Source organism: Caretta caretta, chromosome 3 (assembly GCF_965140235.1).
Source record: "Caretta caretta isolate rCarCar2 chromosome 3, rCarCar1.hap1, whole genome shotgun sequence".
In the NCBI taxonomy this organism is placed as follows: domain Eukaryota; kingdom Metazoa; phylum Chordata; order Testudines; family Cheloniidae; genus Caretta; species Caretta caretta.
The window spans coordinates 89,613,967-89,686,055 of NC_134208.1; the positions used below are offsets into that span (position 1 = coordinate 89,613,967).

The 72,089-nt window shown below is 41.2% G+C and overlaps 1 long non-coding RNA gene across 1 annotated transcript; it reads left to right on the forward strand.

Annotated features, from left to right (window-relative positions):
* The first annotated feature begins 17,032 nt into the window (after positions 1-17,032).
* On the forward strand, positions 17,033-48,349 carry LOC142071415 (uncharacterized). Its single transcript, XR_012667448.1, has 3 exons — positions 17,033-17,153; positions 24,866-25,043; positions 48,145-48,349. It is a non-coding gene; the product is annotated as an uncharacterized LOC142071415 (long non-coding RNA).
* Positions 48,350-72,089: the final 23,740 nt, after the last annotated feature.

Sequence of the window (72,089 nt, forward strand, 5' to 3'; positions counted from 1 at the left end):
CAAACCACTGAGCTATCCCTCTCCCCAGGTCAGTGCTTTAACATTTCATTTAGTGTCATAGGATAAACTGTTAAGGTTAAGGTTTTCATGAGTTGCAGGAGACAGTAGAGTATTTTATTATTTGTACATGTGTGATATATAATCCTTTCCTGTAGTTATCATCTTTTCATTCACAGGCAAGCCCTGCCCCTGACTTCTTCAACAATGCTTTCTCAGAATGATGGGCTTGCTTGAAACTCAGTTATTGTGAGCTGGTGAGGGTGTGGCACTTTTGGTCTCCATATTGACCAACCTCCATTGACCAGAATGCAAGTCCAAAAGGATTCATAGTGCCCCCAGTAATGGTAAATACCCAAAAGGGGTATGATTAATTTGGGGCAAAAGGGTGGCTTTTTTCACTGGGTGATGCCCTGGAGCTGTGGATACAAGGATGTAATAGTTGTTCCTCCTGTGTGCAAGGCCCACACTTCCTAGAAACATTCTGCCTCCCTGTGTACACAGGAATAATTCCTCTGGCCGCAGCAGCTGTTGCCATGTTACTTTACACCCCACCCGCTGATGCTACATTGGCTGCTAAAGCCACAGCTTAGCCTTTAGAGTACTGCTTGTCTTCCCACCTGATCAGATACCTACCATATTTCCAAAATCCTTAACTATGGAAACATGCAGGAGTCACCCACTAGCTCATTTCAGCTATGAGGCTGCTTAGGCAAGCCATAGACCTACCTGCCATTTCAGAGGAATGTACATACAGTATTATAAATAATTTCCCTTCCCTGGGCAAATGACAAAATTGCTGAGATCTAGAAACTTCAATTCATTTAAAATAACGAAGCAAATCACTGGAATGTCCCATGGTGCCTGACACAAACAGAGGAAGTCAAAGCAGAGTATCAGTCAACAGGCTGGCAGAACTGCTTATGAGTAACTAATTATTTAAAGCAATAACAATATATGTGTATTTTTTAAATGAGGGTCCATTTTCTGTTTCCACTGAAATGAGCTTGAAAACCAGCTCCCATGAAAATGCTTTTGTATACCAGGGAGCTGCTCACAAATTCAAAAACATTGGCAACCTCTCCACTGTAGATATTTACCTAACCAGTCCCTTGGGAAAACGATAAACTGTAAACTGGCAGGGATGGATTAATCAAATTAATACATTTGTAGAATAGCACAAATGGTGCAATTTTGTGAGCTTGCTTGGGCAATATTTAACTCATGGATAATTGTCTCTCCAACACTGAATTGGGGCCTGATGCTATAAGGAAACAGTATCAGACTCATTATTGGGTGAGATCAACTAGGGAAGGTTCATCAGCTTATCTGCCTCCAACTTCCCGCTCTCTTGGCTCTTAACCTCCCCTAAAACTGTTCCCACTAGTGGAAGGAAGGGAGGTTATGAAACTACTCAGTAGCTTCATCCATGGAGTGAGGAGAAAGAAGTCACTTAGATGCACCATCCATAGTGAAAGAGGGAATTAACTTTTGGGGCAGGGACCATCATTTTGTTCTGTTTGTACAGCACCTAGCACAATAGGATCCTGGTCCAGGACTGGAACTCCTAGATGCTGTGTTAATTCTACTACTAATAATAATCAATAATAACTTCCCTTCACCCTCTATATGTAATTCCCCTTCTCTCTGGACTAAAAGAGATAAAGAGATGAACACATAATCTTGGTCAACCTACCACCTGAAGGGGATGAGTAGTGAAAATGTTCATCTGATCAGTTCTGTCCTGACTTCTTATTATTGCAAAGAGGGAGCCTCGCCCCGCCCCCACAGAACAGTCCTAGACAGTTGCCCTTCTCTACAGGACTTCTCCCCAAGAAAGACTTCAACCCCACCATGCCTTCCCATAGAACCTGTTCCCTTCGACAGTCTGGTAACAGGAACAGTCTCCTGAGGGACAGTGATTTTGTGACCTTCTACCCTTTCAAAGCCTTCTCAGACAGTTCATTAGTCTGCCTAATATTCAAAACCCCCATCCATCTCTCCTATGGTGCCTTATCATTTTATTCCTCTTCGTGTTTTTCTGTTTTTGGAATATATTCACTTGTGCTTGTATTGTTCCTGATATCAGCAACACATTGGAAGCAGCTACTGCACTAAGATACTGCTGCAACCTGATCCTTTTCCTGTTATATAAAGGTCAAGAACAGACTTATTCTGTTTCTCTTGCTGACTTCTGGCTAATTACAATTCTTTACAATATTGATTCCTTGATGGGATTCCAATTACATCCCTTTAGTCTGTTACATAACTGATTTGGATTGCAGCGCATCCAACTCCACAAGTACCTCCTAGGCTTATTGTAGGCAGTGGGGTTTCATGTATGTAACTGAGGGCAGAATTTGGCCCTCTTCCTTTTATAACACCTGTGGATTCCTCTACAAATGAATGCAGAACTATCCTTTTAAGTCACTTCATCTCTCCTTTATCCTGCTGGAGTGGTACAGAGGGGAATGAATCTTGGCTAAGGATCTGGCCTTATCGGCTTTTAGAGTAATTTTGATAAGACTTTATTAGTTCCATCCTATTTAATCTTTCCACAAATATAGATATAAACAAATTCAACACAGGATAGGCCTCTTTTTTTGTGAGGCCTGCTGACTCCTCTGCTGTGCAGAAGATTAAGGACAGACAATATATCAAGTGTTAAATTTCTAGGCAGAAGGCACTACCTGAGCAAAGATCATCCTGCAATATCTCATTCCTAGAACACTAGCCGTGATTGAGAGATGAGAGAGAGAGAGAGAGAGAGAGAGACAGAGATTTCTGCAATATGGTTTGCTGAGTCAAGAGAGGATCTGTAATGTAGGGAAAGGAAGCAGAGAAGTGGCAGAACAAATCAAGGGCTAGAGTAAATGAAGTAGTACTCCATCCTCAGAGTCCAAGTTTGTTGTCATTCCATGTACAGAAATCAATGGGAAAGCCACTTACATAGTTTCTACAGACTTAGAGCCTTACATTTAATACACAGTACTAACTGCCTAAAAACATGGACTTCCATTCTAGTGTCTGAGTGAAAAGGGATGTTAAGATGTCTCAGAGAAAAAACAGATGCCTAGCTATTATCAAAAATAGTTCATTTAAAAGAGGATCTATCTAGCTATCATGCTAAGTGGTAAAACCCTCTCATGGAAGATACAGTCCAGAAATAAACCCCGTTAATGTAGCATGCTTTCTTTTTAAACCTCAGTACCCTTCTCCATATCTATGTTGTTCATCTGCACTTGAGTTCAGACACAGGCATGGAAATTTGAGAATGCAAGTGGTGCAGAGAGTTGGCTGGTGGTCCCTTATCATCTGAAAAGTGCGACTAAACCTTCTGTAACAAATAGTTATTTAATCAAGTGAACTCCTTTCATATGGGAAAATCCTTATAATTGTAAATCTTAATCCTAAAATAGGGTGGTAGGAAAGGACTGTCCCACAGAAAATTTTAAATATGGCTTTGAATAAATAATAGATTCAAACAGCTAAATCTAGAGTTTCCTACTGGCCTGGTAAAGGGAGCAGTCAATATCATGAATATTATAATAGAGCTGTATTTTTGAAGCTATGGACTTTTTCTTCAGTTTTTTTCTTCAAGAATTTTGCAGCTAGTAACAATAATAAACATATTTTAATTTTAATGTTGAAAGAAGACTTGTGCATAAAGAAAAATGGGGCATGTTCTCAGTTGCACTGAAGTAGCACTGGGCACAGCTAGAAGCAAACAGACGGACATAAAGGGGGAACCTTTTGCCATCAGCACCCCACTATTCTGGGATCAGTTCTACATTGGTCCGGTTCCAGCCTCTGGGCTAGCTAAGCTGTTCTGGCTGCCAACCCAGGGCCCATTCCAGCAGCTGAGGATTGCCAGGGAATAGGCACACCTCAGCAACACTGTTTTCCTGAGGAGGGCTCCCAACAAGCTCTTTATCACTGAAGGATTCCTATATGAAATCCTAGATTAGGCAAATCTGCTAGCTTTAGAGAAGTTGTGTCTTGGAACACTGACTGAAAGCTGCTGTAATAGACCCATGAATTAGGCCCAATATACACTACATCAGAGGTGGGCAAACATCTGGCCTGCGGGACCGTCCTGCCCAGATCCTGAGCTCCTGGCCTGGGAGGCTAGCCCCCGGCCCCTCCCCCACAGTCCCTCCTCCCCCGCAGTTATGCTGCCACGTGGGCAGCAGGGCTGCAAGCTCCTGCCATTCTGAGTGGCATGGTAAGTGGGCGGCGGCGGTGCACATGCACGGCGGTGGGGGTGTTGGGTACGGGGTTCCGGGGAGCAGTCAGGGGACAGGAAGCAGAGGAGGTGGGATCCTGCGGGGGGGCGGTTTGGGGCAGGGGGTCTCAGGGGGTAAGGGGACAAGGAGCAGGAGAGGTTGGATGGGTCGGGGGTTCTGAGGGGGACAGTCAGGGGGCGGGAAGTGGGAGGGGTGAATAGGGGGCAGGGGCCAGGCTGTTTGGGGAGGCACAGCCTTCCCTACCTGGCCCTCTATACAATTTTGCACCCTGATGTGGCCCTCGGGCCAAAAAGTTTGCCCACCCCTGCACTACGTTATTATTATTTTTAATGAACACTTAAAAGTCTGCCAGGTACCATATAGACATACTGAAAAGACACAGTCCCTGCCTTGAATATCTTATAATCTAAAAGAAACATGACAAAATAAAATCACTGGGGCTAGGGGCATGACTAGGAGCATGGATACCGCAACAAGATGACGCAATTATGCAGCAAAAGCACACGCACCGCATGTTTATTTTTAAAAAATAACTATATATACATTAAAGAAAGATATCTGTTTGACTCACTTCTTGTGGTAAATCACCTTACTACAGATCTGAAATAGGAAACACACTGCCAAGAAATATTAGGCTCTAAACATTTAAATGCACTAGTTTTTCAGGCTCTGAACTCCTCAGTTCCAGCTTAATGATGAATCTATGGCCCATTTATTATGGTGGGCCCATTGCCAGAGACCGCTCCCACTCTGAAGTATGTATTCTGCCCACAGTGTGAACTTAGGGTTCTTTGAACCAAGTTGCCAGTTCTGTCAAACACCACTGGGCATGTCCACATTGCATGCTTTTTTTGGCAGCATGTAGCATACATACTCTTGTAGAACAAGTATAAATAGCAGTGTAGCTGGTGAGGCATGGCTTTAGATGTGTAGAGTACATGAAGGGTTTGGGTATGTACCCAAGTATATACCCCTTACATGGCTCTCTACTCACCCAAACTATCCCTCCCTCTTGACACTGCTATTTTTAGCCATGCAGTTTCCTGCTGCCTTCCTTTGCTGGAGTTTTTCCCCATCTCAGGAAAAGACTCCAGCGGGGGGAAGGCTCTTGCAACTCCCTGCTGCTGGATCTCTTCCCCACCTCAGAGAAAGACTCCAGTAGTCGGGAAAGGCTCTCGCAGCATTTTCCAGACTGCCTTCCCCGCCAGAACTTTTCCTCATTGCAGTGAAAGGCTCCAGCAGTCGGGAATTGCTCAAGCCTTTCCTTGCTGCCTCGCCTCTTCCAGAGCCTTTCACTGACACATGTAGCTGCAATCACAATTTGGTGTGTACATAATCTGCTTTTCACTTCAGTGTATAACTATGCATACCCCACACTGCCAGCAATGGAATGCAGTGTAGACATAGCCCAACTGGGACTCCAGCAAGTCGCTTTCACACTGGGGCCAAGTTCAGAAGCTAAATCTTGAATTCATCATTGAAAGAGGAGAGTTGTCATTGTGCTTGGGAAAGGGGATCATTCATTAGGAGGGAAGGTATTGTTGTAAATAAAAGAAGATACTATAATATTTTTCTGGTCTAGTTTCTTATCCCCCTGAATCCTTGATATTAGAGTTTCAAAAACTGGTTGTTATAGGAGAGTTCTTAGATAAACTGATACAGTTCTATGGAAAGGTTGGGAGCCATTGCTCTGCATCCAGGAAAAAAAGCAAGAAAATCTACTTTACTGCACTCTCTTGTATATACAGTCATCACCACCTGCACTCCTTGTAGCTGTAAAGGGACCTGACTACAGTGGAAATATAATGGTATTACTGCACAGGGTAGGACGCAAGATTCTGTGAACAACGGAGCTGCTCTACACATGGGATCCCGGTGTGACATTCCCCTCTGGTTTTATCTGGACCAGTGATCTGCTAGGCCTCTCCAATCCTTGACTCTGGGAGCCAGCCTTACCTTGCTCTGCTTTGAGAACCCCCACTCCTGGGCTGTTCACACCCAGCCTCTGGCATGTAAGCTGCTCCCAGCTACTTGCAAGCAAATGACACTAGCCAATATCTCCGGTCCCAGACACAACCCTAGGAACCTCCAACTTGCAGTGTCCAGTTATGCCCACTATAATAACCATGCTCAGTGCATCATGAGCCTTCCGAAGACCCCCCAATGCCCCCCCCCCCGAGGTACAGCGGTACATGCTGGTATCTCTGCATAACCAGCAGCAGATCAGTAGCTATGAACATTACCTATAGATGGCTCTCTTCGCTTCCAGCTTTAAACTGTTGTGTAGTGCTGCTGTGTCAATAGCTGCTTGTTCTTTCTGACTCAGAGGTGTCTGCATTCTGGTGATGGAAGAAGAGGATTCTCTATATGCAACTTTTAAAGCTGATAAACCATTTAGGGCCTACATATATGTAAGGTATTATTAGTATCATCCTAGAACATCTCATCATTTCTCTCACTGCACAGCACTGTTCCTTATCTCATTTGGACTCTGTGAAGAATGTTCCATAAGTCCATAATCCACATGGGGGTATGGTCAGAGATGGGTTAGGAAAGTGGTGGATAGATAGGGGAGTGGGCATAGTGCCAGGGGAACATGCATCATCACTCTGTCCCCATGGAGAATTCCTGAAAAACAATACAGCTGAAGGGTGCATTATTTTTTCTCTTAACCACACACCCTGCACATCTCAGGTGGCCAAGGAGAATCCTTAGAAGCATGATTTGAAGACATCCATATTGCCAAGACTGAGAAGGAAGATCAGCTGAAGAAACATAAGGCCTCCATGTGCATAGGAATCCACCAGGATGAGGGGGGTGGTTCTTCTGAGCTATTCCAAAAGGGGCAACACCTTTTCCCCCACCCAAAAAAATGAAATGTTAGGAGAGGAACTCCATGAGAGGGTCCTCATGGAGTTTTTTCCATGGAAGCGCATGATCCAGGCCAATATTTGTACATGTACATAAGCATATAAAACAGAGTTTTTGATTCCATGGTATTTAAAAATAAATTGGGAAGAAAAAAAATCTAGATTAATACTTTGTTCGGTACTAAAGATAGTTCTTTTCTAATGTGCACAGTTCAGATTTAGATCTGGATCCTAGCTAACTGATGTGTTCAAATCTGGGAGTTTGTTTCAGCTTAGTCTAGGTATAGGAGCTAGCTACAAAGTCTGGGTATAAATCTCAAGTCCTCCAAATTGTGGTTGGTTTTGCTATAAGCATTTGGTATAAACTCCTACATTAAATGCAATAACTATTAAAGCTGACTGCTCTTCGGTACATTTTGACTACTTTTTCCCCTGGTGTTTCACTTACAAAATTAATTCTTCTGAGGAGTTATAGGTATGACAGATTCCTGATGCTTCCGTGTTCACGCCTTTATTAATTTAGCTATCACGTCAGCTCCAATTGGCTCAACTCCATCACAATCATAAATCTTGCATGGGGCAAACCCCGTGGGACTTTTTAAATTACATCTTTGCATCACACCACATATTCTTACATTTGCACACAACTGTTGTTTTTCAGGTTTTAAAAAAAACAACTAATTCCCAGGTTCAGATTGTTTGTCAGGAGTTTAATTTTTGCTGCTCTGTTTTTCTTTAAAATAACAATCTTCATTTCCCCATCCTTCCCGGATGCTTCTATTAATATTATATGACACACTGCAATAGAAATATGTCACTTCTGAATCTTTAGTTAGTTCTATTTCTCCATTTATCATATTTCAATGTTGACTTTGTAAGCACTTTAAAAAATATCTGACTTAGCCAGCATCTTTCTTCATGCCCTCTTTTTTTTTTTTTTTTTTGTGAATTGCAATATTTGCTCCGTCTCCAGAGTCATAGGTGCTGCCACCAGGGACTACAGAAATGCTACTAACCAAGATGCTGCATTGCTTGCACTGTAGGTCCAGCTCAGTTGTCAAGCTTACTTCAAGCCAGCTGTGTTATTAATTCAACAAGTTTAAAAATATGAAATGTGCAATATACTGTCCTGGTGACTGCTTGCCTCACCAATTAGTTACAACTGCATTAAGATAGTAAAGTATGAAAAATGCCTTGAGCTTTGGGGACACTGTTACAAAGATTACATAAAGAACGGGGAGTACTTGTGGCACCTTAGAGACTAACAAATTTATTTGAGCATAAGCTTTCGTGGGCTAAAGCCCACTTCATCAGATGCATACAGTGGAAAATACAGTAGGAAGATATATATATATATATCTGTATATACAGAACATGACAAAATGGGGGTTGCCATACCAACTCTTAAGGAGACCAATCTACTAAGGTGGGCTATTATCAGCAGAAGAAAAAAAACTTGTGTAGTGATAATCAGGATGGCCCATTTCAAACAGTTGACAAGAAGGTGTGAGTAACAGTAGGGGGAAAATTAGCATGGGGAAATAGTTTTTAGTTAATGTCACGACTCATCCACTCCCAGTCTTTATTCAAGCCGAATTTAATGGTGTCCAGCTTGCAGATTAATTCCAGTTCTGCTGTTTCTGGTTGCAGTCTGTTTTTGAAGTTTTTTGTTGAATAATTGTGACTTGTAGGTCTGTAATTGAGTGTCCAGGGAGGTTGAAGTGTTCTCCGACTGGTTTTTGAATGTTATAATTCTTGAGGTCTGATTTGTATCCATTTATTCTTTTGCATAGAGACTGTTCAATTTGGCCAATGTACATGGCAGAGGAGTATTACATAGTTACATAGATTACATAGTTACTATGGCAGTGGTTCTCAAACTTTTGTACTAGTGACCCCTTTCACATAGCAAGCATCTGTGAGCGACCCCCTCTTATAAATTAAAAACACTTTTTAACATATTTAACACCATTACAAATGCTGGAGACAAAGCGGGGCTTGGGGTGGAGGCTGACAGCTCGTGACCCCCCACGTAATAACCTTGTGATCCCTTGTGAGGGATCCTGACCCCCAGTTTGAGAACCCCTGTACTATGGCATCCTGGAACCATAAAGCTTGTCACTTTTCACAGGATATTTGTGATTTCCACCTGCATCATTAATAATCATAATAAAGCTCTACAACTGCCATCAAATCCACAAGACTAAGAGGTTGTATCTCTTGTCAGTGTCTCATTTTTCTTCCTGTTTACACATTTCTAGGCAGTCACTTTAGTGATTATGCTTTAAACAGTCTTCTAAACTCTCATCAGGATGTTTGATGGCTGTATATCAACAGCACGCACACAACCCCCTGTCTCTCCCCCCTTCCCCCCCCCCCGCCTAAATGTCTTGGTGCTACCTTACTAACTCACAAGAACTTAAGGTCAAAGCTTGTTTGTTTTGTTTTGTTTTCATCTTAAAGACTGTTTGGTGATACATAGCAGCATTCTTACGATTTCCTGTGTTAAGGTAGAATTGTCTGAATGAACTACATTTCCTTCATTTTGTCTTTAAAAGGATGATCCCAATTTCTGATTAGGTGAAAATCACTGGGGACAATTGAATTCCATTTCCATGGGGAGAGAAACATATTGGGCAGTGCTTTTTTGATATTATGAGGCTTCAATTGAACAAATATTATATATTGAAAATCATGTGGGTAGGTTTCCTTGTAATGGATTAGTTAGATTTATAAATCAGTAGTTTTTAGAGTCTGAAATACATAATCAGTTGTACATTTGTCACAGGGACAATGCATTGTTTGTGCCTGGGTGTGTGAGTGAAAGATTAGGCAGACTGTAGATGAGTGGCCATCTTACAATGCTGGGAATAGCCTTGCACGCAGTTCCACGCCTCAGTTTCCATTCTTGAATTCCCAAATAAACTCCTCACAGGTTTATTTCGAGCCCTCCTTAAGTTTTGATTTATTAAATTAAACTTAAAAACTAAACTCTAAAGTCTTCCATCCAGTCTTCAGCTGGGTACAGCCCAAACTACCCATGTCCAGTTAGAGTCCATCCTGCCTTAATAGGATACTCCCAGCCCTTCCTAGCTGGAGCAGTTTCCTTGGTCTCAAGATCTTCCCTACAGGGACCTCTCTCATCCTCTACAGTCTCAATACAGTCTACTTGGCTTCCCCTTTACTGCAGCCACCTTCTGCTCTTTATAGGAAATTGCCTGCTTCATCTAACCTGGGGCTCATCCTGTAATCAGGGTTGGCGTGGTCCCTGGCTCTCCAGCCCAAGGGCAAGTCACCCTGTGACACAGAGGAATGTGTGAATAAGATGCCAAACAAACTATGAAGGGGATCTCCTAGGTTACAGAGAGGAGTTGTAATGTCATATGAGACCAGTATTTAACAACCAGAGCATGGAAGGAAAACCATGTAAGGGAAGGGGAACAAGCAATGTACAGGTTGCATCTATAAGGGATAGATTATGTCTTTAGGCACAACCATGAGCAAGGAGGGCAGGGGGTGCTCAAGCTGGAGCACTGTGACTCTGAAATGCAAGTTACAATGCCTCCCCTGCTTCCTCTTGGCTCCAAGGGGGTACTAGTTTGCTGCTGGCCTGTACCAGCAGTCGTTTACTACTCACCTCCAGCTCAGCTTCTCTGGACATCAAAGTGGTAAGTGTGGAGGAGTTAAGGTTTCATCCATTTTCTGTCCTCCTGTTCCACTCACTCTCCATTCACCTGCTTTGGGTGGCGGGAGGAGTAAAGGGGTGAACAGCCTCACTTTCTGTTCGGGTAGAGCTGATTGAGACCTTTTCAGATAAATGTGTGGTGGTTGGATTTGTTTGTTTTGGTTGGTTGGCTGGATTTTTTTTTTGTTTGTTTGTTTCTTTTTTTCTTTTGTTTTGTGTCAAAATATGCTGGTTTATCTCAGCCAAAATCTTTTGCAGTGATGTATTGATTCTAATGAAGTTTTCAGGCGGGAGGTTTCTGAGGTCCAGCATGAACTCTCCAGTCATTCCTGGAGAGAGAGTCAGTCCAGAATGGAAAACCTGACCTTTTCAATCCAAAACCAGATGTTTCTGTGCTATTCCGTTGCATGAAAACATTCAGAAGGTTTTGAACTGGTTCTAGTCTGGAATGAACAAGGTTTTGAAACCTTGAACATTGTGGTGAAATGGAATTCACGTTTTCAATCCAGCTCTATTCCTTGGGCCTGGACTGGAGGTCATGTAGCCAATGTAGGGGCATGAGAGGGATTGTTACTTTCTTACCCACACAAGGGAGAAGAGGGAGTATGTAGTCTGAGTCAGAATCTAGCTCCCAATAATCTGAAAATGTTGACAGCATTACTCTAATCTTAATGACAGCACATTGCTCTGATTTTGTAATGAAACATTTCTAATTTACTCCCTGTTAAAATAAGACTTTGGGATTCAGTATAATCCTGGCAATATATTTTAGTAAATGGAATCCTGGAAAATGCAATGTACCTCATGGCCATAATAAATCAATAGACACTGTTTCAGTCTACTGGGCCTATAATCCATGAACTAAATATTTTTGAAATACCATAATCTTGGAAGAGTTGGATGTTAAAAGCATCAAGGAAGCTATTACAATCTAGTTTGCAAAAGACATCACTCAGATTCATCAAATTCAGGAAAATTCTATGCTAATGTGTGAATTATACTTTAACTGGCATGATATTCTAATTAGCTGCATGCTAGCTTAACTTGTAAAGGAGTGTTAAAGGAGTCTATAGCCATATAGGAGTGATGGAGGATGGCTGTGTGCTCTGCATTTCAAATATTTTAGCCCACGAAATGGAGCATGCTGTTAAGGATGGATGTTGAGCATGAACTATGATTTGATTTGATTTTGTTGTTTTAATTTAGTCCATTATTTTTACCTTTATCTTTAAAAAAATTAAATCACTTTAAAGCTTGGGTTTGGATCATCTTAACATACATCTGTTTTATCAATAAGGAAACACATTTATAAATGCCACTACAGATTTAAAATTCCTACAATACATATAATAACTAATTTCCAAATCATGCTTAGTACAAAAATCCTTACATTACACTCACAATGCCAAAGGCTGATTTCTGAAACAGGGCTTTAAAAGACTGCAATTATAATCAGGTTTATAAATTATGTTCTCACTTAATTACAAATGCTGATTATGTTTTTGTATGCTAGGCTCACTCCTAATATTAAGATTTAATAAGGGGATCCATAAAAGCTATCCAGTTTACATGACCTTTATATGAGTCTGGGTCTGATATCAATATTCAATACAACTATACATACAAAATGATGGGGTCTAAATTAGATGTTACCGCTCAAGAAAGCGATCATGGAGTCATCATGGAGAGTTCCCTGAAAACATCTGCTCAATGTGCAGTGGCAGTCAAACAAACTCACAGAATGTTAAGAACCATCAGGAAAGGGCTAGATATTCAAACAGAAAATAACATAATGCCACTATATAAATCCATGGTACACCCAGAGCTTGAATACTGCATTCGGTTCTGGTTGCCCTGGCTCAAAAAAGATATATTAGAATTGCAAAAACTCCAGAGAAGGCAACATAAGTGATTAGGGGTATGGAACAGCTTCCATATGAGGATAGATTTAAAAGACTGAGGCTGTCAGCTGAGAAAGACACTATTAAAGGGGATATGAAAGAGAGCTATACAATCATGAATGGTACAGAAAAAGTGAACAGGGAAGTGTCATTTGCCCATTCACATAACACAAGGTCAGGGTCACCCAGTGAAATTAATAGGCACAAAAGGAACAAAACACACAATCAGCCTGTGGAACTCATTACCATGGGGTCTTGTGAAGACCAAAAATATAACTGGGTTCAAAACAGAATTAGCTAAATTCATGGACGATAGGACCTTCAGTAGCTATTACCACAGATGATCAGGGATGCAACCCCATGCTCTGGATGTCCTTAAACCTCCAACTGCCAAAATCTGGGCCTGGATGACAGGGGATGGATCACTGAAACTTGCCCTGTTCTGGTCATTCCCTCTGAAGCATCTGGCACTGGCCACTGTCAGAAGACAGGATATTGGTCTGACCCAGTATGACCGTTCTCGTGTATTTTTTAAAGGCCCGTTGTGTGGACTGTGCTCAAATTCTATTAATATTTCTTCCTCTAATCTTTGGATACTAAGTGGGGGAGAGACAGAAAGCAATTGGCTCAATATTGTGGCCTGGAGTGGGGTTCTGGAGGACTTCCCCTCATTTATTTTGGGTATTTTTATTTTTTCACTTCAGTGTTTGTTTATTCTACTCCAGGTGCAGTGCTGGAGATGTCTGACTTGAATAGTGGAAGACAGGTAGGGGAACCTGGGCCCACCTTCTACTCTGGGTTCCAGTCCAGGGACCCTACAACATGCAGCCAAGGTCTGCACAGTCCCCATCCTTGCTGCTTACTCCCTGTGCTGTTTCCTATGCTACCCCAGCACTCCCCCACTTTCTGGGGTTTCTGGCCTCTCAACTCCCTCTGAAGGAGCAATATTTCTCTCTATAGCTCCCAAACACACCTCTCTTCTCCCAGGGAGTGACTGCAGACTCCCTCCCAACAGCCTCTTTCCTGCTATCAGCTCCCTGGTTTTTTAGAAGCCCCCCTTGTTCCCACACAGGTGAGCTTCCCTTATTGGGGCTTTCCTGTCAGCCTTCAGCCTAACAGGTTAATTGGCCCATCTGGCTTCTATTAACCTCTTCCAGGTGAGTGTGGAGTGGACACCTCATCACAGGCCCCGATCCTGCAAACTCTTGTTCATCTGAGTATCTTTATTCATGTAGAGTTTGATCCAAAACCCATTGAAGTCAATGGCACTCTTGAGTCAATGGTCAGATTATAGCCTGAGTAAGGATTATGCCCACTATACCTTGCTAAACTGATGGAGGGGAACAACTTCTCTCAAATCATACATGCAACATTGGTTGGAGTTTTGCTTGTGCATTAACGAGAGAACACTTGAGACTATGTGCTCTGATGCTGACAAGTAGCAGTAAGGAGAAATAAGTGAAAAATGTAAATCAATCAACATATATTACACACACACACACACACACACAAAGAATTCAAGGAAAGGGGTGGGAAATACTTCTAAACAAAGCACATTTTAAAAGGTGGATTTGAAATTACATGTATCTTGTACAGTTTAAAGATCTTTAACTGATCTTATTCAACTTTATAGCTACTTAGCTCTTATGGCAATATTACCATAAGAACCTAGTCTTGTGAACTGCAAAATACTTCCATCATGGTTTTGACTGCAACAGGAATCAAGGCTGTTCAATACCTCATAGCAAAAAGCCCTAATAAATCCATCTTAAATAAATCAATTAAAAGTCAGGCTTTTAAGTTATTAATATAGTGGCAGTTGCAAAATCTTGTTTACTTTTGTTATTATTTAATATTGATATCTGGGCCTAAAGCAGCTTGGTGCAGGCCCACCTGTGGAAAGACAGCTTAGCCAGACTTGGAGAGATTGCCCAGTAGAGGGAAATCCATGGGTGACAGAGCATCACCACAGTATCTTCTACATCACCCTCCCTTGGCTGCTGGTGTGGCAGGTACAGCTGGTGGAAAGGAGAAATGGCTGGAATGTCTCTGTGATGCTGGCAGTCCAGGTGCCAGCTCATGCCAAGGCCTCCAGTAGTCACTGAACACTGACAAATACATAGCTGTCTGGCTTACCTATGGATTAGTATAGTTAAAATAGATATTAGTCTTATAAGCATGTGTTTAATGTTTAGACTTTATGGAATTCTTGTAAGATGCCGCATGTTTTAATCCTACATATAATATCTGTATCCCATGGTGTAAAGCAGTGGTTCCCAAACTTGTTCCACCGCTTGTGCAGGAAAAGCCCCTGGTGGGCCGAGCTGGTTTGTTTACCTGCCTCGTCCATAGGTTCAGCCGATCGCGGCTCCCAGTGGCCATGGTTCGCTGCTCCAGGCCAATGGGAGCTGCTGGAAGCAGCATGGGCCGAGGGACGTACTGGCCACCGCTTCCAGCAGCTCCCATTGGCCTGGAGCAGCGAACCGCGGCCATTGGGAGCCGCGATTAGCCGAACCTGCAGACATGGCAGGTAAACAAATGGGCCCGGCCCGCCAGGGGCTTTCCCTGCACAAGCGGCAGAACAAGTTTGGGAACCACTGGTGTAAAGTTATATTGAGTGTTTGCACTGTAAATCTTTATAACTCATCAAGCAGGACAAGAAGCATTAATTGAGGTAAAGTGCTTGTCCTGCAGATAAGATGGCTCACAGAAGGCAAACGAGGCTTTGTGTAGCATCAAAGGACAGAGACTTTATTGATTGCATTCCTCACTCCCTCCAAGGAGAAACTTGTGCATGAAGCTTGGATTCTGAGATGAAGGGGATAAAAATCCATGAAAAGGAGAAACTTGGATCTTTATGCTGTCTGGACTCTGAGGGGCAAAGATTCCTAAAAATAAGCAAGAGACCCCCCCCAAACATAAGCAAGAGATCCCCATGCTTCTTGGCTTGGATCAGTCCTAAAGGACATATAGAGCTGCTTATTATAGAAGCTTATGTCACCTTTTTAAATCTAAGACTATAACTCATTTGTGTGTGTATGTTTCCTGTTTTAACCCTGTAAATAACTCTTATTTATTTTCTTAGTTAATAAACCTTTAGTTAGTTTATTACAAGATTGTCTACAGGTGTTGTCTTTTGTTTAAGATCTGAGTACAATTGACCTGGGATAACTGAATGGTCCTTTGGGACTGGGAATAACCTGAATATTGTTGTGATTTTTGGCGTAAGGGACCATCTATCACTCAGTCCAGCTTGTCTGGGTGGCAAGATAGATTGGAGTACCCAAAGGGACTGTCTGTGACTTCATGATAAGACTGTTATTGTGTTTGAGAAGTTCACATTTGTTAGTGGATTGGTGAAATAAAATTAGAGAGCATACAACCCGTTTGGGATTTCTTCCCTGATTTTTGACAGTCTGCCCCGAAGTTGGCACTCATGGGCATGAGCGACTCCAGACAGTATGACAGTCCCTCTACCCAGATGATCTGCAGATGTCATAATGGCCCCGTCAGACTGTTGGCCATTGCTCTAATTTACCAGGGGTATTATCCCCACACCAAGGTGGCCCTATTATTGAGAAAAAACAAAGCCATATTTGTCCCCCACTTGACTGCAACTAAAAATCCAGCTGTGTGTGAGAGAGAGCCTTTTAAACCAGGAAGAGATGAAAACAAAGGAGACTGTATGCTTTTAAAGTGTTATTTCCAATAATGCATTCGTTTTTTATATTTTTTCCACATTGTAGCCAATTATTTCATTTAATCATTTGATTGTGTTTTTTATTGTTGTGGTTTACTCATGTTATTTCATATGTAATCGAAGTGTGGTGAATAGATTTAAGTTGTAGGAATGGGTACAGGAATAAGTGGGATAGGATCATACGAATATAAGATTGACAAGTGTTTATGAGTGTGTATTAGGTATATAAGCAAGGTAAGGCTATAATGCAAGGCTTATAGTTCTGTAAGATTTCAGCTTAGCCATACAGGCCTAAGAAGGGCTGACATGAGTAGGATAATCCTGTACTAGTAAAGTTACAGGATTACTGTAAAGAATGTGCCAATAGATTATGTTTTGGAAAATATGCCGTAATGTACCCATATAGCCCACAAGACACCTGATGGTAACATCATGAAAAATTTTTGCTCTCACCACAGGTTACCATGGGAACTTGTTTATGTAGCTGCTAATGAGATTTTAATGAGAATAAGGGGAACTAAGAGAACAGCCTATAAAAAACAGGATACCCCAAATGTTATGGGATGTGGAAGTACAGATAAGAAAAAAGGGGCTTGAACTCTCATGTGTATTTAGTAGGTATTGTTGTAACAAAGGATAAGGAGGGTTCCTTGGTATGGCTAAGGGGGGAAGACTCCATTAAGAAAAGACACCCCTCACTCCCCACTGATGACAACCTGTTGAGAGATCCACCTGACTCTGTGATATCTTTGGGTATGTGAGTATGAATATAGCATTGACTATTGCATGGCATGGGCTTTCTCAGGTTTTGTATCTGTGTTTGTGATTGTAACTTATAATTTACAGACAAAATTCCTTTCTTGTAACTGTGTTTGTGGTCACTGTAGTCATTCTTCATGTGCTCCTAGAGTCTTTTAAAACCTGAGGTAATCCCTCAGGGTGACTCTCACCCTGCTGACCTTTAAAATGTAACAACACAGGAGACAGGTTTCAGAGTAGCAGCCGTGTTAGTCTGTATTCGCAAAAAGAAAAGGAGGACTTGTGGCACCTTAGAGACTAACAAATTTATTTGAGCATAAGCTTTCGTGAGCTACAGCTCACTTCATCGGACGAAAGCTTATGCTCAAATAAATTTGTTAGTCTCTAAGGTGCCACAAGTCCTCCTTTTCTTTTTGCAAACACAGGAGACAGAGTCACTCAGTAGAGACATAGTGGTTTCACACGGAATGATCAATTACTCCATGAATTCAATTATAATAAAAGCGACAGCATTTTGTCACACATTGCCTAATTAGGATGCTGAGGCGATGACAACAGTCTTACCTCCACATGATGCAGTTAATCTATTGCAGGCCATCTCTGGTCTCAAGGATGAGGCTGCTGTACATGGACAGTGCATCTGAGAGCCACGTGGGATAACAAAGATGATCATAATGCTTTGCTAGGTCATTGAGATAATGCAGAGATCCTTGAAACTCCAGTGGGTCCAACAGTTTCCATGGGTAGATCAATGAAGTAGGACCCATATACCGATAAAATAAGCATTGACTTCAAACTGAAGAAGGTTCAGTAATAGTGTGATGATGTGTATAGCAAGGGCGTTGGAACCTTTGTAGAAGGGCGGGGGGAGCAAGCCAAAGTGTCCTCTCTCTATGGTTGGTTGCTCCAGCGGTGAGCGAGTCACCCTCTCTTCAGGCACCGCAGCGGTGGGCGAAAGATGTAATTGCCGTAGCTCCTCAGCAGAATCTATTATTTTGTGTGAGAAAAAATATTTGCAGGGGACATGAATTCTGCACTGCCTCCTTCCCCCCAGTTCCAGTGCCGGTGGTATATAGGTGGTATATAGGTCCCAATGGATAACGAAGGGACCAGAGAGACCATGGTGGTAGGGCTAACCCCAACCCTCTGGCCATGTCAATCAGGCATGATTGGGAAGAGGCCTTTAAAAGGGAGGATACTGCAGTTACTGGTGGGGAAGGAACAAGATTGCTCTAAGCTAACTGCAGGAGTGACTCCTAACACTGTGGAGGGAACTCTTAGGCAGGAGACCTTCACCCCAACCCTGAGGAGAGTACAGCGGAATTCCAGGGTAGGACAGACAGGCTGAGCCTGTCTCTGAGACCCAGACAGAGCAATTGCCCCAAACCTATGACACTGGCACTGGACTGTTGGCAGTATTGTAGACTCGCCATCCTTCCCCCCTTTTGCCTGGACCTCAGCGAGGGAGTAGCCCTGAAGGCTTGTGGGTTTGTGACTTTCATTTTGATCTCCTGGCCAGAGAGACTTAAGAAGGCCCACAAAGGGCAGAGTCCCTCCCTGAGGGAAATGTTGTGATCAACACGTGTAGATAACTGGGTCTAGTCAAGTTGCCCCACGTCCTGGGGGAGGAACCACCAAGGACTCTGTTACAAATAGTCAGATATTTTTGAATATCTAAATGCTATAATGTTAATATTCTTCTGTGTTTCTGCGATTGCAAATAAGATGCCCACCTCACTATGTCTTTCCCTTTAATTAGCAATTCAGTAGCACCAGTGTCATGTGCAAAAGCAGAGAAAAGAATATTTGTTTTAAAATAACCTTGTTTAATCATCATACGATCTCTCAAATATTGATGAGACCTTTTAGAATATCATTAGCAGACTGCCTTGGTCAGAACCTTAATCAGGCTTTCTATGAACTTGGCGATTTCAGTAGAGGTGACAATTGCTTCTAAGGAGCTTCCCTTTTATTTTTAAATGTACAGTCATTTGAGAGAATACAGATAATTTCTCCTTGCATTAAGGGAGTCTATGTTATCTTCAAGATTCCTGGTATCATTCATATATAAGCATTCATAAAACTTCTTATCTCATTAGCATCCAGAAACTTGATAATCTAATTATTCTTAAACTTTTGATACAGTAGAGGAATTTGCCTGTTTTCTTTATATTAACCTCCTGGTTTTATGACTTCATTGAAATAAAGCCAGTTCTTCAAGTGTGAAAGTGAGGGCGACCCAGTTGAATTAGATAATTTCCTTTTTTAAGATTGATATTTAGTTTGAGGTCTACTTAGGTTCAAACATACTCTCTTTCTTGCTGTCAGTGGCATTCCCTGTAATTGAGATGCTGATGTGGGCTCTGTCCATGACGTGAAAGTTTCAGAAGACAGGCATTAATTTATAAAAAGAAAGGATTTTTTGCATCCCAATCCCAGCTCTTTCTCTTAAACAGGACAATGCTACACATTGCCGGAGATAAACAACATTTATCATAAGTTCTGGAAGAAAGAAATACTCATTCTGGTAAAAACTAAGTACAGGCATAGAAAAATATTGATCATTTTTCACTTGTTCAGATGGAGAAGTCATTTCAGGAATGCACTAAAGAGAACAATGACAAAGTTGAGGGCCTATAGTCTAGCTCCTAAATCCATATTTAAGCACCTCAATAAAAACGGGGTAATTTTTAGAGATGCTGAGCAGCCACAGTCCCCACTGAAATCAGTGGCAGCTACAGTTTCTCAGTATCTTTGAGAATAAGACCATGTGTGTTTAGGTGCCTACATGTGGATTTAGGCATCCAATTTTAAACACATTGGTTTAAGTGACATATAGTGCTGCTATAATTTGCAATGTTCTTGGAGAGGTTGTGGAAACTGTCCATTGAAATGTTCACAATACAATTGAAATTTTCATCAGCAGAGAAGCAAACATTAACTGGAACATATTTAGAAAGATCTCATGGGACATAAATATATGAGCTAGACAATATACCATAATATGAAGTATCATATTACTTTCCCGAGAGGCAGAGATAACTTCCTTTATTGTCAGAAGAAGATTCATACAAAATACGATTACCCCCTCCTCTTTTTCCTTACTAGGTTATGACAGATGATGATTTTCTCCTAACTCCATCTATATAAAAGGTATAGAAAATAGCTTTAATCTGATGATAAATCTGCTGTCAAAACCCTATGTACAGCATAGCATACTTCTTCTGTCCTCAGGGCTGCTTCACAAGGCCATCAAACCCCTTCAGTTTCCACAAGGAGGTGACTTTAATATATCCAGACAGGCTGGTTTAACACAAAAATAGATAAATGATTCATAGTACCATAGAATAGACCACTCTAATCAAATATCATGAAGAAAACCAAATGTATCATAGCCTGATGACGGAGAAAACCAAGATGCTCCATGAGGCTGACTCCAAAGTAATGCAGATAATAGTATGTCAAGGAAGATAAGGAGAAATAATTGCTTTTTAAATCTCCAACCCATAGATACTAAGGGGTTGATTAGCTGTTACTCTGGACCTTGTTTAGAAATCAGAATGGTGATGTTGTACACCCAGTTTAAATAGACGCTACACAAAGTACAGGGCAACAGAGAGTCTGACCTAGAAATATTAACTTGACAGAGAGGCATAATTATAGATGGATATGAAAAAGTCCATTTTAGTAGGTACTTATAAACCCCCCATTAGTATAGTATAACACAATCTTTAATGTATTTACCTCACAATACTCCCATGGGGTAGGAGAGTGTTATTATCCTCAGTTATTTAAAAAGAAATAGGAAAATGATTCTTTATGTAATATAGAATTAACCTGTGGAATTCATTGTCTCAGGAAATCACTGAGACAAATGACATGGTGATTTAATAAAAGGCCAGATATTTTATGAACATAATTAATTCAGGCTAGTATTTTCAGGCTAGGGAACTCGGTGGCAGATGGGCACCTAACTCCTTTAGGCACCTTAGAAAATCCCAGGTCAATGCCCTCATCTAAAGCCCATGGAAGCCAATGGAAAGACCCCCATTGACTTCCATGGGTTTTGGATTTGACCTTGACCAGATCCTGATCTAGTAATGACTTCCATGATTAACTGTTTACCACAGGTATCACAGCAGAACCTGTCCTCTTTTTTTCCATGTACACAGTTACAGAATTGGCTAAGTTTGTCATGCAGGGTTTGCACTGGCCAGTCCACTATCAAGAACAGTCTGCCAGAGAAAGGAAATGAGACTTATGGACTAATTGTCTAACCAATGAAGACAAGTTAACTCCTGTATTTGGTGCTAACATAATAGAAGGCCCATATACTAAACAATAACAATTATTTTGGGTACAATGGTTTCCACTATAATGTCACCATTTGTCCACTTTTACCACTCAGAGTTATCTGAGATACAGCACTCTTCGTATTCCCACATCTTGAATACTGCGTGCATATCTGGTCGCCCCATCTCAAAAAAAATATATTGGCATTGGAAAAGGTTCAGAAAAGGGCAACAATAATTATTAGGGGTATTGAACGTTTTCCATATGAGGAGAGATTAATAATACAGAGACTTTTCACCTTGGAAAAGAGACGACTAAGGGGAGATATGATAGAGGTCTATAAAATCATCACTGGTGTAGAGACAGTAAATCAGAAAATGTTATTTACTACTTCTCACAACACAAGAACTAGGGTTCAACAAATGAAATTAATAGACAGCAGGTTTAAAACAAACAAAAAGACGTATTTCTTCACACAATGCACAGTCAACCTGTGGAACTTTTTGCCAGAGGATGTTGTGAAGGCCAAAACTATAATAGGGTTCAAAAAAGAACTAGAAAAGTTCCTGGAGGATAGGTCCATCAATGGCTATTAACCACTATTGGCAGGGATGATGTCCTGAGCCTCTGTTTTCCAAAAGCTGGGAATGGGCGACAGGGAATGGATCACTTGAGGATTACCTATTTTGTTCATTCCCTCTGGGGCACCTGGCATTGGCTACTGTTGGAAGACAGGATACTGGGTTAGATAGACCTTTGGTCTGACTCAGTATGGCTGTTCTTATGTATTGTGAAAATGGGAAATAATGGTGGTATTTCAAATACACCTGTGTGAAAACTGTTAGTGAATGCTAATTCTTCACTGATGATTATTGTACTAACAATAGCCCCTTGAGATACATAAGGGACAAAGGGAAACTCACAGTTTTTGGTCAGCTTTTTTGCTGCAACAATTCAAAAGAGAAAAATGTCACCATTGTTAATAGTATAAAGCCTGAGTGCCCTGAAGCAAAAGCACCTGTCAAGTTTCAATCATGAAGGAAAAGGGTCAGCAGAAGGACAAAGTAATCATATAGCAGCTCTTTGAAAATCCAGTTCAAATATACTATAATTTCACTATTATACAAATGAATGCATTTTTTTAAAATAAGGAACTACAGCATACCACGTTAGAGATATGAACTGAGTTTACGTTGAATTGAAAATCATTATACACCTGATAAGGTGTATTGTTGAATCCCGACTTGGAGTATCAAATATGTGATTAAACGTGAATAAAACCAAAGAAGAACTGCCCCTGAAGCTTACATTCCAATGAAAAGAAATTAAATTGTTTTTCTATATTTGAATGATCTTTTCTAAAAATTAAAATTGCTATATTTAAATTTTCTATATTCAGATTATCCATCTGATTTACTCTCTGCTACTGGAAAAATAAAAGTTGTACATATTGTCAGTACTAGCACAGGAATGAAAGAAAAATCTTCCCATGTCCCCTCAAAATATAAATTGGTAGCATGTGAACAGAACGTTTTCATGACTGAAAAACCTGAGGTAATCATACAATTCTGTAAACACCTTTGCACCTAAAGCAAAAGTATCCTACCTAAGCAGCCTCCCTGAGGCTGGCTGATGGCCAGTTCAGCTTTCATTGCATTTTAAAGCAGTCTCAGTGCTGCATTCATTCGTATCTGCCTGCAGTGGTCCCTGAGGTGTTATCCTGGCAGCAGTGCTCCACCCACAGTTCCTTCCATTTTCTATGGCCCCTCAAAGGAGGGGAAAAGTTGGCATAGAACTGGAATAATCTCTGTGTGTGTGTGTATGTGTGTGTGTGCGCTTATGCACACATTTCTGGGAGAAGCACCATCATGTCTACAAAAGAAAATTGGGCCATAAATGCGGATGTGTTTGGCCTCATCATAAGGGGTCCAAAGCTTTCTTTCCAAAGTTGAAGCCTTGTGAGACTCTGCTTGTTCTGAAAAAGGAATTAAATGTAGACATATTTCATGAAGTTCTTTCTGAGCCTCAAAATCTTTTGCCAAAATCGAAAAGAGGCATTTATTGTTAAGTCTAGATAGGCATAACAGTTTAGAAACTGAGTTTCATGGTTTTGGTTTTGTTCCATGATAAAAGTTCACATCCAAGTTCATACAACTGAACCTCAGAGTTACGAACCCCAGAGTTATGAACTGACCAGTCAACCACTGACCTCATTAGGGACCGGAAGTACACAATCAAGCAGCAGCAGAGACAAAACAAACAAAAAAAAAGCAAATACAGTACAGTACTGTGTGAAACATAAACTACTAAAAAAAGGGGAATTTTTTTAAAAGATTTAACAAGGTAAGGAAACGTTTCTGTGCTTGTTTCATTTAAATTAAGATGGTTAAAAAGCCGCATTTTTCTTCTGTACAATAAAGTTTCAAAGCTGTACTAAGTCAATTTTCAATTGTAAACTTGTAAACAAATTGTAAATCATACCATTTTGTTCAGAGTTACAAACATTTCAGAGTTATGAACAACCTCCATTCCTGAGGTGTTCGTAACACTGAGGTTCTACTGTATGATGCAAATTGTACCATAACTGTTCTGGGACCCTGATTTGCTATAGCGCACACAAAAGGCCAGATTTTACTTGGACAAGTTCAATAGTAATCTTTCCTTCTAGCCCTTACTAGAGCAGCATTTTTTATACTGGGGTTCCTGACTCAAAAGGGGTCGCAAGCATCTTGCAGGGCGGGTCATGGTATTACCGCCCTTACTTCAGTGCTGCCTTCAGAGCTGGTGCCTGGCCAGCAGCTGCTGCTGTCCGGCCACATAGCTCTGAAGGCAGCACTGAAGCAAGGGTGGCATGGTATCGGGGCGGGGAAGGGAGGTCACTTTTCGGGGGCGCTTCTTCACAGCCTGAAATATTTTCAAAGTGGTCCTAGCAAAAAAAAGTTTGAAAACCCCTGTACTAGAGCATTAGGCACTCTACAGATGGTAAGGAGGAACCAGGAGGAGCTGGGATCTGCCATACCACATTCTATGTACAGAGTGGATTACATGCTGCAGACTCCTAAGAGATGCAGCACTGGGTCTCTTCCTACTGCCAACCTAAGAGCGCCAAGAAATATTTTGATTCCCTCATGCACAATTCCTCCTAGAATTCAGATTTATTTTACCTGATGCAGAACTGAAAAATTGAAGCAATCGTGTGTAATAACTACCTCAAATGCTTACTTTTCCTGCTTCAAGGAATTTCTGAGCTGTATTAGGTTGAAATGATCGACAAAGGAATAGAATTGCTGTATCAATATCTTTGAAAAGAATCAAGTGGTGTCACAAATACTCACTATTTTTGTTTGTTTTGTTTTTGATAGAATGCTCCAAGTGCCAACGTCCTTCCTTAATCTAAGCCTTTCCTTCTTTAGTTTCAGATTGTCATAATTATTTACAGCCACCATTCTTAAACGAGCATTTATTAGAGAAGACAGCAACAAACTACCAAAAAAAAAAAAAACAGCCTGGCTTCCATCTTTGTTCCTAGAGACCACAACCTTTCTGAAACTCCCAAGAAACACCTAGTAACCCAACCTGCAAAAACTGCAAGTAAGTATCACAGACTGGGACCATGGATTACACTCTTTCTTTGTATACTGATTTGGTAATTTCTCCACTTTTTGTGTAACTATTAGTTGTGTTAATATGTAAGTTTCCTTTTCGGGGGGTTCATAAGAACACTGGCTTTACTTTCAGAACATGGGGGGTTAGCTCCCTTTGTGTTTTTCTTGTTTTTTTTAAGTTTGTATCCTAAACTGTCAAAATTGCACTTTCACCTTTTCATCATGCAAGCTCGTAATTCAATGCACAACCATAAATTGTCCCAGATTTACTGGAAACCCAGATCAGCTTCCGGAACTTGAACACAGTCTTAGAACCAGTAGCACATTTGGTTCGAGAACTTTTTTTCATTTAATCCTCCCTCTCTCCAACATTTCATATTACCATTCAATGAAGTTTAAACTAGGACTAGTAAATCAGGAGAATTAGTAAAAAACAAAAACAAATCAAAAAACATCCTAGTTGTGCCAGATCCTCAGCTGGTGTAAAATGGCACAGCTCTATTGGTTTTGTTTTGTTTTTTTCTAATAATTATCTCACAAATAGATTAATAACTTGTAAATAGAGTGTCTCCATTGCCTTTCCTGCTTTTTGCCCCTCTGTACTACGGTTGAACTGTACTGTGACCGGGACTCGTTGTGCACATCAGGCTTAGTACATTAGTCTAATCAAGTGAGTTTCTACATGCCTGAGGATCAGAGGCTTGATACATTCAGCATTCTTTTGAACTGCTCTGTCAGCACTTTCTGGAAGAAAAGCTGCTCTCAGGTACCTTTTAAATCTGGTACACTGACAAAATCACTAACTTGATGCTCACATGCTACACATTCACAAAGGAAGTGTTAGTTTTGCTAGGCTTGGTATCATCTCCCATATATCACTTTTCTGTGACTCCTTTTCACGGGGGGGCATTTGCTTTGTGTTGTTCAGAAGCACTTTAAGGAGAAAATTATCAAGAAGTAATGTCTCACTTCCTGAGTTGTTGAAGGAAGGAACAAGTGCAGCATCGGTTTCACGGTGCTAAATTATCTGCAAATCAAACCAAGTGCATCCCTCTGTACTGAAGAGTTTGACATTACATTTTGGCTGGGCCCTTCCTTTTCAGCCCAGAGGAAATGCATAAATCCCTGAGAGAACTGCTGCTGGAAAAGTTTGAAAAATGTCCAGCTAAGTGATAGTTTTGTTTATATTGTATTTCATGGGCCAGATTCTCTAATCAGATGTAGAAATTCTGTGCCATTCAGTTGCCAGAAATTGGCCTCAAATCACCAGCAGAAAATTCCCATGGTATAGGGAAACTCCTCGATGGCCCAAGCGTGGCAGTTCTATGCCCTATATTTGACAGCCCTGTGTTTTAGGTCGGGGGCATGTCAGGAGATGGTCACAGGATGAGGGAGGGAGAGCCCCACTCCATTTTGCCTAGTCTTTGCTGCCTTAAGGTCCTTAGTGGTAGTCGCAGAACTTAGCCCTGGGATAAATAGAATCAGTGCTGGGACTCTCTGCTGGATTCTAGATGCCAGAAATAGCTCCCTGCCATCCCCACTTTTACCTCTCTGAGCAGAGTGATGATGCAGAAGAGAATCTGCCTCCATACATTTGCTGTTTTGTCCTTACCTTGTTTTATATGGCTAAGTAGCTTTCCAGGAAAACTGGATATTTGTTTCTTTGGACCATCATCTAATTTTCATTAATTTTCCATGGCTGTAACTGATTATATAAGGAGCAGAGCATAAATGAGTCGGGCCCCTTGTCTTCATGCAACTCCCCCTACTAAAATGTTCTAGCAAACAGGTTTATGGGTAGAAATATTTCCTGAAAAGGCTAATTCTAAGCGAATATTGCAGAATAGTTGAAAAAAGTCAATTTTGAATTAATAATCACAAGCATTGACACAGGAAACTGGAGTGTAAGCTTTTCACACACACAGTCAGTGAACAGAAATATTCAATGTGACCTACATGGCCAGTCAAAGCAGTCTGAATAACAAATATTTCAATGAATTCCTCACAAATGACAGACAGAACAAGAATTATTTGCATAAATGTTGCGGCACATAATTTCAAATAACAAATGAATCAGAGAAAATTGAAATCTGCTAGCTAAAAATTTGCAAAAAGAAAAAGAGGCAATTTTTTAAAGATGCATGTATTATGAGTGATTTCCCAGGTTTTAATTATCATGCAAGTGGCAATAAGGGACAAACCCAGAGCCCTTCTTTATAGCTTCACAGGGCTCCTTTCCAAAACCAAAGTGGTGGGTAGGGCTGAACATCAGGATCGTCGATGATGGGGCTGTTCCAACACACTGATGTGTTCTATTCTCCATTACTATTTCTTCCCAAGTTCATTATTTATTATTATATTTTTAAAGTGTAAAAAGCCTGCTTCATGCCTTACAAAACAAGTAAAAGACAGGTCCTGCTCCAAAGAGCTTACAGTCTAGGTTAAGTTGCAGCTGAGGGTAAATTGTAAACATTAGAGTAGGGGTTCTCAAACTGGGGGTTGGGACCCCTCAGGGGGTTGCAAGGTTATTTCATGGGGGGTCATGAGCTGTCAGTCCCCACCCTAAACCCTACTTTGCCTTCAGCATTTATAATGGTGTTAAATATATTAAAAAGTGTTTTAATTTATATGGGGGGGGGTCACACTCAGAGGCTTGCTAAGTGAAAGGGGTCACCAGTACAAAAGTTTGAGGGTGGATGATGAAATTAAAATGGGTTGCATAAATAAGAATAACCACTATGTTGGATGAGTCATGTACACGTATTGGTCTTTCTTTAAATATACATATAATTCCAGATTTCAGAGTGGTAGCCGTGTTAGTCTGTATCAGCAAAAACAATGAAGAGTACTTGTGGCACCTTAGAGACTAACAAATTTATTTGGGCATAAGCTTTCGTGTCTCCCTGGACACGCAATAACAGACTTAAAAGTAGCAATTCTTCAACAAAAAAAACTTCAAAAATAGACTCCAACAAGAAACTGCAGAACTGGAATTAATTTGCAAACTGGACACCATCAAATTAGGCCTGAATAAAGACTGGGAGTGAATGGGTCTCTACAAAAACTAAAAACTAATTTCCCCATGCTAATTTCCCCCTGTTACTCACACCTTCTTGTCAACTGTTTGAAATGGGCCACCCTGATTACCACTACAAAAGTGATGTTTTCTCCTGTTGATAATAGCTCACTTCCACTTTAATTGAATTGTCTCGTTAGAACTGACCCCCCACTTGGTAAGGCAACTCCCATCTTTTCATGTACTGTGTATTTATATTCTGCCTACTGTATTTTCTGCTCCATGCATCTGATGAAGTGGGTTTTAGCCCATGAAAGCTTATGCCCAAATAAATTTGTTAGTCTCTAAGGTGCCACAAGTACTCCTCGTTTTTATATAATTCCAGATGATTCTGCTGATCTTCGTTTTTATGGGGAATTGAAAGAGGCAAGAGTGAAGAGCTGGCAAATTTTTGGAGACTGCACCATGCATGCATATAGGAGAGAGTGCAAGCAAAATGAAATACCTGTTCTACTGGCAAATTGTTGGAACTATGTTATTCCGGCATAAATTTACAAAAAACACTCATGTTTTGCACCTCCGGTTATATAAAAAATCAAAACACATTTTTCTGTATGCAATCATGGATGACTACATTCAAACAGGTTGTAAATGTATGTGCAGCTACATTTGGACAGATAGAAAAATCAAATATGGGTATAGCATACCAGAGTTTTTTTCTATAAAACACATGCTCTTACGTTAGTAGAATTAATTTAATATTTAGTTCCCTTTGATATTTAAGGGTTGCTTCTCTTCCACTTTTGAGATATTCTGATTGCATAAAACATGGGAAGTTAATTTGCTAGGGGATAGGGGTGTTTTCTAACTATGTATATTACAATCATTGCAGTACTAGGTGTCAGTATTTTCAAAGTACAGGCTTCAACCTGAATATATCAATAAAATACCTGTAACATCAATAAAACTGGTCTCCTAATAACATGGTCTGGAATCCTCTTTATAAATTGTGTTTTAGCTGAAATACGAAAACACATAATACTGAATGGTTGTCAGAAATCGCACCAACATGTGAATATATTACCATTCAGTGATGTTGAAACTGCAAGTCTTAGAGATGACCAAGATAAATAACCAGCATCATGTTAATCTTCAAAAGGCACTTGTTCCCTGTGTCATGAAAAATTCCTTCTCTCAAGTGATGGAGTTTACCCTGTAAATTAAATCTCTCAAGTAATGGAAGAAATAACCCATGACACTGGTGGGGGAAATTAAATTAGAGTCACTAATAGCAGGTCAGCACTGTCTGAGCAGAGGTAATGGAAGTGACCACATGAATGATAAGCAGGCTTTCACTAGGCTGTGACAACTGTCTCCCAGCGACTGTGACAAACATTTATCTATGTGGCAAGCATTTCACAGTCCAGACTCTAACATGTTTGTATTGCAGACCGATACTCACACTGAGCCAGAGCATGTCAGTCTTTCTCAGCAGGATGTTCTAATTCCTTAATGAAGGCCATTAGGAGGAATAGAAATCTTTGATCCCTATTCCCTTGCTAAATCAATTTGCCATTGCTAGGGAGCTTTTTTTTGCTACAGTGCACAATCTTTTGAACCGGTACAAACACCTTCCCCCACCCAGTACCTGTAACTGTTAAGTAACTCTAGCTTTACCATGCAGTGCACACACACAAAACAAAAAACAACAGAACAGCTAATGGTTTATAATTGTAAAATTATAGAGAGAGAGCACACTTCAATAGCACTGTGATAGCCATTGGCAAGATAACATATTATACTATTAAGCTAAAATAGAATCTTGCACTTTGTACAAAACACTTCTGAAACTCACTGGGTTATTTACTTCATAATACCTGATCATGATCTCTGAACTTTTGATGTAAACATAATAACCTAATAAATAACACATGACCACAGAAAATATAGGCTTCTATAAAATACTTGGCTCTAGAACAGGATCAGAGTTTACCTTCTCTGTTCTGTGATTTAGAAGCCATCCTGTTAAAACACTCTACCATTATTACAGAGTATTTCACTAACGGTTAACAATATGAATGGTGAAAATACAGGGAATAGAGCGATGAATAATGGAGTTATGTGCAAAGTAAATAAATAAATATAACCTGCTGTGTATGAGCTCCTGTTTAGATAATAAAAGAGGCTGAAAGAAATGTGTGTTTACATTATCCACAGGATATATGTGATCTTCACCTTTAGTCATTATGTTAAAATAAACAGCATATTAAAATGGAAATTTCCCCAGAGTTACTGATTTGCAAAGTGAAATAATGAACTTCATATCCTTCATTTATACACTCTACTTGTATCCATTTAAATGGTGATTATGCTTGCTCAGAACTAATGATCATTTGGTGTTAGTATGTGATTTAAAAATCTAAAAGTACCACTACAGGGATAAAAGGCTACTAATCGATGCCAGTCAGAATGTTCTGTTTTTGTCGTACAGATTTGGTCTGACAATTCAAACTAATGGCACAAAACTGCTTCCTACTGCAGTGGCTAAGCACAATGGGACTGTTTCTTTATAAGTGCTGAGCACTTCCAGCTTCTGTTGACTTCAGCTGGATTATGGGCGTTCAGCATCTCTAAAAATCAAGCCCTATGCAGAGTAACTAGAAAATCTAGAGGTAAACACATGACTCCAAGAGCACGATTTTTGAAAGTGCTCAGAATTGGCACAGCTCTGTTTCCATTGGATTTTAGTGGAAACAATTAGGCTTGCACTGTGTGCTTTTGAAAATCCATCATATTTGGGAATACTGTATCTAATCTCCCCTCCCTATCTGAAATATAAATCCTAAACCAGGCCCCGATTCCAAACCCACTGACGCCAGTGGGAGTCCTTCCATTGACTTCAATGGGCTTTGCAGCAGGATATTGGTTCATTGCTCCACATGTTTTCAGCTTTTTATAAATGACCATATAAGCAATACGAAGGAGGAAATAATTTTCCAAATTCCCCAAATAGCTGCATTTTTCATTTTTCCATGGACTTGATTTTCAGAGGTAATGATAACCCACAGCTCATACTGACTTCATTGTAAGTAGTAGGTATCCAGGGCATCTGAAAATCAGAGCCTATGCATACAGTACAGCAGAACTGGAGTCCTTAAAAAAGAAGTGCTGGAATGCAGGGCAGTGAGAGGCCCTGGGAGGGAACAAGTGATGGTAGGTAGGGTGACCAGACAGCAAGTGTGAAAAATCGGGACAGGGAGTGGGAGGTAATAGGCGCCTATATAAGATAAGCCCCGAATATCGGGACTGTCCCAATAAAATTGGGACATCTGGTCACCCTAGACTGCTAGGGGGTACTAGATGTAGCTGGGAGGACGATAGGAGTAGTGGGGAAGCTGAGGGAAGCCCAGGGAAGCTGGGCTGACTCCCTGCAGAGCCTGTCCTGTCCCCATCTGTCTATCTGTACCCGGCTCCTGCTTCCCATGGGGGGCTCCACCAGCTGGATGGCTCCACTCCCCAGCTCCCAGTGTCACCCAGCTCCAGCACTTCTCTGCCCAGTCCTGGCTGCAGCATCTCCACCTCCCTCCACGCTGACCTGGCACTGACACATACCAACTCAGAGGACGTTCTGCAGCCCAGGAGGAAAAGGAGCTGGTTGGCCAGTGCTGGCAAAAGTATCAAAGCACCATTCTGGCCCCCAACCCCCCGCCCCCGAAGGGCATTCTAGATAGTTCTGGAGGCACTGCAGGACAGACTTTTCAACAGATAAATATCCTCACAAATTTTAACCTAGCTTTGCAAAAACCTAATGAAAAGATGTATCCCACTTACCTGGCACTTGAAAACTCCTTCAGAAATCGCTTTTTGGAAAGGTTTCAGAGTAACAGCCGTGTTAGTCTGTATTCGCAAAAAGAAAAGGAGTACTTGTGGCACCTTAGAGACTAACCAATTTATTTGAGCATGAGCTTTCGTGAGCTACAGCTCACTTCATCGGATGCATACCGTGGAAACTGCAGCAGACTTTATATATACACAGAGAATATGAAACAATACCTCCTCCCACCCCACTGTCCTGCTGGTAATAGCTTATCTAAAGTGATCATCAGGTGGGCCATTTCCAGCACAAATCCAGGTTTTCTCACCCTCCACCTGGATTTGTGCTGGAAATGGCCCACCTGATGATCACTTTAGATAAGCTATTACCAGCAGGACAGTGGGGTGGGAGGAGGTATTGTTTCATATTCTCTGTGTATATATAAAGTCTGCTGCAGTTTCCACGGTATGCATCCGATGAAGTGAGCTGTAGCTCACGAAAGCTCATGCTCAAATAAATTGGTTAGTCTCTAAGGTGCCACAAGTACTCCTTTTCTTTTTGGAAAGGAAATCTGATATTTCACAGCTAATACCAGGCTGAGGGGGGCTCTTTTACTCTTCCAGAAAAAACAATGAAGAATTTCTCGTCATTTAGAAATCCTATATGAAACTTTTCCTAAAGATTGATCTACCGAACAAGAAAACAAAGACTAAAGAATAATAAGGTGTAAAAAGTTGTACATTTGTTTCTTTGTGTGAATTCTGACCTTAACACTTAAGTAATATCTTTATTCATTGAAATAAGGTTCAGCAGCCTGAACATTCCCTAAATATTTTCCAAATCCAGCTTTGACCTAACTCTGCTACAACTGAAGTCAATGGGAGTTTTGTTGTTTGGTTTAATGGGAGCAGAGTTAGCCATCACGAGCAGTTTGCAAAAGTCCCATAATCATTTTAGAATCTTCATTTGCTTTTCTAGCATAAATGAAAAAGTAATATAATATTTTTAAATTATGTTTGGATGGTTTCTATTCCCTAAGCAACAGATTCCAGATAGGAAAATATCTATGTTGAACTTAATTTACTGCTATACTACTCAGTAGCCAGCAAAGCTTAATATTATTATTTTCATTACAATGGTACTTAGAGACGTCAAACGAGATGGTATGGAACTCAACATCCCTAGAGCTCACCTCCGGTTTAGGTCTTATGTTCCTAATAGCTCATGTGTAAGGGTTTCAATCAGCCACCAGCAGAGGTTAGGAGGGATTTTCCCCTTGAAATGTATTTTGGGAGTAGGTTTTTTATGTCTCCCTTCTCAGAAGCTTCAGGGATGACCAGAACTGGAGATGGGACATTGGGCAGGATGGAGCAGTGCTCTACAGTGGCACTGAGCATTGTCTCTTTCTGGTGCTTGGCTGGCTGATTCTTGCTCACATGATCAGTGTCTAACTGATGGCCATAATGTTGGATTGGGAAAGAATTTTCCCCAAAGTCAAATTGGCAGTGACATTGGGGTTTTTTGCCTTCCTTTGCAGCATGTGGGTGCAGGGTCACTTACCAGGATTATCTGTGTCTCTCACTTAATCATTTCCCTGCCATTGCAGGAGACATGGGGGCATCTCAGTCCCTCCTAGTCTCTGCCTGTGACACACAATAATCTAGTCTTCAGTGGGCTGAAACACTTTGGTCTGATTTTGGTTGTTGAGTTCTAGGGGTGTTGGTGGTCTGGGATTTACAGGTGGTCAGATTGGACGATCTGGTGGTCCCTTCTGGTCTTAAATTCTATGACTATATAAGATCAGGACCCAGTTGTGCCAGGCACAGTACATATACACACAAAGAGACAGTCCCCATCTCACAGAATTTACAATCTAAACAGATAAAACAAAGAAGTGGGACAGAGTAAGTATTATTGGGGCAAAGAGAGATTAAGTGACTTGGCCAGCATTGCACATAGAGTCTGTGGAAAAGCTAGAAATTGAAGCCTGATTTTCTGATTCCTAGGTCAGTGCTTCAACCACAGGACTGTCCTTCATCTTTGACTTATCCTTCCTTAATCTTAGTTCTTAGAATAGAGAAGTGGTTCTCAAACTTTTGTACTGCTGACCCCTTTCACACAACAAACCTATGAGTGTGACACCCCCTTATAAATTAAAAACTTTTTTTTATATTTAACACTATTATAAATGCTGGAGCCAAGGCGGGGTTTGGGTGGAGGCTGACAGCTCACGTCCCCCCACTTAATCTTCCAAACCCCTGAGGGGTCACGACCCCCAGTTTGAGAACCCCTGGAATAGAGTTTCATTGGTCCTAAAGTGCTCAGAATTTGTCCCACTCTCTATTCCATCCATATGGAAATGCAGAACTGGCCTCTCCTGAGCATATAAACAACATAATGGGCAAACTGTTCAGATCAATCTTCATTTATTATTAAAGTATTATTTATTTTTCCTCTAAAAAGTAAGGCAGAAGATAGAAAGAGCAATGTAGAAAGAGCATTACTTCCCTTAAGAAGAAAATAAATATGCTAGAATTATTACTAAATGCAATACACAATACTGGAAATCATTCTGGATAATGACAGGTTTCAGAGTAGCAGCCGTGTTAGTCTGTATTCGCAAAAAGAAAAGGAGTACCTGTGGCACCTTAGAGACTAACAAATCTATTTGACGAGCTGTAGCTCATGAAAGCTTATGCTCAAATAAATTTGTTAGTCTCTAAGGTGCCACAAGTACTCCTTTTCTATTCTGGATAATGTATCTGCTCCTCCTCAGAACTGACCAGCAAGCAAATAATCGACCAGCTAATGGTTTTTATCTGACAACAATCAGCATGAAAACAACTCATCAGCAGAACTTTGATGTGTGTCAAAAGGCTGCTGGGTAAAATACTACGGATTACCATTAGAAAAGAAGAAATGATTATCAAGGACAAGAAAAAGGGATGAGTATTGGTTTGTTTGTATTAATGTAGGCCTCAAAATTTATTGTAATTATCTATCAGGACAGGCTATATACTCTGGCTTCCACAAATTTAACTAGAGTTTTCTCTAAAAAAACCTCAGAAAACAAGCATTTGACCTGATTTATACTCAGTTTCCAACATGAATACACCACCAAATAAAAATCAGTGAGTAACCAAAAAAAGAGATTCTCTGCAGTCTGACCACCCTAGGTTTTACTTGTCAGGGTACACAATCAAAAAATACTCAGTTCTGATCAATATTTGAGTGAAGAGGATTCATGGAAATCCATGTGTGCCATTGGAAGGGCTATGAATGATTCAGTATATGTCATTCTTACCTTTGGGTCAGTACACTGAGACAGTTCCCTGCTCTGGTGCACTTAGCAGCTCAAGATATGGAATAATGTTTTCAAAAGTGTCAAAGGGATTTAGGAGCATTATTCCCATTTCCAAAAGGGCCGTCTGCACCGGGGGACTTAAGTCCAGATGGCACTTAGGCTCCTAAGTCACTTGGGCTTTTGTCAATCTTTTGCCCATTATTTTTTAAATGAGATGTACGACTAAGCTCTTGGTGACTTATGGTCAACAAAAAGCTCATCACAATTTTTGCAGAAGTAGAGGTGTTAAACCATCAGGGCCAAATTCCAATATAGGCTGTCAAAACACTAGCGCTGTCAAAAAAAAATCATTTAAAACTGATTTTGATGGAAAACTGGGGTTTTGATTAAAAGGTTGTTTCTTTCAAGAAGCATCTACTTTCTATGGCAAATTTTGAGTTTTCATCAAAATCTATTCAGCTAAAAACTGAAAGCTTTTGGCCAGATAAAAACTTTGTTTTTTTTCATAAAAAATGAAATTTTCTGTGGAGAAAAAAAAACACATTTTCAACCAGTTTCAGATTATATAGTACCCATCCAAAAGTCTTCCTGAAGTGTCCCTCAAATGCAGTATTCTTCATGTCCTGCCCTGAACATTTGTGTAGTGTTTATTTTCACTGCTAAAACAAGTGTCACCATGTTCCACCCTCTAGAGATGGCTGTATTTTGTGACAGAAGGTGTTTGAGGTGAAGTGATATTATATTACAGAGGCATAGTAACACCTTGACCATTCCTCCTGTTCGAACCAGGAACAAAAGCAATCTGCACTGGGAGACATTGTGATTCACCCCAACCCCTCCATAGGGCAGTGGCATATTTGCCACAATCTAGCCCAGAGAGAATGAGACAGATAGTAACTAAATTAACCACTCCTGGGTCCTGTCATTAGAGGTTGCTTCTGAGACTGAGTGGTTTTACTGCTAGAGACTCTATGTCCTTTCTTGGTTATAAAAGATTATGGCTATATTTATTTGATGACATTTCATGGAAAAAAAGTGCATTTAGGTTGATGCTGCTGGAATGGAGAGATTTGTCAAAAATCGAGAAATAAAGCTGAAAAAACAATATTTACATGGGCGGCTCAAAAGAATAAACAGAGACTGTATTAGGCACTTAGATGCAAAGAAAGCCCATCTGTATATATCTCCTACATACTTCTAGAGATATTATGTGCATTGTAAAACCTCATACTGTGTCACAGCAAAACACTAATGTTTGTTAAAAAGCTAGTATGAGGAATGCCTGTGCCACCCATTGTAGCAGAAAAGGAGCCTGAAACATCAGCCCTTGTATCAGAGGTCTGGTGTGAGGCCTGAATTAAAGTACTGGTCAAGCCTTGCTAATATAAAGCAAAGTCAGCAAGAGACAGCTTGTGAGCAGGAGTCAGGCTCTGCCTGCATGCATGCTCACAGAACTTGGCAAGAACAGGGCTGGTATTGCAAAAACACAGACATTTCTGAGAAGTGCTAGGCACAGGACACTTGCACAGACACATTCCAGAAGGGTGGTACGAGAATGCTGCAATACTAACACATACCCCAAAGATAACAGGAACAGGTTGACCTTATCTTTAAGATAAGGTCAGGATGACAGTGTGATAGATAGAGATGTTTTGATCGAACCAGCATGTACAAGAAAGGATGTGGACAAATTGGAGAGAGTCCAGCGGAGGGCAACAAAAATGATTAGGGGGCTGGGGCATATGACTTATGAGGAGAGGCTGAGGGAACTGGGCTTATTTAGTCTGCAGAAGAGAAGAGTGAGGGAGGATTTGATAGCAGCCTTCAACTACCTAAAGGTAGTTCCACATCCTTCTTGTAGTGTGGGGCCCAAAACTGGACACAGTACTCCAGATGAGGCCTCACCAATGCCACATAGAGAGGAATGATCACATCCCTCGATCTGCTGGCAGTGCTCCTACGTATACAGCCCAAAATGCTGTTAGCCTTCTTGACAACAAGGGCACACCGTTGACTCATATCCAGCTTCTCACGTACTGTAACCCCTAGGTCCTTTTCTGCAGAACTGCTGCCTAGCCACTCGGACCCTAGTCTGTAGTAGTGCATGGGATTCTTCCTTCCTAAGTGCAGGACTTTGCATTTGTCCTTGTTGAACCTCATCAGATTCCTTTTGTCCCAGTCCTCTAATTTGTCTAGGTCCCTCTGTATTCTATCCCTACCCTCCAGCGTATCTACCTCCTGAGGTCTCTTCCAACCCTAATCTTCTGTGATTCTAAGATAATGGGTGGTAGCTAACCATTTCAGAGGATGGCAGCTCACCCTGTCAGAGGAGCAATACGTAACTTGTTTGTATCAGTGTATAAAATTAAGAGGGAGTGTCTTTGGCCAGACAAGGGGAGGGAATGGAAAGTCCCACCATTCACTGAGCTGAGTCCACTGCAAGGGGCATACATGTGTTAGTGGTCCTATAACCATTGTGCCTGGGCATTAGGACTGTGCTTCATTGACAATAAATCTGACCAAGCACCTTCGCTACTGAAACAGGTCTTGTGGTCTTACTGGGCAGTTTGATCAAGGTCTGCTGTGCCAACTATCTGCACAGAGCTGGGACAGCACACAGAGAGAATACGCACACACAGCTAACATCTGATGACACACATTATATAATTAAGTTAATATTACAGGTATTGAAATGAGCAGGAAACAGAATGTGGCTGCTGCCATGAAGTTGTGGACACACTTCTGATAGTGAAATGTAGGGTGAAATGTAGAATAGATTGGGACAATGTAAGCATCTGTCTGAAGAGGGTACAATTAAAACTGTTTTGCTTGAGAGGACAAGTGTATGGGGAGGTCACCCAATCTGGTTCTGAACAAGTGAGGCTCGGTCCCTTGTAAAGAAAATACTGTAACTATTATATTTGACGATGCAAATATCATTAGCCATATTAGTCACTCCACTTGGTCTTTTGGCTAAAATCAAGGGTGAAATTCTATGGTCGGTGTTACTCCGGAAGTCAGACCAGGTGGTGATCACGGTTCCTTCTGGCCATATCAGTTTAATCTCTTTTATTACTATATGCTGCAGTTTCAAGGGGATGGTGTATTAGAACACTGTGGTCTTCTCCATCTCTAATTTTGGTTGTACTAGTAGGGCTAGCAGCACCTGTTGGTCATAACCTCGTAGACTGACATCACTAACAACTGAGCAATAGGACCTGATTCTGATCATACTCATATCCAGTGACTTGAATGAATTTACTCCTGACTTACACCATCATGAGATAAGAATCATGCCCTATAGATTTATGTAATCACCTGATTTTAAAATAAACCTACCTGACAAGTGCTCCACTGTCATACAGAACTGCTAAGACTAGGAGAACCTATGAAACATGCTGCTTTTAGTAGGATAGTAGCCACCCATCATTTTTCATGGGACACTCACAGAAGCAAATTCAGAAATCCAACGAGGAGAAGAAGCTGGAGCAGATTCATGAATGGCCACAGGAGAGGCAGGGGCAAGAGCCTGGACATCAACATGGATCACATTGCTCTGCGTTTAAAATGAGAATCGGAATGAAGATTTGTGCTTCAGCATCAGCCACCTCCATCCAGTAAATGCAGGGCTATAAAGCAAGAGACACATAGTTGCTTTTAAACTCTTGGTTTTGTTTTTCTTCATTTTAATTTATAGCTACACAATTTCCTCACTTAGTTGAGTATTTCCATTAATAAAGCTGTGGTGTCCAAGACATCAATTATCATTGTCTTCAATATTATCTGCAGTCATTATTTTGTGCTGTGTACTTGACCCTATAACAAATAAAAAGGAAGACACAGTACTTACTCCAAGGAGCTTGCAGTCTAAATTAGAGATACACTTGAGATAAAGGGCACCAGATGGCCAGGTGATGGTCAAACCTCAGTGGCATTGGAATATTTTTTTTTTAAATCATAAGTAGCTCACCTGTCTTATGTACATTGATAGATTTCATGCAGGATGTAAGTTTTATGTGTATGAAGAGAGGATGATCATTTGGCACACTAAGATGCAAAGGGAATTTCATTCATATTCAAAAAAGCTGAGAGTGACAGAAGGGTACAAAGACAATGATTAGTCAAGAAACCTCACCGATTATTGCCCACCAATGTGCTGCCTTCTGTTTAAGGTCTGCATCCCTTTAATGCATCCACCACACATCTGTGACTACCACTTCTCATCTAGCTGTAGAGCCAGATCCTCAACTGGTTTAAATCAATGCAACTCCTTGGAAGTTAATGAGGTTATGTCAATTTACATCGGGTAAGGATCTGACTCAGAAGCTACATATGTGTATACTGGTGCTATGCAATATCGAGTGTGTGGTTTTGTGTGCTAATGCCTGGACATTTCCTGTATTACTTTGATTTCAATCATTGTTCTTCCCCTTACCTCTTAAAGACAATTAGGAAAAAAAGGTTGCACAATAAGTGGTCCCATTATGAATTCATTTGCTAGTTTTTTATTAGCTCAGATGACGATGAATTAATTTGGTATTCATGTAACTCTCATTTGCTGCCTCCAATAAGAATCCCTTTGTAATGCTCCATTAGTTAAATGTAACATTACAATAAATATCTACCGAAAAAAAGGAGCCTATATGTTACTTTAAATAATGAGCCAACAAAGAAACTGGATTTGCACCATAAATGAATAACTGCTGTAGTATGGTAAGAATATATTTCCTAGCTATCCGCTATTCAGGCTGCCACCAAAACAAAACCCATGCACAACCAATTTTTTTTTTTTTTTTGCCAATTGAATTGTCTCTGGAAAAAGCCCTAGAGCCCCAGTACTTCCTCTCCACCTGGGAGATGAAGTGAAACTCTACTTGTTCCATGGGTTGGAAATGCGCAAGTCCAAAATGGGAACATAAATTCAGTGTTATGTTTCTGCTATTCTTCCTCTTTATTCAAGATTATGCATATTTAGAAAGGAATCTCCTGTTTTTGTTCTTGACACTTTTCATCACTATCCCAACGGAAGTTTTTGGTAATTTAAGCCGCTGAGACTCAATTTCCTATCTTATCAACCTATACATTGGATGAATAGGGATATCAAATCCATGATCTGATGATGGCATGCACAAGGGGGAGGCAAGCAGGGGCATGGGCCCCCTCAATCAGCAGGGCCAGGGCCCAGAACTCCTCCGGGGTGGGGAGAGCAAGCTCTTCTGGCCCCCTGGGTTGGGCTGGGAGATCCAGCTCCTATGGCTGCCAGGGGACATCAAGCTCCACTGGGCTGCAGAGTGAGGAGAGAAGAGCCACCTCCTCTGGTTCTGGGGCCATGGAGGTTGGGGGGAGAGCCAACTGCAGTGGCCCAGGGGCCATGGGGGAAGAACCATCTCCTACGGCCGTGCGGGGGAGAGCCAGCTTGCCAGCTCTTCTGATCCCGGGGCTGCATGGGGTGGGGGAAGGGAGCCAGCTCCTCGGACCAAAAGCGGCCAAATTTTTATTTCTGTGCACGCCACTGCCAGAATCTGATTCTGATTCAGTTTTTCACTCAGACAAATTCAAATTCAGACATGCACCCAAATGAATCTAAGAGAATCTAATTTGGCCATTTTCTTTCCTCATACACATATAAAAGTACCACGTATTAACTCAGGATTAACACCAGCATCAGTGAGCATAGGGTGGGTCACAGTGACTCAGTGTAAAGCAATCTAATTTATAGCTTACACTTTCTTACAGATAATGGTATTTACATCTTACATTTACTTCCAGTCTCTCTTCTCACAGCTAAACACCTGTTTAGACACCCTTAATTTCCCTTACATTGACTGATTTACACTCTCACTTACAATTACTTACCAACATATCACCCTTTGGGGATAAAGATAACCTCTCAAGTTGGCCCTTATTTGAGCCTGAAACTGTTTAAAGGCTTGTGAAAGTAAAATCAGAGTAAGGTAGAGTGTGAATTTAAAGGGAATTAACTATTCTTGGTTAACTGCATGTTAAACTATTTTGGATTAAACTAATTCAGAATAAAGCACTCTTATTCTGGAATAAAACCGTCCACACATGTAATTAATCATGAATAGTTAAGTAGGAATATCCAGAATATCTCCCAGTGTAGCCAAGCCATTAGGGAGTCTACAGCAGCATCATTCTGTAAGCAGAGTCAGGATGGGCTCCACCCTGACATCTGGTGGTGAGGTGTGGCAAGTTGTGGAAAAGAACTTCAGGGGCTGATCTCATTTGCATAGGCACACCCACCCCACCTAGAATGAGGCCATAACTGCCCAAATGGTCACTTTGGCTGTTGTGGGATCCCCAGTGTCTCTGTTATTGGGGCGGGAAGAATAAATTGTTATTACCCTGATTATGGGAACTGTGCTTGGAACTGTACTTGGCCTTTTGTTATGATGGAGGGACTCACCATCAACTGAGTAGCACTTGCTAGGCAAGGGACATGGGTTCCAAAACTCTGTGAATTGAGAGAGACTTGAGACAAGTATTAGTGCCTGGTGGTGTGGGCCCCTTTGTGAGGGCCTGAAGCACCAATTGCACCTCTGTCTCTCTCCACTGTGGAATGTTAGAGCTAGTTTTGGGTCTATTAAGAATCTTGCTACAGGTACTATGCTGCATTCACTTTGGCCTTATGGTGCACCAGCACTAAGGCTCCCACTACTATGAGCTGAAATCACTGAGAGCTGAAATCACTGAGCACTGTGTCAAGTAGTGGGGAGCGGGAAGATCTAGAGTGCAGCGGTGCTGTTCGTGGATAGGCTGGCGGAGTGTTTGTGAGATGGCGAGGTGAGCAGAGCTGTTCGTGAGACAGGGAGCTGTGCAGAGCGGAGCCGGTCGTGGTGGAGCGGAGCTGTTCGTGAGACGGCGGTGTGTTCATGAGATGGCGAGCTGAGCAGAGCTGTTCGTGAGACTGCGAGCTGTGCAGAGCGGAGCTGTTTGTGAGACAGCGTAGCAGAGCAGAGCCCTGTGGGGAAGTCAGCTTCAGGACATGTAAGGTGCCCCTTACCTCTTTCCCCCACACACAGGCACATTTTAGCCAGACTGGGGAGTAACACTCTGCAGATGAACTTTTGAACTCTGGGGCTGGACTTTTTGGACTTTGGGTGATTTGTGGATTGCTGGACTCAAGAGACGTTTGGGTTCTGGGACTCAAGAACCCGAGGGAAAGGATGTGGCCCAATTTTCTGGGGTGGGTCTTTGCTCATGGTTTGGTTAATGAACACTAGTTGTGGTGTTTCCCCAATTTAATGCTGATGTTGTTTACCTCATGTTATTAAAGATTCTCTACTACACCGAGGCTCTGTGCTTGCGAGAGGGGAAGTATTGCCTCTTTGAGGCGCCCAGGGGGTGTGTAAGATTTTCCCAGGTCACTGGGTGGGGGCTCGAGCCAGTTTTGCATTTGCTTTGATGAGAGAAAACCCCTGTGTACTGAACTCGGCCCTTGCTGCTATCAACTTGGCCTGGCAGAAGGGTTACATTTCATAACCAAGAGAGACACAAGGGAGGAGTATGGCAAGAAAAAATATTAATATATGAATATGTAAATTAAAGTAAACTTAAAAATGACTAATATACAAACGTGCAAATTCAAGGAAATTTACGCCTTATCCAACTTCCTAGTATGCAAGTAACATTTGATATGACCACCTCCACCCCCATTACTCACAGATAGTTAAATTGATCTGGAGTTTATAGAATTAAATAGTATCCCATTAAGTAGCTTGTGGGAACTCTAGTGGTGCTTTCTCTGTCCTTTACCCCAGCAGCAGTGTGTATATGTAGCTAAGCCATGAATGTTGTGTACAATTAGTAAACATGGTTATTTTGACCTCACTGTGCCCATGTGCGTCCTTGATTTTGCATTTGTTATGTAAAGAGTAAAACATTATGGATAGACCAAATAACCAATGAAAAAATGCTGGAGATTTATTGGAACTTAGCAAACGCTAGTCAGAGAGCTTATGGGAAAAAAAGATTTGATTTTTAGGGTGCATTTTAAGAGATTCAGCAGGTAATGCATGTTTACGGGCACTGGAAGGGCAAGTTGATGGCAAAAGAACATGAGGCAGAAAAATAAGACCTTGGGTGGACGATGTATCCTTAGTGGATCAAAAAGATTATTCAGCAGACGATTGTGCAGAAGCAAACCTCCAGTAATGTTGATGCCATATAAGAAGAGTGTAAAGAGCAAACAACACAACAGGATCCTAATTGTCGCTAAAAGAAACTAAGTGTAAGGTCACCTTACATATCATCTGTGAGTTTGGATTTTTGTGTTTTGCTGTTGAAGCGCTCAAATTAAAAGAACTTATTGTAGATGGAGTTATATATAATGTGAAAATGTGAAGAAAAAATATTTGTGGTCCAGACATAGAAGTTGGCACCTACATATGACATTGTAAAATGGGCAATTTAGTAAATATTTTCAAACTGAGGTATCTAAAATATGGTTCGTACTTAGGCACTTAGGCTTGATTTCTGAAGTACTGAGCAATCATAACTGCTGACTTCAGCCTGTCTGAAAATCAGGCAATTTATATAAATGCCGAAATATGGAATCCGGTATCTTATTTTAGGCACCTATATTCAAATATGTTAGCCTGAAGCAATGATCTAAAATATCACTGTAAAATGTTTCAGAGTGCTTTTAATCAGCAATACTCCACTTTATGGTACACTCAGTTTGGAGAACACTTTGTGATATTTCTCCCATGGTATTGGATCCAGACTCGCAGTGATGCCTGTAATCCATGTTCCTCTGCACACAATGATACATGGCAAACAATAGCTGGACAAATAAGCCTACCAGCAGACTCTGAGCAGCCAGCAGCTTAGCAAAGAGCCTAAATCTTCTGCTTGGTTTTCCTCATTTTCTACATAGTGTTGTGTTTATGTTATTATACTGCAATGTTGATTACAGTATATGTTCCATTGTTCCTTTAAAAATCTATATATAAAGAAGGACATTTCTGGAAGCTGCAAGAGGCCATGTTGCTATTTCCACACTATGTTACAACTTAATTTGGTTTTAGATTTTTACCTGGCATATACTTGAAAAAAAATTGATAAGCAAATCTCTCTCTCTCTCCCACCCTGCCCCCATGCCCTCTAGGCTTGGGGCAATGAGCCTAACTGAAGTCTATACAGAAATGTTCAGAAAAAAATCAGTAATCCATAGTGTATGTTGCTCCAGATCATACCTATGATGTGCTGAGCTCATGTCCTGTGCGAAACATTAGTCTTACTTTATGCAGAATCAACCCTGAATTTTTGCAGCATTACCCTCCACCAACTATTCCCCCTGGTCCACTGCCACTTTGATGGGGCAGCAGAAGGTATCTACTCTGGCTTCTGTATATAGCCTGTGGAATGCAGATTGAAGACTTTTCTTTCCTATACCTGTCTCTGTGTGTGTGTGTGTGTTTCTCCTTTGTATGGTTTTTGGCACAAAAGATGAAGCTCAAATCAGCTCTATTTGTTCTCATGGCCTCATGAACTGAATTTTAAAAAAGGTTGAGTTTAATACATCCATGCTGGAAGTTTTAGCTTGCCTTTCAGCCTGCCATTTAACGGCAACAAGATAACCAGAATTTCCCAAGGAAGTTAAGAAGAAGTTGTTCACCAGAGCTTAAATCACTGTAGTTTCAAATGGTTTTCATTCCATATTCAGTCTATATATATGGATCAGCCTGTGCTCCATCCATGGGGCTGTTAATTTGCTGGTTGTAAAGATGTAATAGTTGGGCTGTGCCGGTGACAGCTGTGTTTGTGATACACATCCCCTCCCACAGTTGATAGAGGTCTGGTGCTCAGTCATAAAGTTCAATTCTCCTACACTTTATCAATCAAATTCTCTGTGCGACTCAGTTCAGGTAAGATTTAACGGAGATAGTACAGCTTCTTCACAGTAAATATAGCAATTGGAAGGAAGAGTGAGCTTTATATTGTTCCCTTAATACATCAACTCTTTCAGCCAATTGTTCAAGTTTTAATGTTAATTCACAAGTGGTACAAAAAGTCGGAAACATGAAAACCCCAGCTCCTTCTTAAAGGCAATAAAATAGCAAGGATCCTATTTTCTGAATCCTAGTTTCTTTATGTGTCATTGAAAAATGTCCTGTGGAAGTGATGAGGCCCTTGTGATTCTCTGCCTTTTTACTTCAGGACCAGGCTCCAGCAGTTTTCATGCCACTATGAAATCTGAAGGCATTTCACTCACCCACTCCCTCCTAGCTCTGTGGCTGTGCTTTAATTTAGTGGCCTTCTTACTCAAAAATATTATTTTTCATACCTGGACTCATCATAAATTGTTGTAAATTGAGTGAATTATTTCACAAATAGCAACATACAATATACTCTGGCTTTAAAGTTTTGATTGCACAGATTTTCTTTCCCTCTATTTTGACATATTAATATGATGATGGATACATCAGGGATGCCTGACAGAGAGCACTTTGCAGTTTTGCCACGTAGGTCTTTATGCTCTATTGGGGGCCTATTCAGAAAAAAGTTACAGAATTAAAGGAATGTGGTTTAGCAGTTAGAGAGTAAGGGACAGGTTCAATGGTGATGGGAAGGGTGCTGTTAAGACATCAGGGTGTTTATTCACCTTCTCCAAAAAAGGGAACAGAATTAGCACACAGATCACTCCCCACGCACCTGCAGTAGTTCAAACTGCCAACCCACTACAGTAAAGAAATGCCAGGGTTAACCTGCTTGAAAAAGATCATATCCATAGCCAAGAGAAGTGTGCTGAGCTACAAGCCAAGAGCCAATGAATTCTAAACCCAAGTCTTCTGCTGACTGTGTCCTTAATATTTCTGTGTACTTCACAACCCTCATTGACCAAGGCTTCATAATCCCAGCTGTACCATTCACCCATTGTACAGATAAAATGACCAGGAGGTTGAAGAAGGTTACTGTAAGCAAAGCCAGGAACAGAACACAGGTCCTTACCAGAACAGGTATAATGCTTAGCCACTTTACCACACTGCCTTTCAGTTACAGGTTCATAAATTACATGCTAGTTTAACTCACACCTATAGAGTCCTTCTCTAGTGACCAGACCACAGACCAACCCCATGCAGAAGTTTATGAGTCTGCTCCTGCTAAGATACATTTTCCTTTTAGTTCAAGTGGTAGAAGCTCATGCTTTTAGCTCTCGAGTCCCAGATTCAGTCACTGCAGAGGACCCAAACAGGTGTATCATTATGCATTAGACCTACTCTCCTCCCGGAGGTAGGAATCCTGCATCCTGCCATACAACATTCTAATGTTAGTTCTCAAAGAGATGTATAACCCACTGCTAATGTATGTGATGTGTTTCCCTCATAGAAGATAATAGCATTCCTTCCCACACCAGTTGTTCTGATAGGAGAAGTGATATAGAACGGCTCTGTGCATTGAGGACTGAAACCTGCTGTTGACCCATGATGATAAGACACATCTGTAAGTTAGTGTAGGAACATGAAATAATTGTTGAAATGATTTTATCTAGCAAAACATATGTAGAGGTGAACTTGGATGTTGTGTTTATATTTGTGTTATGGTTTATAACCCATACTATAGTTTTGTTTGAAGAAGAGGGAGAACAGTGTATAGGAGATTTTTGTCTGTGTACAGAGAGTGGAAAACCTGCCTGTGCAAACTCCAAAAAGCATGACTTGATTTAATAAACGTATCTCTCCAGAAAACAGCTTCATTCCCTGCTATTAGCACTTATTAGGGAATGAATGCCTCAGGACACTTCCAATAAGCTTTAGAGCCTTTTGCTTGTAGGTCTTCATTAGGAATACAGTCCAGTTTAATAGGGAATAAAGTCATTTCAGTCTAACAAATGTTTGCTGGCTCCTATATGAAACAGGTTTGGTGAGTCCCAGCTCCAATATCACCACATACTCACCAACTTACTTTGCACTAAATGGCAGGCTCAGCAAAGAGACCAAGTTCATGGGCCATGGAGAGTGCTGCACCCCTATTACCAAATGCTGGCAGGGCAGTGTGCATGGGAATCTTTCCCTGCTACCGCTCTATAGGTAAAGAGGAGGGCTTCATTCACCAGGGCTTTGTGAGCATTGAATTCATTCCACATAATTTTTATTTTAAAGCTGGAGTATACAGTTGTATGCAAATTAGTTGCAAGTATGCAAATACACTCATTAACATTTTAACATTAAATGTCACATGTAGAGCTGCACAAAATATGGCAGCTATTCACTGTGGCTACAGTTCTCCCTGTTTTCCATTCCTCTCAGTCCTTGCCAGCTGGCATTGCCACTCCACCCACACTGATCATTGCTGGGTTTTCTCCTGCTGCTGACATGAGAGAGCTTGGTGGATGGGGTGGGGGCAGATATAACAGGAAGCACCCCTTATTTGTGCTTTGGGGCTAGATGCTATGAGATATCCCTAAACTCCCTACAAATCTTTATTTTTAAATTTCATCCAAAGTAAGTCTGCACTAGATATATGGGCTGCATGGGTGGAAGGGAAGTTGTTCAGACTAAGAGGAGCTTTTGTGGGAAGTGTACATGAGGTGCTGAATGACTGAGTTGTTTAGGCTATGTCTACACTAGAGAATATGTTGGGAAAATGTATGTCGCTCAGGCATGTGAATATTCCACTCCCCTCAAGCGACATAAGTTACACCAATATAAGTGTTTGTTTGCACAGCGCTATGTTGGCAGGAGAGCGTTCTCCCATTGGCGTAGAGCGTCTTCACCAGATGTGCTGCAGCAGCACAGCTGTATTGGTACAACTCCTCCCCTGCAGCACTGTACAGAGAGACATACCCTTAGTTTCGCACCTTTTACAGCTTGCCATGGTGGTCTGCTCAGTCCTGCAAACAACTCAGAGTTGACAATGTGTTAATAATTTGTTTACGCCGACCAATTAATTAGAAGTCAATCATTTCTATTTGCTCTTCTCCTGAATAGATCATGAAACCATCCCTCCACTTTCCTGCCACAGTGAATCAATACCTACAGCAACTGAACCAAAGCACCACTCAGACCAGAAGCATATCTGCTTAAAGTGCTGATGGAACAGAGTAGAAGAGGAAGAATAGCATCTGAGAACAGAGAGCGAGAGAGAGAGAGATCAGACTGAAAGCTTTGGCATTTGCTAAAACACATTGTACCAGAAGCCAGAATAAAGCCGAGTTGTGTGATTATTATAGCTGCTTGCAGGACACCAGAATTCTACTGTGTAGACCCAATCCTGCCCTGAGATGGCACAAAGTTCTCACCGCAGTCCATGGGATTCATGTGCAATTTTGGGCAGAAGTTGGCCCATGGTAAGAGTTTGTTGCATGTAACTCAAAGCATATCTCAATCTTTACTTAGGTTCTTCTAAGACATCTTTCTCAATTACTTTATAAGCAAGGTCTGAATGAGTTCTCCCCTGACAGCTAGTGATGAGCTGGGGAGAAAAAGATTTTCTTCATAAACAGATTTAATTTACATGAATCATAGAATCATAGAATCATAGAATATCAGGGTTGGAAGGGACCCCAGAAGGTCATCTAGTCCAACCCCCTGCTCAAAGCAGGACCAATTCCCAGTTAAATCATCCCAGCCAGGGCTTTGTCAAGCCTGACCTTAAAAACCTCTAAGGAAGGAGATTCTACCACCTCCCTAGGTAACGCATTCCAGTGTTTCACCACCCTCTTAGTGAAAAAGTTTTTCCTAATATCCAACCGAAACCTCCCCCACTGCAACTTGAGACCATTACTCCTCGTTCTGTCATCTGCTACCATTGAGAACAGTCTAGAGCCATCCTCTTTGGAACCCCCTTTCAGGTAGTTGAAAGCAGCTATCAAATCCCCCCTCATTCTTCTCTTCTGCAGGCTAAACAATCCCAGCTCCCTCAGCCTCTCCTCATAACTCGTGTGTTCCAGTCCCCTAATCATTTTAGTTGCCCTTCGCTGGACTCTCTCCAATTTATCCACATCCTTCTTGAAGTGTGGGGCCCAAAACTGGACACAGTACTCCAGATGAGGCCTCACCAATGTCGAATAGAGGGGAACGATCACGTCCCTCGATCTGCTCGCTATGCCCCTACTTATACATCCCAAAATGCCATTGGCCTTCTTGGCAACAAGGGCACACTGCTGACTCATATCCAGCTTCTCGTCCACTGTCACCCCTAGGTCCTTTTCCGCAGAACTGCTGCCTAGCCATTCGGTCCCTAGTCTGTAGCTGTGCATTGGGTTCTTCCGTCCTAAGTGCAGGACCCTGCACTTATCCTTATTGAACACACTTACTCTGCCTAGGTAACCAGCAGACAGAGCTGTATTGCCAAAATGATCAATTTTGGCTGGTGTTGGGTTACAAACCACTTATTTTATTTTTCAATGGCTTGTTATTTCCTCTGTTTTTCACAGAAGCCATCTGAAAAAGAGTAAACTAAGTGAAATTAATCATGAGTATATAATTACTCTCTTATGCTTTTACTGTCTTCTTTTACATTCCCTCCCACAGCTCCACAGGCCACAAGATTCATCTCAGAGATGGTCCAGGTCTGCAGGTCTGCAACCCATATGTCAATCACTCCAACATATACTTCTTTTCTACTGTTACACAATATAAAGTGATAGTTTGGTACCCCCAGGCATTTTCCACATTCCATGCCCATTCAGGCTATCACCATTTAAAGCTGTCACACACAAAAATTATAGACAAATTGAAATAAATGTTCCAATTAAAATCAAACACAGAATCCAAGGAAAAAAAATTAGGCAGTGATGAACTTTCTGTTAATAAACTCTGCAGCTAATAAATACTGTCAGCTGTTTCCTTAAAAGACTTCTCTGAATGCAAGCTCAAATCATGTTGCAAGGCAGAATTGTAGGTCTACTATCCATCATGATAGCTGCAGCACATAGTGCTGTAAACTCAAAAATGGGCATGCAGCTTGTCAGGGTCTCATAAAATATGTCCAGCATCTCTCATCTGTCTCAGGCTTTGAAGGACAAATGCAGCCATGCACATTGGCAAAGGCAGTTGAGATGCAGGGTGCAATGAGAATCCAAACGTAAAAAGTTTCATGCTTTTATCTTTTGTGCGTGCTGTATGTTTCTGCATGTGCACCCTGTGTCATCTTCGGATATTACACCTGAGTGTATTTCAGTAAGAGAGAGGAAGGGCATACCACTTGCTATTCAGATTCTAGTTGTTCTTTTTAACAACATAGTCTAAAGGAGAATGGAGGGAGGGGGTGAAGCAGCTCATTTTCATGAACCTCCTGTCCTGAATAAGTAGATGAAAATACATGCTGAGCAAACCAAGCCACAACTGCTGTGCTATTAGAGTAAAAATAGTATTAATCTGTCATCCTTTATCATACTTTGATGATCATTAAACTAAGCAGACAAGCTGTTAATGGCTACAATGCCTGATCTGCCCTGACAATATACAGGCAATAATGGGAAGTGAACAACTCCAAATCCTGCCCCATTGCCAGTGGGAATTAATTTCATTCAGATAAACATGCTTGCGCAACTAAATGGAAATTTTTTTCTGCACAAAGCCAGTTAAAGTCAACTTTTTCTTTTAATCCATAGGAAAAGGCCAATTACATTGGCTGCAGTAATCACTCTTCCCCCCCTACTGATGTTTTAATAATTGTTAATATCAGCGTGTGCAAATACTAATTTAATTGGGTCTGGTTTACTCTTCTTAACTGGCATTTAGGTTTTTAGGGGAAAATGGCTTTTTAAATTTATGTCGACAGTGTGTGTCCTTTGTGATTTTCACATCCTATTCTAGTTAACAACAAATGAAGATAAATACTGAACAAAGTCTGTCTCATATCCTTGTACTCATATGCAGCCCTATTTATGCAGTGTTTCCAATACCTTACATTTTATTAGCTTTAATTTAATTTATTTATTTATTTATTGTCATTAAATTCTAATTTTCTAGCCCATTTGGCCATTTGCTTCTAACTTCTAATGTATCAACCAAAGAATAATGACCTGTAAATGAAAGGTTTCAGAGTAGCAGCCGTGTTAATCTGTATTCGCAAAAAGAAAAGGAGGACTTGTGGCACCTTAGAGACTAACCAATTTATTTGAGCATAAGCTTTCGTGAGCTACAGCTCACTTCATCAGACGAAAGCTTATGCTCAAATAAATTGGTTAGTCTCTAAGGTGCCACCAGTCCTCCTTTTCTTTTTAACCAGTAAATGGTAAATTTTATCACAACAATTTACACTGAAGCTAATTGCTGGTGATTTGTGGGTCCAGCATGACAGTAATGACAAAAGAGGTGACAAAAAAGAATGTGTTTCAACTGGCACTAAAGAAACTATGAAAATGCCATTTTATGTATTTTACCTGACCCAAGTCAGCATCCCTCCTTTAAATCATTTTTTCAAATTTTCTTTTGATATTTTCCAGCTAGCTAAATTATCCTGTTCCGTAAAGATGATTGACTGCAAATAATATATTGGACATATTGGACCAGAGATGAAGTGAAAAAAACCATGATTACATTAAGGTTTTAAGAAACTAGCTCCTGGTTTATGAATAAAAAGTATATAGGAGACATTTAGATTTAACTAAGATTCAATGGAAAAGGCTGTAAAAGTTGAAAATGAAGTTAGTTCTGTGTTACTATTATTATTTTATTCGGTTGGAATCAGTGAGGCTTAAACATATAGTATGCTATAGTCAGCTGTTCCATCTGCGTATCTCAGTACTGACCTGGAGGTTTCAACCTACAGTGGAGCGTGCCAAGAGACACTTACAGACTGCAGGCTCATTCAGCTCTAAGATAACCTATTGCCTCTGAAGAGAGCAGTATTGGGAATAGGTGGACAGCAGTAAAGTGGAGTGATGAAATCAAGAGGCTCATTTCACACTGGGTTCCTTGCAGCTATTTGACTGAAGGCATTTTTTTGTTGGCTCAGGTCAAGATCTATTTCAAACGCAGGTCACACGTCAAGGTTGCAGCTGTGCAAGCTCTGAGCAAAAGAACTGCACTCACTGCATTTATCTAAACAGCAAAAGACTGGAAGGCAGAGTTGGACAACGCAATGGAATGCTTGTTCCCATTAGATCCTTCTGTAAACATACAGTGGGAGAAAAAAAAGAGAATTATACAGGATCCCGAAGAACCTACTTCTGTCAGGGGCTAAGATGGAGAAGTCCAAAACCTTAACTAACTGTCCAACACATAATGCTTGTTTCCTGGTAAGCCATATGTGTGATTTTGCCCATAGTACTAGAAAACTACTAATGCACATTAAACTGCAGCTGGCAGATTCTCCTCTTGCTAACACAAGTTTAAATCAAGAATAACTCCTGGGAAGTCATCTAGAAACAGCAGTGAAAAGCTGGTGTAATTCACACTGGGATTCCCATATACAATAATACATTTTGTTCAGCAATAATCTTTAGTTATAAGTCCCAAACTAGGACATATGTTTTGGTCATGGTAAATACTGCATTGATCTGGAAGTTGGAGTCAGAAAGGACCCATTTCCTCCTCATTTACAGTTTGGGTCACATTCTCTGTTCTATTAAGGCTCCATTTGTGCCACTCTGTTGGCAGAAAGGGACAGTAAAGTCAGCTTAACCAGCTACTCCAAAAATGTGCCAGTATTAAGGGAGTCCCCAAATGGTCCACAATAGCTTTGAATGTAGGGGAAGTTGTTCAGAAAAGGGGTCATGACTGGAATTTCTCTATGGTCCAGCTTTTTGCAGACACTGGAAAAAATTCTTGGGCAGCACAGTGTAGGTTTCAGCAGCAGTGGGGCTGCTCTAATTTACACTTCAGCCTGCAGTAGCCCTTGAATTGGGGAGCCACAAAATTAGATGTAGGACCCCTATCTGAGGAGCCTCTGAAACCTATCAAAGGTATTCTGGTTAGATAGACCTCTATATACCATCTGATGGATTGAAGAACTGCAAATCCCAGGATGCTGTCATGGGTGCCCTCGGGGACTAGACTAAGCTTCTTGGGTCAGAGACTGCTGCAGAGGTGGCTGCATTTTGTGGGCAGGGACCTAGAAAAGAGAGCTGCTGCTCCCTTTGAGGTCTGGGCCAAATAAAACTGTCACAGAGCCCTTTTGTTGAGTTGCTGGGGTTGAAGACATGCGACTACAGTTGACAACTGGGCTCCTTCTCCGCAGCTAGGCATTGAGACCAAAAGCCAGAGGCTGTCAGTTGTGCAGCAGATCTGACTTTGGCTTACAGACAACTGAGGAAAGTGTAAGTTAGCCCTGGGGCATGCTCTCTGTGTTGAAGATACAGTGTTAAGACTTGGTGTGTCTACGTAAGTCTAAGAAGAAAAGGGGAAACTTATGGCTTTGTCAGAAACAGAGGCTACTGCTATAAACAGCTGTTCCTGCTATCTAGTACTGGGCAACTTAAGCTGGTTACAGTACAAACTTGCCTCACTCCTTGTTTCACCTGGACCACCTCTGTCAGACTTACAGGGTGCTGGCCTGAACTCCTGCTCACCCAGCGTGCCAACACAAGAGAGGGCCCAGGACTACACACTGAAGGGAGAGTGCACACTCAGGTATGGGGTGGATCTGTGTATAATGCTAATAGCACTGGTTAGGTTTGTGTTGCTGTTGAAAGCTGCAGCCATTAGTCAAACAATTGCAGTACCACCTCCTGACCTGGACGGTAGTTATAACAGTTAACCGATATTAATCGGTTGCATTTTCCATTGTATGTTGCTAGGAAAAACTTTTAAGTAAAATTGTGTTGGTTTTATTTTGGGTGTTTATTGCATCTGTAAGACCTGTTATTTATACTGTTGTTCCTGGAGGCAACTGAAGTACACCTACAGGTGTAGACAGTGTCTGGCCCAATGGAGGCACCGCCAACTAGAGATAGCCATATGAGTAAGGGGACTACTGCAGAGGGGTGACTAGAGAATTCCCACCTCCCTCCCCATCGCAGCTGGGATCCTCAGGATCTCCATTATTAATAGATGGGTTGCCTGCTCCCGAGTACCCTGGGAGGGAAAAGGGGGTTGCACAGAATAAAGCCATCTTCCCCCCACCACTCTCCATATCCTAAAATGATCATAGCTCAGCCAAACCCTTGAATCAGACTCCATATGTCTTTCTCTTCCTTCCCCCATCACTGCTACTCCATATTCTCTTTCCTATTCCCTTCATTAAACACAAAGAAAAAGGGAATTTAAGTAATTCCTTAACCCAGCACTAAGCCCTTTCCTCGAGATCTTATTTGTGGAGCTTGGAATGCTGTGAGGTACACTTCTTGTACCACTCTCCTGTCTCCCAGATCCTACCTATCTCCTTCTCTGTCCGTTTACCTGTGCTCTCCTCTTTAGGACACCAGGTCTAAAACCAAAATGCTCCAAAACATTCTTTCTTCTGCTTTGCACTGTCTATTTACCCCAGCATAGTCTCCAAATTTACCTCTCTGTCTTGTTCCTGTGTCACATGGAGTCACACTTCTTGGGAGTATGTGACTGGCTTCTTCTCACATGCTGAAAATGCTGCATATTGGTTGAGGACCTTGTGCAGGAGGGTGAGTTATTAAATGGTATGATGCATTTTCAAAGTCTCGTTCTAGTTTTGCTGACATGCTCTGCAAGGCTGCAATGCCATTCTGTCCTGCTCCTGGAGCATCACAGCAGAGAGCATTCTGGGAATGCCACAGCCCAGAATTTTCTCCACTCCAGTATGGCACCACAGCATTTCAGCAGCGCAGCATGTACAATTATGTAAATTAAAGATGCTTTAGCAATTGAACAGAACATCATGGGGAACAATGGGGTGCATAACTCTGAGAAACTTAAACCCGTCTTGGTCCCTTGTGCCTGATTTAAAACCCCATCTAGGCAAAGGGTTCCTTTTATGTACCAGACACAGCTCCATCCAGCCTGCCACACATCTCTAGAAGTTAACCTGCATAGACTGCATATGAAATAAAATGTGGGGAAGATCTACAACCTCCCTCAATACCTCCCCTCCCTTCCTTTCCACCATCATCCTCACTTACTGAAGATGAAGGTTAATATTAAACATTGCATTAATGGCTGTCAAATCAATCATGATCTTCTCTGAGTTATGCTAGACAGAAGCAACACACTTTATAAGAAATCAGAGAAGGGCTTATGCCAAAAGTGGATGAGATAATGTAAAATCACTTATACAGGCACTCTGGAGATAGAACCCTGTTTAATATTTAATATAGTCATTAACCTGAGAACTGGAGGAAGAGGGTAATGGATGGCCTATTGCCTTCACCCACAGGACAAGTTTCTGAAGTGAGCCGTCTCCCCTGGGGCAAGTATCATACATGCCTAAAATCTATAAAGAGGGTCACAGATGAAAGAAGTTTGAACAGTCTCAAAATTCCCACATGAGTTATTTCAAAATTGCAGGATGCGTCCAGAATCAAAGGCAGAGAGATTAACCATATCACAGATGGCCGTTGGCCATAGCAATCTAAATGCTCACTTAGTTTATTGTGGCAACAGACATACCATAGAAGAGAATAACCAACACATCTAGAGAAATTATAGTAAATAATTAATTATTGAAGAAAACTACCAACAAGAAACATTACTCTTGCCTTTTCTTCTATTTCTACTTTTTTTTCCCCGCTTGCATGACCAGCTCTTGGGAATCACTTTTGAGTGACAGAGATCCCTGAACCAGATTTCACAATGAGAAATCTGGGTTTACATTACAAAAAACAAAGATCTAAAGCAGTTTAAGCATTTAAATTTACAGGCAACCTTTTAAATACCCTGAATATTTTTACAGAGAAACAATGTGTGAACAGTATGTATTTCTGCAGCATGTAACTAAGTTTATACTGTAATCATTATAATAATAGAGGCCCATCATTGTTGGCACAGGAGAGGTATAATTTGCACATTCTTGCCCCAGTGAGGGCTGCAGCACCTATCTATTCAAGGTATTTAAATTTCTCCAATTATCATGTTATCTGAGCACCTAATGTGTTATCATCACAACACCCCTGTGAGGTAGCGAAGTACCAATATGTCTGTATTACAGACGGGGAGCTGAGCCATTCAGAGAATAATTGACAAATCCAAGGTACCACAAGATGTCTGTGGTGCAGCAGTGACTTGAACCCAGGTCTCCCAAGTCCAAGGCTTTCCCCAACACTTTTTTCCTTCACCTCTTTTTCCAATAAGGCTAGAGGGGTAGGAGGGGCATAAACAGGCCATTCATCCAGTTTGGGACTGTACAGTCCTCTTTTTCTAAGTATCAGAGGAGTAGCCATGTTAGTCTGTATCCACAAAAACAATGAGGAGCCCGGTGGCACCTTAAAGACTAACAGATTTATTTGGGGATGGGGTTTTTTACCCACAAAAGCTTATCCCCAAATAAATCTGTTAGTCTTTAAGGTGCCACCGGGCTCCTCGCTCTTTTTCTAAGGTTTCTTCCCTGTCCAGTACTGAGACAAAACCAGATGTGGTTTTGTCCAGTATCATGGACGGGGGACACCATTTTGAATAGTATGTGGCATGGGGAGAAGGGGTAATGCCATTCCTGGAAGTACTGGAATGCCCAGTATTCTGGTGATAGGGCAGAGGCCACTCTACAGGGGCAAGTTCATCCCAAGAGGAAGAGATGGGGGTTTCCACTGCCACACGTTCTCAAGGACTTCACTAAATAGAGACTGAAGTTAGGAATATGCTGAGTCAGCCACCTCCCCCAGATGACAGCACTGCTACTTGTGAGGTTGTGCTGGCTGCCTGGGTGCACCCTGGCTGAGGGGAGATAGTAGCTGCCTCCTATTGTGATGTGTTCGGCCACAGAGATCCCCTTGGGACTGTCACCTGATGTGCTGAATTTACCTCTGAGTCCATTTTCTCTGCCATCTTGGGACTCCAGAACCCTGCCTTGTTAAGCCAGACACGCTAGTCTGCTGCAACACAGACCCAGGTCTGGGCCATGCCCTCAAAGCTGCAGACTTTAACTGAAAACCACTCAGCAGGTTACCTATCTCCAGCACCCAGACACCCAGTTCCCAATGGGTTCCAAACCCCAAATAAATCCATTTTACTGTGTATAAAGCTTATACAGGGTAAACTCATAAATTGTCCATCCTCTATGATACTGATAGAGAGATATGCACAGCTGTTTGCTCCCCCAGGTATTAATTACTTACTCTGAGTTAATTAATAAACAAAAGTAATTTTATTAAGTATAAAAAGTAGGACTCAAGTGGTTTCAAGTAATAACAGACAGAACAAAGTAAGTTACCAAGCAAAATAAAACAAAACATGCCAGTCTAAGCCTAATACATTAAGAAACTGATTACAGATAATATCTCACCCTCAGAGATGTTCCAATAAGCTTCTTTCACAGACTAGACTCCTTCCTAGTCTGGGCCCATTCCCTTCCCCTGGTACAGCCCTTGTTAGTTCCAGCAGGCATCTTAGGTGAAAAGTAGTGGCTTTCTCATGACTGGAACCCCCTTTGTTCTGTTCTGCCCCCTTTTATATCTTTGGCACAAGGCAGGAATCTTTTGTTTCTCTGGGTCCCCACCGCTCCTTCTAAATGGAAAAGCACCAGGTTTAAGATGGATTCCAGTATCATTGACACATGTCGCTGTAAGACCTCATTCTTCATTCTTCCAGTGCTGGCCTGCAGGTACCCAGGCAGGCTTGTAGGTAAACAAACTCATTCACAGTTCATTGATTCTGAAGCACCCTTAATGGAATACAAGTTTATATCTTATTTTCCTAACTCCAGACATAGAAATAATACATGCAAACAAATGGGATGAACACACTCAGTAGATCCTGAGCTTTGTAATGATACCTTATAAGAGACCTTTTGCATAAAGCATATTCCAGTTACATCTATTTACACTCATAAGCATATTTTTATAAAGTATATGGAGTGCAATGTCACATCTCTCACTGCAGCTTTGTGATGGTGGACTTCCCACTGCTGGGGCACACTGCATCTGGAAACTGGCATAGGCCCGGATGCATCTGGCCTATTGAAATAGAGCAGGTCAAAAAAGGAACAATTTTTTTTGTAGACAAGTCTCATTTTCCTACCAGCTTTACACTGAATGTTGATAGTATACTGTATAAGTTTACAGAATGCTACCTACAGATACAATCTAAATGCTATGGGACAACAAATAAAGAGTGATTTCTAAACATTAGGGTAAATAAACATTACTTATTTTTCTCACAGTGAGATAAATGCCTGTTAGCTATACTAATATTAAAAATTAGTTGATGGTAGTGACCAAAGACCCTACTGAAGTCCTGTTGTGTTGGGCACTGTATAAACAACTAAACAAGGAATTTCCCTCTCTGAAGAGTTTGCAATCCAAATAGACAAGACGGACATAGGAAGGAGAAATTAAATCCAGCATACAAGAAGTTAGGCTGATGATAGGTCACAGCTTATTACATTCATCTATTGTACTTTAATGGAAGGATTAATTTGGGACCTTTGGGTATTAATGTAGGATAAATAATAAATAATAATGAAGAATGCAATCAAACTGCTGACTTAACTTGGAGGAGTCTATTTCCAAAGACCTTCCTTTCTTTAAAATCAAAGACTAAGCTGCAGTATTTTGAACACTTTAAAAATGTCCAAAATAGAAAAGGAATGATTTCTGACTTCTAAAGTTCAGCTAAATATTATGCACTTTGTTAGCTTTCGGGATATACCAAGAATCAAGCTCTGTAGGGAAAGGGTCAGATTTTCAAAGATAATTAGGAATATAAAAATGCAGATAAGGTGACCAGTGGGATTTTCCAAAGCCTCTGAGCATGTTAGGCACCTAACTCCTATTGAAATCAATAGGAGTAAAGCACCCTTGGTGCTTTTGAAAATCTCAGTAGGGGCCTATCTGCATCTTTTAAAATCTTGCCTGATGGTCCTTTGGACTAATACATTATTTTGTTCCACTGTCTCTTCTCCGAAGAAGACTCTAAGTCCAGGTACTAGAGCTACTGCACTTCATACAGCCTATTTTTAAATCCTGCATGTTCAGGGAGGGGGAAGTGGGAGGGACTTTGCTTTATTGAAGCCCAGTCCTGGGATGTGCTGAGTATCCTGGAACCCTGCTGAATTCTAGGGGAGATGAGGCAGCTCATGCCTTGAAGGGTCAAGTCATCTCAGCACTGTTATAGCACGAGTTGCTTCATCCTATTCTTATTATCACACTGTTATGTATTATGACTGTAGTGCCATTCATTTGTGTGGCACTTTCTAAGGAAATAAAGAGACAAGATCCCTGCCACAAGGAATCTGCAGTCTTGATTAGGACAATACCATAACACAAATGACAAGTAGTATGTGGACAGGAAAGGAGGAAGAGACAAATGTAAATGATGACAAGGGAATATTGCTCTGAAGGGACGAACAGAATATTGTAGCGAGCAAATCATTTTTTGCACATTTATTGCTAAGTTAATTTATTAACACTATTGTAATAATAATATAACTGCTGCTAGTTCTACAGAGGGTTAGGCAAGTGCAGAAATTCATAATGCCAGTACAGGAAAGAAGCTGAAGAAGAGAGTCTTTAATGTTTTGGTTTTGTGTAGCAAATATCCTTGCATTTCCTGCACATGTTCAATTCTGTTTCACCGTATGTCTCATCTACCTTCAGCTAATATGAATTTGTCTGACTTCAGTTTACAGCTATTGGTATAACAAGATCCAATGGCTGGAAGTTCAAGCTAGTCAAATTCAGACTAGAAATAAGATGTGAATTTTTAACAGTGAGGGTACCTAACTGTTGGAACAACTTATCAAGTGTTGTGGGGGATTCTCCATCACTGGAAGTATTTCAAACCAGATTGCATGCTTTTCTAAGATCTGCCCTAGTTCAAACAGGAATTATTTTGGAGAAACCCCAGGCCCTGTGTTATACTCGATGATCACAATGGTCCCTTCTGGCCATATATTCTATAAATCTATGAATCCATTCTTTCCTGTAAGTGACTTCAAAATTTTCAAATAAGCATCAATGTGCTTCTAAACTTACACCCACTGTTGTCCATAGCTAAGCTCTTGTTCTGGCATAGACTCAGACATGCTCTTACAAACTGAATTTGTTGAGTGCTAACTGGGTACTTTGATGACTGCCTGTTTGTGGGCACAAATTCATGAGCCAGATCCTCCAGCCTGGTGCAGCTACACTTGCTGCAGGATACAAAGGCCAAGGAGGAAAAGATGGCTTTTAAGGCACTTCTCTGCTTCCCCAGGCCTAGGGCTGGGTGCGGGTTGGTTTGGTCCCAATGTAACTTTCAGCAACCACTATCCTGGCAATAACTGTCCCCTAAGGGAACATTTTACTGGCCAGGGATCAATGACGCACAAGTCTGTCTGGCTACATCACCCCTCCCACTGATTGCTAAGTGCTTCACTGGCTTGCTGGAGTTATGGGAGGAGTGTAATTTCCAGCTCTTGAATTTGGTCAGATCATCAGCTGCAGTACCCCTGCCCTGCAGCACTGCTTCAGCTCTTTATCAAATACAAAGTAAGCAACTGTCAGTTCTACATTGCATATGGAAAACAGCTTCTCCAACAACACAGTGCCTGCTAACAACAGGCTGAGTCATTGCTTCAGTCCTGACCCAGGGTTTGTCTGCACTGGCAGCGGAGGTGTAATTTCCAACTTGGGGAGACATAGTCATGCTAGCTCTGATTGAGCTAGCTCATGTCCTAAAAATAGATGTGTAGCTGCGCTGGCATGAGCTGGAGGACAGACTAGCCAGCCGAATACAAGCCCTATGTATATACTAGCCTGTCCCACTGCACGCTAACTAGATCACAGCTAGCCCAGGTATGCCTACCTAACCTGGTAATTACACCTCCATCTCTAGTATAGACATAGCCTCAGAATCTGATCCAGCTCCCAAAAAGATTTCCATTGCCTTCAGTGGGAGTTGGATCACTCCCTCAGAGAGCTTAAAGAATTGTCTGTGACTCTTCCTGCAGCATCTTGTATGTTTCTAGTGACTCTGTTTCCACCAAATCTAACTCTGCTATTACTGCTAGCTGATGCGATCACAGCCAAGGTGATACAGCTACATCAGACATCTGTGGCAGCAGCCTTTAAATGAGTTCGTTTCAGAGCTGCTTTGCTGCCCCGCTGTTAGGCTGAGCGTCACCTATTAGGGCTGAATATTCTCTCCTTCTTCCTATTAATGGACAGTTTTCTCCCTGAACTTTCAGCTTTTGTGCTTTGCTGAACTCTGCTATTTATTGTATTAGGCATTAAGACTAGCACGTTGAGACACAGCAATATAAAAACTATAAATCATCTGCTAGCATTGAGAGCCTGTAGTTGAACTCAAACATTTTTATAATGGTTAAGTGAATATGGAGTGGAAAAAAACTGTAAGACACTTTTGTACCTGTAATTCTGCCCACATAAGAAAAAAATGTTAAAGGAATCTGAGTTCAAAGTCAGAAGTAAAGTGGTCTTTGCCATCAGAGATATTTGCATAATAATAATTAAAAAAAACACCGATGAATGATGAATCACAGCATTAAAAGAAATCTCCCAGTAAGTTCAACATCCTTGCCCATGCCCACCACAAGCAATGGGGGTGTTAAAATGGAATGCTAAACTCTTAATGACTGGCTAAAAAATCCAAACACCTCAGGGTGATATTTTCAAGTCTGGCAACCAATATGGCATGTATTTATATGTTTGAATGTTCTGTTTGAAATTGATAGTCACTTCTAATGCTGATAAAGCTGCAAAACTTTTTCACTTGGTTTGCTATCAATAAATTTCTAAATTTAGAGTGGGCCATTCTGTGTGAAGAATTCTGTGAGCCATTTGTTAACATGCTATACAGTGCCAGTTTGATTTTACTCTTTTTAGGTAGCGATACTAGACAAGTACTTTATTTTTCTAAACTCGGTTTTTTAAAACTAACAGAATACTGTATATCATTTCCTGTTGTAATTCAAAGCACCATCCAGCGCTTTGTATTGTTAAAAAAGGATTTCACCGCACTGTTTCCACACCGACACCCTTTATGTTAATTACATTTCACTGAAAGGTAGTGTAGTCTAGTGGGTAGGACAACAGATTGCAACTCAGCAGACCTGGCTTCTGTTCTTGGTTTTCCCACTGATCTGCTGTGTGACTTTGGGCAAGTCATTTCACCTCTGTGCCTTTATTTAGCCCTCCAACCTCCTGCTCTTTTATGCTGCAAACGCCTCCCGAGTGAGATTGTCTCTTACTATGTGTTTGCATAGCTCCTAGTAGGATGGGGCCAATACAAGATGTGGCCTCTAGATGAAACTATAATAAAATAACATAATTGTAGCCCTTCTGGCAGATGGTGTCAGCAGCAACAAGGAGTGGGATCAATATCTATGGGTTCCTCTTAACAATTAAAAACAGAACCAGCTTGAGGCCCCACCCAGTAATCTGGGGAAACTAAACACCACCCCTAGCAGCAGGCATTGAGTCGAGGTAGAGCAAAAGAGCACTTCTATTAAAAAGGAAAGTGAACCCAGCATTAATTTGTGAAAACACCACAACCACAATTCAAAAGCTTGTAACCATAAGCAAATACCCACCCCACAGTACGTGGGCAGCATCCTTTGCCTCAGTTTCCCACCTTGCAGTGTGAAAGTTTGATGAATGAATGTCCCTTTACCATGCTTGTAGCAAGCAACAGGGGCATTAAAATGAAATATTAAACGTGTCCCCTTTTTCTCCTCTACACCTCACTCACGGTTGGTTTTCCTTGGTCAGCAAAGACCCAGAGTTCTGAGGTGCATTCAAGCGGGCTCCCCTCCCACCTCTGAAAGGTAGGAGAGGGCACTGAACAATGTCTGCTGCTCCCGCACACCTCTGCAACTGGCTTATTGCTACTGCTGCAGCTGTTTCCTCTGCTGCGGCTGCTTGCCGCTCACTGCCACTTCTGCCATGCTGTGTTCTGAGGTTCGACCATTTGGCCAAGCTTTTAGAGATTTCAGCTCTCCGCAATTTCACTAGGTGCAGGGAATCCCACTGCTAGGCAGCCTCTGTGTTGTCTTTTACTGCAACACTGCCCTCCCCCCTCCCAAGGTTTTGCTTCTAGACCTGCTTATCAGTGATTCAACTCAGGTAATCACTGAACAGAAACAATGGACTCCCCATTGTGTCTAATCAGCTCTGTCCTCAAACACTGGAACAGGGAGAGTCAATGATGGGTGTCTAGGACTCCTTAAGCAGAGGCCACACCACCCCCAAAGAAACAGTCCTCAGACCCTCTCTTTTTCACTGGGATTTGGTATTCCTACCCCTGCTTACAAAGTGAGTTTCAGTTTCCAGCATGCGACTCCCCAGTAGGACATAGAGGGTCAAGTGCCGCCCCCACAAGCAGCCGGCCCCAGCGGGGAGCAGAAGGGGCAGGGCCAGACCTGGAGCGAAAGGCACGAGGCCAGAGCCTCTTCTGGCCATGCTGGGATGTGCAGCAGCTGCCTTGGAGAGCACCTGGCTGCAGTGTCAGGCTGCACCCAGCCCAGGCTCAACTTCCAGGGACAGTGGTGGAGAGAGCTGGAGTTCCCCCTCACCCCCTAGCATGCTCAGAGTCAGGCCCTGTCCCTGAGCCTCAGCGGGGGGGCATGTCTGCCACCATTGCCACCAGGCACTCTGCCAGGAAGCTGCTGTGCTGCATCGAGCAGCATCTGGGAGTGGCTCCATCCCACTCCCCGCTGTCAGGTAGAGCAGCTGACATGCTGCGGGGGGAGCCGGTGCAGCAGGAGGACAGAGCCCCTCCCCCACAACAGGTAACATGAGGTGGAGGGGAGGGGGCAGGGATAGCGTGGGGGCCCCAAGCTGGAGGCGGGATGGAGAGGAGACACATGGGAAGGTCACGTACTGGGGGGGGGCACCAGTCATCCAGGAGTCAGGACAGGCTAGGTACAGTTCTGCTTCCCTTTACTCATACAACCAGGACAACTACATTTCATTACTCCGGCTTCCAATACAAAAGGGAAACCAGCCAAAATTGATCACTTTCACAAAGCCACTCCACCTGCTGAGCACCTAGGCAGAATAGGTGTGTCTGTGCAAATATGGTCTGCTCCTGAAGTCTTTCTCCCAGTTTGTCAGGTGAGAGCTCATTCAGACCCTGCTTACACCATATTAAAATAAAAAATATATACCATAGAGGCAAGAGCATGAGCAGAAGCAAGTTATAGCGAGTGTAGTTCTATGTTTCTGCCATTTAAATATCTTTACTTTTGGGGAGTGGGTCCCACAGGATTCTTCCATTTTCCACTACTATTCTCAAAGGACCTGAGCTGAAGGTCTTGTCTACTCTGAGGATTTGCCCCAGTTCCAGCCATTGGTGGCCAGCCACTGAGGCAGCTATACTGATGCATCCTCCCTTTAGTTCACATCAAGTTAGTATTAAATTAAGATATGAGATCTCCTCTATACAATGCATTTGATGATTTAGACTTTTCCATCCATAACTACTGTGATCATATAAGTATGGAACGCAAAAATAAGACTTCTGTAAATGGCAATTGGGTTTTATACTCTGAGCCATAATTTATGAAGTTGAACATATAACCAGAGTTCCAATAAATTATGCGGACCTGTTTTTTATTTTGTTTCTAAACTTTGTAATGTAAATATGTGGAATACACTCCAAAATAAGTCAAAACTAAAATAGAATATATTAATATTTGTTTTATATAGTATTTTAGCCAAGAGCTCAGTGAGCTGCATAACCTAATAAAAGGTTAAGTACAATAAAATACAATAAAACCCCATAATTAAAACACCCTCACTAATACCCAGAGAAAAAAATCCAGTGGAGCAATGCAAAAGAATGAGGAATATGGGAAGGGTAGTAAAACATGGGGCCAACAATAATCATACTAAAAACACCTTTGAATTAACATGTTCAGATATGTTTCAAGTGGGTAGACATTATGGCCCTGATTCTACAAAGTACGTAAGTAGATGCTTAATTCCACTGAAGTCAAAGGGAGTTAAACATGTACATAAGTATTTTTCTGAAGAGGAGTGAACATAAGGTTATGTTTAAAATTAAGCCTGTCTTTAAGTGCTTTACTGAATTTGGATCTATATGAGAAACATGTTATTTGATCAGCTGAACTACAAGCAGGATGTAGCCGCAAAAGTGACATCTTTTGGCCTCAGTGAGAGATCTTCTGTATGACTGCTTACTAACCTTTCACAGATTAAATTCCAGGTAGCACTTTTAAAAGGAGGCTTATGTTCTGGTTGACCCAGCCCCATACAGTGTTGTGTGCAGATTATCCCAGCCAGAGGCAGGAGAAATCTTCAGCAGACTGGAGTGTGTGGCATCTGGTTAGGGTATTTATGTACTAAATTACTTAGACCACATCCTCCAGGCCCTACCCTGGACTGTCCGAATCACAGAGCACTTGTGGAAGAGCCTATGAAGTGGCATCTTCAGGGGCTTCAGTGGAGGGAGAAGACATAAAATACTTCTGCCCTAGAACAACCTCTCCTTTGGATATGTCCTTTCTGCCATATGCACATGCATAACCTGCAGCCATATTTGGCCCCATAACATTACTGAAATATAATGGGTAGCATTTAACTTCTTAAATAAATGTTATTTATAACGGTAGTCAAATGAATTAAATTAAATTCTGCAGGTTAAATATTTTAACTGGTACTATTATTTATTAATTATATAGCATCAGTAGAGTAAATGTGCTGTTCAAAATTTCAGGAGGGGCTTGGGGGGAAGGAACTCATTAGCAATAATGTTGCTGTACAGAATTTTGTTACTTTCATGTGATCTGGATTTATTCCAGGACACTGAATGGACGTATCAAAACTAGAATATCTGCAAGTAAATAAAAGGACTACAGAGCCTTCAAAGCCACCTCCCTCATTTGAACTGAACTATTAAGTTTCTTTCCTTTTGGATCCTAACCTGAATTGTCCCAGTTCTTCCATTTAAACCAACCTCTTTGAGGATTTAGCACAGCATTTAATCACCTATAATTAAATAATAATTGACACATTATTGTGTTTGTTGAGATATGCATTAAGAATAATACACACTGTGCAGTAAGCTTACTAAAATCCTTCCATAAAGGTGACATGGTAACAGCACCAAAAGGACCAATTCTATTGCAAATCTCTTTACAAAAGTACCATTGGAATGTTACTCATGCAATGTATAATATGGAATGAAATCCATATTCAAAGCACTGTGAAATACTATAGAACTATTGTGTGTGTCAAGTAGACACATTTCAGACTTTAGAAACTGCCATTTCGACAATATTTTAGTCATAACACCAAAAGGGGTTAGTCTATGGTATAAAGAGCCTGCAAAGTTCTATTCTTTATAATGTAATCTTTTGTTAGAGAAGTTAATTAAGGTAAAGAAATGCAAAACAGCATTTCAAAGCACCAATTATACTCTTCCTTTCCTTACATATTATAATAGAAAACCAACTAAATTTATGTAGATCAAATTCAATTTAAAAGATATACACACACCACACACATGCACACACACACACACACACACAAAGACCAAAGTTGTCTCCATCCTGACAACTTCTAGATCATGTTGCAGTATAATGTGAATAAATAATCGCAACAGAATTCCAAGCACTGCTCAGTATGGATATGTTAAACAGGGATGGGTGATGCTATAAAGCAAAATAATCTATCATGCTGAAACATTAGAATAATTAAGAATGAAATCATTGTGTCAGTAAAGAAGTAAGGTACACAGGACCAGATCCTCAGCTTGTGTAAGGTGTCATTGCTCCATTGACTTGCACAGAGCTGTGACAATATACACAAGTTGAGGATTTGGCACATTAGGTGCCTCATGCATGGTTTGGTTGACAGAATCACAAAAGTTCCTATGATGACACGTCCAGAAATGTGGCCTGGTTCTTAAAAAACTCATTGTCTCCAGACAGATGCTGACCATCAGAAGTTACCACTGGAACTGATTCTGCTGCCACTCAAGGAATGGAAGAACTCCCTTACAATGAATAGGGGCTGGATCAAGCTCATGTAAGTTAATGGGAGTTTAAAGCATTCAGCATTTCACAGGATTGGGTGTATGGGAGGATGTGATTCTACCCCTACCTTTTACAAGATAGAAGTTATATTGTAATCACACTTGTTGCCCTCCTCTCACCTACCTATGTACTCTGCTCCTCACTGAAGATAATTAATTCCCTTATTTCACATTTAAATCCTGGTTTTAGTAGTATATAATTCTTCTGCTGTCCCTCTGCGTAGGGATAAATTTCACCCTGACACAGTAGCCAGTGGAGTACTGACTCCTGTCATGTGACAAAGGTATAAACTTTCATAATCGGGACCATGTCGTGTGACTGTGGTCAGGAAATAAAGAGAAATCTCTTACCAGCACTCCTGTTTGTCACACACGTATTACGCTCAGTGTGCCAAACCACTGCTTTTGGTATTACACTTGTGTACCTATGCCTATCTTTTACTCCTTTTCCCCATCTTTGAATTAACCCCAGTGGCAGAATTCTCATACATACATATATCTAAATCCCTTATATAACACTATTTTGTTATGTTTCTCCTGCTATTAATCAGACCACTCTCCCATGTGTTGTAGTGAATCCTCCTTTGCACCAGGACTACTTCTACAAGCAGCCCAATAAGTTAATTTCTGAGCCTCCTGCTCTAATATTTCACTCCTTATCATTTTATCTTTGCCTTTTAACTTTAGCTACCACTCAGCTGTAAATATCTTTGAACACATGTCGTAATTCCCACCAATCTCTCTTTCTTGGTCAAGGTAACTTACAACTTCATCTTCCAACTAATTGTTTCCAAAGTGTTTCTCTTTGACAAGAGGAACATCTTCAACCCCAGTTCCAACTCCTCTGTCTTCTTCTTTGAAACCTGTTATCTGACTGTAACTTTGGTATGACTCTTGACCAAGACATTTCCTGACTATGTATCTGCCTATAATCATCTCCACAACTTTGTCTGTCTACATCAACACTGTCTTGATGTCGCCTATGCTGAAATACTCTTCATTTCTACTTGTTGGGACTACTGCAGCACCCATCTCTACTGAACTCCCATCTCTCTAGACTCCAGCATATGTGAAATGATGCTGCCCACTTTTCCCACATTCAGAGAAAAGTGGACTGCAATATTAAACAACTCCATGAGCTTCCTATTCATTTCAGGATTCAGTTAAAAACTGCCTTCCTTGTTCTTAAATCTCCTATAGATGTGTTCCCCTGTATGTGGTGGATTGTCTTTCTCTTCACTCTCTGTGCACATCTAGCACTAGCCTCCTCTCTGCCCCCTCTCCTCCTTCTCATGATTGTTGGTATGGAGAACCTTAGCCTCTGCAGCTTCTGCCATCTGGAATAACCTTCCAGTATTTCATCACTTCTTCCATACATCAAAGATTTTCAAACATCACCTGGAAAAATGTCTTCTTGTCTCATTTTCCTTTTCATTTTAGCATTTAAAAAAAATCTAAATAAATAAATCTGCCTCTGGATTTCTCTTTTTTTCTGCTTTCTTTTCTCTTTTTTCATAAATTTATAGATTTTCAGGCAAGAAAGCACTATTATGGATCAATTAGACTGACCTTCTGCACAGCAACACAAGTTGTGGAACCTTACCCAATAATTTCTGCATAAGTCCCTAACTTCTGTTTGACCCACTGCATAATTTTTAGAAATACATCCAACCTTTATTGAAAGATTGAAAGCAATAGAGACTCCACCACATCCCTAAGTACATTGTTCCAATGGTTTCTAACATTCTGCCAATGAGTTCAGAGGGACCACGCACGTGAGTGAAGGCTACAGAATTGAGCTTTAAATCACGTAATTACAAGAGTGGAATTTGTCCCTACAGCTGAAACTTAGTTAAAAATTATGTAAAAGAAATAATAGGATCCAGCTCATTCTTTCTTAACTGTGTTGGTTTTGCAGGACTAATGTAAATAAAAACTGGGGGAAACTTTTTTGTAACTCTAAAGTGACCAGTTCACTCAGACTACACACAGAACAGAACTGGTGTCATGAATAAGATGACATTTCTACAATCATTTTTCAGAGCAGAATGACATGTAATGTGTCATATATGAATTAAAGTTAAAACGGAAACTTTCTTGGTAGGATCATGGATCCCAGGAGTTATAAATGGAAAAGATGTATCAAGTCAACTAGGTAATCCTCCTACCAATTAAATTCCTAAATAAGGTGTCCAGTTTAGTTTTAATTGACCCAACTGATTGGGGGATACTTTTGGGGGGAAATTATTGTATAGCGGAAGAACCCCATGGTGACTTGCCTGCCTGGTGCAAAGATTGTAGATCTCTTGAGAAATCTAGATAGACTTATGTGTAGTGCTGGGGAGGAGCTGGTGGTCACAATACATGTAGGTAAATGGTTCATATAGGGAAGGATAGGAGAGAGGTCCTGAAGGCCAAATTTAGGCTGCTAGGTAAGCGATTGAAGTCCAGGACCTCTATGGTAACATTCTCTGAAATGCTTCCAGTTCCATGTGCAGGGCCAGTTAGACAGGCAGAACTGCAGGGTCTCAATACATGGATGAGACTAAGGTGTAGGGAGGACGGGGTTAGATTTATTAGGAAATGGGGAAACTTTTGGAAAAGGGGGAGCCTATACAGGAAGGATGGGCTCCACCTAAACCAAAATCGAACCAGATCACTGGCACTTAAAATTAAAAAGGCCATAGAGAATTTTTTAAACTAAAGGCTGGGGGAAAGCCGAAAGGTGCGAAGGAGCATGTGGTTCGGACAGACACATCCATTAGGAGATTCTCTATGTCCTAATAAGGAGGAGAGGATGAAAGATGATAAAATACAGGTAGGATCTGATGAGAAACAGTCAAATGAAAAAAGTCCCATTCAATTACATCATGTAATGGCAGACAGCTAAAAAGTAACAAGTTTTTAAAGTGCTTATATACCAATGCTAGAAGTCTAAATAATAAGATGGGTGAAATAGAGTGCCTCATATTAAATGAGGATCTTGATATAATAAGCATAACAGAAACTTGGTGAAATGAGGATAATCAATGGACACTTTAATACCAGGGTACAAAATATATCGGAAGGACAAAATAGGTCGTGCTGGTGGTGGACTGGCACTTATGTGAAAGAAAGCATAGAATCAAATGAAGTAAAAATTTTAAATGAACCAAAATGTACTATGGAATCTTTATGGATAGTAATTAATAAGAAGAATATAGCAGTAGGGATATATTACTAACCACCTGACAAGGATGGTGATAGTGACTGTGAAATGCACAGGAGATTAGAGAGGCTATTAAAATAAATAACTCAATAATAATGCGAGATTTCAACTATCCCCATATGGACTGGGTACGTGTCACCTCGGGATGCAGACATAAAGCTTCTTGACACCTTAAATGACTGCTTCTTGGAGCAGCTAGTCCTGGAACCCACAAGAGGAGAGGCAATTCTTAATTTAGTCCTAAGTGGAGCACAGAATCTGGTCCAAGCTGGACGACTTGGTAATAGTGACCATAATATAATTAAATTTAACAGCCCTGTGGTGGGGAAAAACACCACAGCAACCCAACATTGTAGCATTTAATTTCAGAAAGGGGGACTACATAAAAATGAGGAAGTTAGTTAAACAGAAATTAAAAGGTTCAGCGCAAAAAGTGAAATCCCTGCAAGCTGCATGGAAACTTTTTAAAGATACCATAATAGAGGCACAAGGTAAATGTATACCCCAAATTAAAAAACAGAGTAAGAGAACCATAAAAGTGCCACTGTGGCTGAACAACGAAGTATAAAAGAAGCAGTCAGAGGCAAAAAGGCATCCTTTAAAAAGTGGAGAGAGGTAAATAGTGGTGTCCCCCAGAGGTCTGTAGTGGGCCTAGTCCTATTCAATATATTCATAAATGCTCTGGAAAAAGGGGTAAACAATGAGGTGGCAAAATTTAAAGATGATACAGTACTTCTCAAGATAGTTAAGTCCCAGCAGACTGTGAAGAGCTACAAAAGGATCTCTCAAGACTGGCTGACTGGGCAACAAAATGGCAGATGAAATTCAATACGGATAAATTCAAAGTAATGCACATTGGAAAACATAATCCCAACTATACATATAAAATGATGGGGTCTAAATTAGCTGTTACCACTCAAGAAAGAGAACTTGGAGTCAATGTGGATAGTTCTCTGAAAACGTCCACTCAATGTGCAATGGCAGTCAAAAAAGCAAATAAAATATTGGGAATCATTAAGAAAGGGATAGATACTAAGACAGAAAATATCATATTGCCTCTATATAAATCCATGGTATGCCCACATCTTGAATACTGCTTGCAGATGTGGTTGCCCCAATTCAAAAAAGATATATTGGAATTGGAAAAGGATCATAAAAGGGCAACAAAAATAATTTGGGGTATGGAATGGCTGCCATATGAAGAGAGATTAGTAAGACTGGGACTTTTCAGCCTGGAAAAGAGACAACTAAGGGGGGATATTATTGAGGTCTATAAAATCATGACTGGTGTGGAGAAAGTAAATAAGGAAGTGTTATTTACTTCTTCTCATAACACAAAAACTTGGGGCCACCAAATGAAATTAATAGGCAGGAGATTTAAAACAAAAAAAGGAAGTATTTTTTTAACACAACGCACAGTCAACCTGTGGAACTCTTTGCCAGAGGATGTTGTGAAGACCAAGATTGTAGCAGGGTTCAAAAAAAACCTAGATAAGTTCATGGAGGATATTAGCCAGGATGGACAGGGATGGTGTCCCTAGCCTCTGTTTGCCAGAAGCTGGGAATGGGCGACGGGATGGATCACTTGATGATTACCTGTTCTGTTAACTTCCTCTGAGGTACCTGGCATTGGCCACTGTTGAAAGACAGAATACTG